Source organism: Gossypium hirsutum, chromosome D10 (assembly GCF_007990345.1).
Source record: "Gossypium hirsutum isolate 1008001.06 chromosome D10, Gossypium_hirsutum_v2.1, whole genome shotgun sequence".
Classification (NCBI taxonomy): domain Eukaryota; kingdom Viridiplantae; phylum Streptophyta; class Magnoliopsida; order Malvales; family Malvaceae; genus Gossypium; species Gossypium hirsutum.
In genome coordinates this window covers 53,533,876-53,605,964 of record NC_053446.1, presented here as the reverse complement: position 1 = coordinate 53,605,964, position 72,089 = coordinate 53,533,876, and the positions used below count along the sequence as shown (strand labels likewise).

The 72,089-nt window shown below is 33.6% G+C and overlaps 2 protein-coding genes, 1 long non-coding RNA gene and 1 other non-coding gene across 4 annotated transcripts; 2 read left to right on the top strand and 2 right to left on the bottom strand.

Annotated features, from left to right (window-relative positions):
* Positions 1-21,138: 21,138 nt before the first annotated feature.
* On the top strand, positions 21,139-24,553 carry LOC107916214 (alkaline/neutral invertase C, mitochondrial). The gene is made up of 6 exons (XM_016845371.2): positions 21,139-22,197; positions 22,582-22,747; positions 22,910-23,121; positions 23,206-23,699; positions 23,786-23,834; positions 23,951-24,553. The coding sequence occupies exons 1-6, from the start codon at positions 21,400-21,402 to the stop codon at positions 24,263-24,265; spliced, it is 2,034 nt and encodes a 677-aa protein (XP_016700860.1). The 5' UTR covers positions 21,139-21,399; the 3' UTR covers positions 24,266-24,553.
* A 4,538-nt stretch (positions 24,554-29,091) lies between these two features.
* LOC121222814 (small nucleolar RNA R71) lies at positions 29,092-29,198 on the top strand. Its single transcript, XR_005920185.1, has one exon. It is a non-coding gene; the product is annotated as a small nucleolar RNA R71 (small nucleolar RNA).
* A 16,727-nt stretch (positions 29,199-45,925) lies between these two features.
* On the bottom strand, positions 45,926-47,861 carry LOC121222459 (uncharacterized). The gene is made up of 2 exons (XM_041103275.1): positions 46,721-47,861; positions 45,926-46,319 (listed from the first exon to the last, which is right to left on the bottom strand). The coding sequence occupies exon 1, from the start codon at positions 47,859-47,861 to the stop codon at positions 47,010-47,012; it is 852 nt and encodes a 283-aa protein (XP_040959209.1). The 3' UTR covers positions 45,926-46,319; positions 46,721-47,009.
* Positions 47,862-52,561: 4,700 nt separating this feature from the next.
* LOC107916215 (uncharacterized) lies at positions 52,562-53,519 on the bottom strand. Its single transcript, XR_001689423.2, has 2 exons — positions 53,290-53,519; positions 52,562-52,955 (listed from the first exon to the last, which is right to left on the bottom strand). It is a non-coding gene; the product is annotated as an uncharacterized lncRNA (long non-coding RNA).
* Positions 53,520-72,089: the final 18,570 nt, after the last annotated feature.

The following is a 72,089-nucleotide window of genomic DNA, read 5'->3' as shown; positions in this document are numbered from 1 at the left end:
AATAATAACAGTAGATTAAAGTGAAGCGAAAATAAAAACTGTAAATATAAACCTTTTGGACAGATTTCTATTCTCTCAATATTGGATTCTCAGTGTGTAAAAATTACATGGTTAATGCGGTCTTTTATAGCCGATTTACATGCTGTTTGTGTCTGTTTTTGCTTTTGCTCTCTGTTTCTTTCTCTACTTTCATAGTCTTTTTTTCTTTCTCTTGTCTTGCAGGTGGTGGAGTCAACGGGCAGAAACCATTGCCATTTCGGTGCAACCTCGGTGAAGGAGTCGTCATCGGGAGTCGTGCACACCGAGGGCACACATGGAGGAGGCCTCGGTGCAAGAGAGGTGTTAGGGCTAGCGTTTTTTGATTTTACTGAAAATTGAGTTTAGGGTGTGGGCCACTAGGTTTTTTTTATTTTTGGGCTTGTAATTTATTTTTTAGACTGTTTAATTATTTTGGAAATTGGGTTGCTTTTGGTTTGGTTCCGAGCAAAAATGGCCTATAACAGCTGCCCCTCTTTGCTCATTGTCGTGTAACGGGAATGAAGCAAAGACCAATAAAGGCTAATTTTGCCCGGTCTCACCGAATCTTAACTTATTGGTGCCTTTCTTCTTCAGGTAGCCTTCTTGTAGTCCACTGGGTCTTGTTACTTCGATCCACTCCATTGCACTTCAGAGAAATACAGTTTGTAGCTTCAATCCACTCTGCTGCAACTTTAAGGGAACGAGATTCGTGGTTTTAGTCTGCTCTACTACAACGTCAGGGAGATAAGACTTGTTATGGTAGATTTAATCCGACCTACTGTAACTTTAGAGGTATAGGATTCATCGTTTTAATCTACTCCACTGCAACTTCAGGGAGATAGGATTAATAGCTTCAATCTGCTCCGCTGTAACTTCAATGAGATAATATTGGTTGCGATCTGCTCTACTGCAACTTCAGAGAGATAAGATCTGTGTTTTTAATTTGCTCCACTGTAACTTCAGTGAGATAGGATTGGTTTCTTCTGTCTGCTCCACTGCAACTTTAGGGAGATAAGACTGGATGCGATCTGCTCTACTGCAATTTCAGAGAGATGAGATCTATGTTTTTAATCCGCTTCACTGTAACTTCAGGGAGATAAGATTTATAGTTTCACTGATCTATTCTCTGGGGAAGCATGACCCGTGAACTCTTGTTTATGCCTAAATGATTAGGATGCCATGATCAAAATGAATCAAATGCTCCTAATTAGATGCACATGAATGATGTTTGCTTGAATGTAGAATGTCATAAGAATGACCCCTCTTTAATGCTAGGGTTCTCATTACTCGTCATTCATCAAGGTTTTAATCACTGATGCCTTCTTGCTCAGCTAGCATCTTCAACAGAATAAAAAAACCAATGAAATAGTCGCAACTTTGACTGTTCTTTCTCAAATGCTTCCAACCCCTAGGTTTGGTTAGTTCTAAACAATAGTCCTGATTCAGGTCCTTGTACTATTTAGAAGCTTTCAGAGTAATATGAAGAACTCCTTTAATGAAAGTATTATTAGTCCATTAATCATTATTTCAGTGAAAAATGCTTGAAAAAGATTATCACAATGGACAAGATGAAATTTTGTCGAGAACAAAGCTTGGAATGAATAAATTAATCAAGATAGTAAATTTTGCTAGAATACAAAATGAGAGTAATTTAATCAAGATGGTGTATTTCGCCAAAATACAAAAGGGGAAATATGTGCTCCAGATATCATAGTATGAGCTTCTCTACTCAAACTTCTTGAGGATCCTTTTGAATTTGATATGTGTTTAGAAGTCCTAGAAGACATTATTGATGCCCCAAGATGTAGCGTCTCACCTTCTTGCTAATTCAGAGAGAACAAAGCTACCGCATGCCCTACCTTTGTTCAAAATTTGAACTGCCCATTCCTGGGTTTTCAATTCAAAACCCCTTTGGTCTCAAGGTGCCCTTTGCGGGTTTTCACATTGGCCTCTCATCCCTTTTTTTTAGGTGAAGTACTTCTTGACTGGATCTGAATTCACAGGATTAGGCACGTTCCTTCCATCCATCTCAGTCAAAATCAGCGCTCCTCTAGAAAAGGCTTTTTTTACCACATAAGGTCCTTCCCAATTTGGTGTCCACTTTCCTTTAAAGTTTTTTTGTATGGGGAGGATTTTCTTCAGTACTAAGTCTCCTTCGTGAAATTCCTTAGGATGAACCTTTTTTTTGTAAGCTCGCATCATTCTCCTTTAGTACATTTGACCATGACATATAGCTCGTAGCCTCTTTTCTTCAATCAAATTCAGTTGATCATATCGGGATTGAATCCATTCTACTTCATCTAGTTTCAGTTCTGATAAAACTCTGAGGGAAGGAATCTCTACTTCAATAGGCAAAACTGCCTCCATTCCATACACCAATGAGAAAGGTGTTGCCCCGGTTGAGGTTCTGATAAATGTTCGATAGGTAAAAAGGGCAAATGGTAACTTCTCGTGCCAATCCTTATAAGTCTCAGTCATTTTTCCTACGATCTTCTTGATGTTTTTATTGGCCGCTTCTACCGCGCCATTCATTTTTGGGTGATATGACGATGATTTATGGTTTTTGATCTTGAATTGATTACAGACCTCTGCTATTGTACTGTTGTTCAAGGTCAATGCATTATCGGAGACAATCTTTTCTGGCATCCTGGCATCTCGTACCGACATATGATCTCCTTTTTTAGGAATCTGCTGACTGCTGACTTTGTAACATTGGCATAAGAAGTGACCTCTACCTACTTAGTAAAGTAGTCAATAACTACGACTATGAATCGATGCCCATTTGAAGCTTTTGGCGAGATCGGCCCAATGACATCCATGCCCCACATAGAGAAAGACCATGGAGAAGTCATGACATGGAGAGGTGAAGGGGGTACGTGAATCTTGTCTCCATAAATTTTGCACTTATGGTATTTCTTGGCATATTTGATACAACCTCCTTCCATGGTGGACCAATAATATCCAAATCTCATGATTTCTTTGGCCATTGTAAAACCATTAGCATGCGTTCCACAAACTCCCTCATGGACCTCCTCCAAGATTTGTCTGGCCTCTACAACGTCTACGCATCTTAACAACACCTGATATTTTCCTCTTCGATATAATATCTCTCCGTCTAGGACATAATCATTGGCCAGCCTTCTCAATTTCTTCTTTTCATTCTCAGTCGCCTGGCCGGGATATTTGCAATTCCTTACATATCGCAGTATGTCGGAATACCAAGGGTGATCATCCTTTTCTTCTTTATCGTCAATGTTGTAACAATAGGCTAGACCCTCATAAATACTGATTTGGATAGGCTTCACATCCTCTTGTTTATTTAACTTGATCATAGAGTCTAATGTAGCTAATGCATCGGCCATCTGATTTTCATCCTGTGGGAGATAACATAAGTTAATGTTATCAAACTCCTCAATTAATTCCAGGACCAGCTTTCGATAATTAATCAACTTGGAGTCTCTTGTCTCCCATTCACCTTTGAACTGATAAATTACCAATGCAGAATCCTCATATACTTCTAACACTTTGATTTTGCTTTCAATAGCTACACGAATTCCCATGATGCATGCTTCATACTCCGCCATGTTATTTGTGCAATCAAAATCTAATTTTCTAGTGAATGGGTAATGATCACCATCGAGAGATACTAAGAATGCCCCAATCTCATTGCCCACAACATTCGAGGCTCCGTCAAAATTCAGCTTCTAAGGACCATCTTCTTAAAAGTCTTTTTCTGCGGTTGCAGCATACATCAAATCCTCATTCGGGAAATAGAAGTTTAGTGGCTCATAATCTATTGCACTCCCTTTTACTACTTTCTGGTTCACATAGACTATATCAAATTCAGACAATAGAATTTACCATCGGGTCATTCTTCTATTCAGAGCAGTCGACTCCATCATGTATTTCAGAGGGTCCAATTTAAAGATTAACCAGGTTGTATGGTACAAGATGTATTGTTTCAATGTCCGAGTTGTCCAGATCAGGGTGCAACACAACTTTTCAATTGGCGAATATCTTGTCTCGCATTCAGTGAACTTCTTACTAAGATAGTAGATCGCTCTTTCTTTTTGTCCTGACTCATCATGTTGGCCAAGCACGCATCCCATATAAGTTTCAATACTACCAAATACAGTATCAGTGGCTTGTCTGGGCAATGTGGCATTAGTACTGGAGCATTGGACAAGTAATGTTTGACTTTCCCAAAAGTTTTTTGACACTCTTTATCCCATACACTTGGGTTGTGTTTCTTAAGGAGACGAAATATGGGATCACAATTCTTAGTTTATTGTGAAATGAACCGAGCAATGTAGTTTAGTCTCCCTAGAAAACCTCGAACTTCTTTTTGAGTACGCGGCAGGGATAGTTCTTGTATAGCCTTTACATTGTCTGGATCGATCTCAATTCCTCTCTCACTTAAAACGAATCCCAGTAATTTTCCTGATCTGGCCCCGAAGGTGCATTTCGCTAGATTTAGTTTTAGCTGGAATTTCCTTAACCTTATGAACAATTTTCTAAGGACTTGCACATGTTCCCCTTCTGTTCTAGACTTTGCAATCATGTCATCGACATAGGCTTCTATCTCTTTATGCATCATGTCAAAAATAAGGTTACCATGGCTCTCTGATACGTTGCTCCCACATTTTTTAGTCCAAACGGCATCACTTTAAAGCAGAATGTCCTCCACATCATTATAAAGGTAGTCTTATCCATGTCTTCAGGATACATCCTAATTTGGTTGTACCCGGAGAAACCATTCATGAAGGAGAATAGTGAGTAACCGGCCGTATTGTCCACTAAGGTATCAATATGGGGCAACGAGAAATTATCCTTGGGACTGGCTTTGTTCAAATCTCTGTAGTTTACACACATTTACACTTTCCCATCTTTCTTAGGAACAAGGACTATGTTGGCTACCCATTCTGAATACTTGACCACCTGTAAGAAACCAGCATCAAACTGCTTCTTAGGAACAAGACGTCAGGTCTCATCCTTAGGAACAAGACGTCAGGTCTCATTCTTAGGAACAAGACGTCAGGTCTCATCCTTCGGAGTTTTTGTTGAACTGGTTTACATTCTCTTTTTATGGGGAGTCGGTGTACCACTATATCAGTGTTTAACCCGGGCATGTCTTGATAGGACCATGTAAAGACATCCTTGAATTCTTGGAGCAACTCAATGAGATCTCGCTTCGTCTCTGCATCAATGCAAGCTCTAATTTTTACTTCTTTTCCCTCCCCTAAGCTTACCACTTCTATCGACTCTTTATAAGGTAAGATCTATTTTTCTTCGTGTTCTACCATTCTTAATAAATCAGGAGATAAGTTACAGCCTCGATCATCTTTAAAATCCCGAGAATCCTCTATACCCATATCTTGCTCAAAAGGGGACTCTAAGTTAGTAGCAGTGTCACTCATATCATTAATATCTAGGGACCTGTTATTGAGGTGAAAAGAGATTCAAAGAAAAAGAATCTAAGAATAATTATCTGCACAGTATGTTTATGAATAGAATGGAAAGAATAAAAGAATATTTGCTCAAAATGAGACTAAATGATATATTTCATTGAAATAAGATTTTAGACATATGTCTTTTACAAAAGATTCTTGTTGCTCCCAGGCATAGAGCAACAAGTGTGTTCTGAATATTACTCTGAATCAACTTTAAAAGTTACAGGGATCTCCTCCGTAGTTCAATTATTTAGAACGCTTCCAGGCTCATAAGGGCGAATGCCTGATGAATTCCCTTCTTCCAGCTCTTCCTCATATATTGCATTGATGCTCAGATTCCCTAATATTTCTTCTGCAATTCCCTTTCTCGACATCATCCGCTCAGAGTGAATAGTTCCCCCTGATACGAAAGTTTTGGATATGTGAGGGATTATCATGGGCTCTCATTTAATCTCTTCTCCATCTAAACGCGCTTTTCTCCTTTCTCGCTTCTTCTCCAACTCTTTCCTCTTTTGCTTTGCATCTAGCTTATATCCTAAGCCAAAGCAGTCTCGTTTGTCCATTAATCTGGGTACCTCCACCCTCCCTTGGAGGTATTTTCCCAATCCTTTTCCAGCCATCATTTGTCGGTTCATCCTTGTTGTTTTGGATATTTTGGGTGTGGGGATCTTATTCCCGTCAACAATGAAGGTTGCGTTTACAAATTCTAAAGATTAGAATGAATATTCAATTGTTTCTTCTTCTGTCCCTATATACGGTGCGTCACTAGTTACAGCCACAATGATGTCCTCCTCTGTATTGATCGTCACCAGCCAACCCTCTGTTACCAACTTCAACTTTTGGTACAGCAATGAAGGTATTACTTCTGCTGAATGAATCTAATGCCTTCCTAACAAACAATTGTAAGAAGGCTTGATGTCCATTACCAGGAAATCTACCTCGTACGTGCTTGGGCCGATTAAGAGGGGTATTTCAATCCTTCCCATTACTCTTCTTTCAGTATCATCGAACGCCCTCACTATGTTCTAGCACGTTTTCATATGCGAGTTGTCCATGGGCAACCTATTCAGGGTGGATAAGGGTAAGACATTTAGGGCTGATCCATTATCAATTAATACCCCTGGCAACGTATACCCATTACAGCGGGTTGTAATGTGCAAAGCTTTGGTCGATCCCATGCCTCCCGGTGGTATTTCATCATCATTAAAGAAAATGAAGTTATCAGCGCTTATATTACCAACCAGACGGTCTAACTTGTTCATAGACATGTCATTAGCGACGTAAGTTTCATTTAATACTTTCATTAACGCGCTGCGATGTGCCTCCGAGCTTAAGAGTAACACTAGTACCGAGATACGAGCTGGCTGCTTATGTAACTACTCGAAACACTATATTCGCTGTGTTTTAAGAATTTTAGAAACTCCCTAGCTTTATTCTCTGTTACTGGCTCATTGACAGGTGATTCAAGTCGGATCGTCTTTTCCTTCTTCTGCTCGACCACCAAGGCTTTTCCTTTTACAAGCTCTATTTTAGAAATTGCTGGATCGTAACGCTTTCCTCTACGTTACAGTCATAATTCCAAGGAACCCTTTTGTTATCCTTATAGGAAAAGGGTACAGGTTTTTTGGATTATGACTTTTGGTGGTATTTGTATCCCTACTTCATTGCTCATTGGCCGTGAAATAATCACCACTGAGTGATTGACCTTCTGGAACCTTTCTGCAGGTCCTTCCTTTAAGGCGCAGACCTCTCTTTCTTCAAATCCCTTGATCTCTTCATAAAACTCTATCTCCTTATTATCCATCAAATTTTGTACCATGGTCTTAAGTTCTACACATTCCTGGATGTTATGACCCTCCTTGGCATGAAACTCACAGTATGTTTCTACCTCTTTAGGCCTTTCGTCTAAATCTTGTATGATTAGACCCCTACATACTATTTGTTCCCAAACACATTTCATTGGGGTTCTTACCTCCATTACGTCTGCCTTAATTCTCTTACTTCCACCCTCGATGATCGTATTTGCCCCTTTATTTGCATGATTGGGCATTTCCTGCTACGTTTGGTCCTAATGGGTCATCAACCTTTACAATACCCATTTTGATGAGTCTTTCGACCACCTTCTTGAACGCTTTACAATTCTCACTCAAATTCCCTGTTATCCCTGCATGATATTCGTATTGAGCGTTTGCGTCATACCACTTAAGGAACGGGGGTTGCATGGGTTTCAGATAACAATGGGCTACCACATGTGCATCAAATAGATTTTGATACAACTCTCTATAAGTTATCGGGATAGGTGTAAACTGGGTTCTTTCTGACCTCGAATTGGACTCCTACCTCGGAGGACCTTGATGACTGGTAGCTTTGAATATCCCTTGTGGTATGGACTTACATTATTTATCTCGCATTCTTTCTTCCTCGAGGCCAGCCTTTTAAAGTTTTCCCCCGTATCTATTTTACCACTTCTTACCTCATTTTCAATCATTTCAGCAGTCATTACTATATCTGAGAAGCCCTTAGTGACGCTTCCCAACATATGAGTGATGAATGGGGCCTTTAAAGTATTGATGAAAAGTATTGTGGTTTCTTTTTCCAAAAGAGGCAGCTGGACTTAAGTTGCCACTTCTCTCCATCTCTGGGCATACTACCTAAAGCTTTCATTTTGTTTCTTCTCCATGTTTTGTAGCGTGATCCTATCGAGCGTCATGTCCACTACGTGGCTATATTATCTCATGAAAGCATGTGCCAAATCTTTCTATGAGCTAATTTAGGCACGACTCAGCTGATTATACCATTTGGCCGCAGCTCCGATCAAACTGTTCTGGAAATACTGAATTAACAATTGATCATTGTGATATATCCCGTCATCCTCCAATAGAACATGGTGATATGGGCTTCAGGACAGCTAGTCCCATTATACCTTTCGAATTCTAGCATTTTAAACTTAGGCGGGAAAACTAAGTCAGGGACCAAACTCAAGTCTTTGGCATCAATCTTGCAATGGTAATCAGCATTTTCCATTGCTTTGAACTTTTCCTCTAACCACCTACACCTATCTTCAAGTTTCTTCGGCAAATCCACCATTGCCTTCTCTACTTCCGCTACATCATCCAGATCAGGGACAACAGGGTTGGTTGAATTATCTCCCGGGTTGAAACCCAAGCCGGTCTGAAAGTTCATCGGTGCCGAGGCGCCGACTTGGTATTGAGGTCTAATGTGAACAGGCACTCCTTGTGGACACATATTCGGTTGTGCCTGAGTGTTCGTTGGGGTGAAACCTGGAGGATAAACAGGGTCCTCATGATCAACTCCAGGCTTGATTATAAGGTTCTTTCCTCTATCATTCCCTCCAGCCAATAATTGTGCCAGTTGGCCCATCATAGTTCTTTGGGAATCCAGCACGTCCTGTTGGATTTTATCCAATTGTTCTTGCATCTTATTTTGCATTTCTTTTTGCATTTGTTCCAACCTTTCTAACCTTTGATCCATTGCTTTTGTTTTTTTTCTTGTGCCGTAAGGATGTTCCAGGATAACTGTCATAATTTTATTCAATTAGGATCTTTTAATGGTCGTTAATGCATATGATGTGATGCAGTGCATGAAATGAATGTAAAAAGGCGTCAATTCTAATTCAATTTGAAAACTTTATTAGAAAATAAACTTCTTTACATAAAATGGATTACAGATAAGGCTTAGCCTTAATGCTTAGTACTCTAATCTTCCTAAGTAATGAGGCCAACTCTTGTCCCCGATTTGATTCCAACTTATATTTCACGTTCAGCGTATCGGCTTGCACTGCCCAAGTCTGCAGGTGATCAGCTACCTCTCAAATCTGAACCACGGCTTCTCCCATAATATGATATCTATTTCTAACTTGGTTCTGCAAGTGGTGCAACTGTTCGATCTGACGGCCTTCATTAGTTTCCAGGTACTCGATCTGGATCTCACAATTTTGGAGTGTCGTTTCTAACTATTCTATCCTTTCTTTCATTTCTTCGATCTTGCTCAAACTTGCTTTCAATTCCATCACAGAATTTCAATTTCGATGTCGATGGAGAGATCCTTCTAACTCGGTCACTCTATTCTCTAGTTTGTCTTTTTTCCTTCTGGTTCTCTGACAAACTCTTCTTTAGAACCTCATTTCGTGTCTGGGACCTCTTGGAACTTCCTTTCCCAACTATCGACCTTATCCTTTTCTTCTTGAATCTCTTTACGCCACTGCTCCGAAGTTTTTCCCAACCCGGCAGTTCTCATTGATAAGCACAGCTTCTTATAATCTGTTTTCAAGCTATCCAGATCCTCCTCGACTTTAGTTTTCCCTTTTCTTAAAATTTCTGCCTCGAGTTTCTGGACATTCGCATCTAATCTCAAGTTCATCTTTTCTTCTTCCATTTGCTCTATCTTCTTTTCAAATTCTGCATTTCTCCTTTCAAAATCTTGTTTTATGATTTCTAGTTCGGAAGGGATGACTCGCAAATGTTCCTCTATCGACTGACTGTTTTCGTGACTCAGCTCGGGGATATTGTCATTGATTCTTCTAACCCACCATTCATTATACTTAGGAGTTGTCATTAGGCTCACGGCTAATTTCTTCATTCGACGAGTCTAGTTCCATACATTGGATAATTCTTGAATTTTCTTTTTATAACAATCACCTTTGTATGAGAATTCACACTCGACTAGTCCATAAGTTGCGGCTATAAACTGTCTTCACCTATACTACCTAAGCATTAGCAATAGGGCATAATCAATAGCACCCCAAATTCCCAATAAGTGAACCTAGTCAAAGTTGCCGCATCGATACAAGATCTCATCTAGAAGAAACCACGGGGCTTTCCATTTGACGTCCTCTTAACACAGATTCTACAGAATTGCCAACCACTTCTCCTCTGAGATGGCATCCCTCATCGGTGTAACTATTATCTCCTTTAGTGGTGAATAATTTTTAGAGAAGACCTGATACAAAACCTTATCAATCTTTCAGAAGTGACTGTGGAACCATGCGAGTAAAAGCTGCGCACATCCGATGAATCTACCTTCACCAGCTCTCCGGCAGACATTTAGCGACCTGAATGTTTTTGCCAAAATCGCTGGGATTGGTGTAACCCTCTTATCAAGTCGGTCGAACAAGTCGGTAACGGCCTCATCAATATGTCCTAAAGCCTTGGGGAATATAACTAAGTCGTATATGCTCAAAGCAAAGACGTTTACCCTCTTCTTCGTATCTGGGTGTGCTAGAATTATATCTTTCAAACTTTTCCAAGGAATACACTTGCTATCCTTCTTCTGTTGGATTCGAGCTGTAACCCACTGCTCGCTCATCCCGGTTATGTTCATGAGCCTCTTTTTTAGGAAGGTCGATACATTTACAGCTCTCGAGTAGACTTTATCGACTTGAATTTTTGAACATCAAAGTAAAGCCATGTATTCTTCTACCGTAGGCACCAAGTCAACTTTTTCGAACGTGAAACAACTGTAGGCTGGGTTCCAAAACTGTACGAGAGCTCGAAACAGACGCTTGTCTACCTTCATATCTAGTAGATACGGTAAATCCCCGTAATTAGAATAGAATAACAGTCTGACCCCCTCGTTCCACTGATCCCAGATTTCCTTCAGCTTTTGCAAATTGTTCTGAGTTACACTAATACAGGTGAAGTCCCACAATTCTGATATATATCCCTTAGCAAAACTATCACATTTCTCATGCTGTGTCATTTCTGACCACGCTCGGACGGCCGCATTGTCTTCCACCCTATCAAGAAACCCATTTTCCATGACAAGCTTTCTATATAGCAACCGAATATGAACTAAGCCTTTTATCATGAAGTACCATGTAGATGAAATGTCATGCATTCAAAGTAAAACACAGAAAGTCAGTATCGGGTATAAACATGCAATCCAAGACAATCCAGAAATAATAAAACAAATATTCGGGTATCTAACAAGATTAAAGTGTAGTTCTACCTAGGGTGAGTTCCTAAGGTTCACTACATGCGACTTGGATTCTAGGGCAAAGGTACCCGAACCGGCAGATTCCTCGATCCTCACCCATTATAGGCTCATATGGACCGAGTTCAGTTCAGGGGAATACATTTTCCTATGGCCTTGCGGAGATGAAAATCTCACGAAGAAATAGGTACGGGTGTATCCCGGAAGCGATTCACTATCCCATGCGGAGGTGAAAACCTCACGAAGGCGTAGTTTCTCACTTCCACTTAAAAGGGTGTGACCAACGGTCATGCAATTTAATGTGCAGAAAGATATAAATCACAATGATGAAGATCGTAATAAAGACGAATGAAAATTCAATGAAAATATCGTATATTTAAAATAAGTTTTCGATTTTCGACAAAAAGAAAAAAGTAATCAACTCGTGGCCTGACTCTCGTGTCATCCTAAGTGGAGTCGCCAAGCTGTTGACACCATTTTTTTGATAAAACAGGGTCGACTTGGATTTAGAAAATGAAAACGAACATGGGAGTCACCACCAATCCTTTTTTGATGAGGTGTGATCAGGTCACCTCGAAAAGTGTTTGTTTTTAATAAATGATTTAATTTTTATTAAAACAATGATTTTGGTCCACAAAATTCAGAAAAAACGGGTTCGAGAGTCGATTACGTACGAGGAAGGATTAGTACCCTCGTAACGCCCAAAATTGGTACCTAGTTGATTAATTAATGTCTTAGTGTCGAAGATTGAAAACTTTAAAGAGATTTAAAATACGATCCTTTATTTAAATGTTGAAAAATTTCAAGAAAATGGCATATTTCATGTTAATCGAGAAGGAGAATTGCATCCAGTAAGTTAGGACACAATGTCTTGAATTCTCGACTCGTGGATGAATGCCAAAATTTACTTATTTAAAAGGTATTTAGCCATCTCAGATTAAAAGAGGGGGTCATGCCCAGTAAGTTAGGACACAATCTTTTCTTAATTCCCGAGATCGTTTAAAACTTGAGAAAAAAATGATAATGCCCAGTAAGTTATGACACAATATTTTCTTAATTCCCGAGACCGTTTAAAACTTGAGAACAAAAAGGATCATGCCCAGTAAGTTAGGACACGATCTCCTCTTAATTCCCGAGATCATTTAAAACTTGAGTTTGAAAGGATTCGTGCATTTAGATTTATTGTGAAAATCGAAACCCAGTAAGTTAGGGTACGACCTTCTTGAATCTAAACACGAGATTTTTCTTATTCAAAAATCGTAATTTATGCATTGAAATAAATTAATCTAATACGAAATAGTAGAAATGAATCACGGTATCAATATGTATAACAAAATAAAAATGAACATGATGATGTACACATAAATAATACGAGCAATAACAATAAAATGAATGGATAAAAAGGACAAATTAATAACATGCATAATAACAAATATGTGAATAAATTAGATTGAAATATTCTTTTAAAAATAATAATGAAGACGTGAATAAATAATAAAAATGATCATGAACAAAATTATAAAAATATAAAAGTATATATATGTACGTGAAAATTATAAAATATAAAAAAAACAACAAAGATATACGTAAATGTATATATATGTATATATGTATATAAATTGTAAGATATATAAACGATGTATGTGTATATAAATTATAAATAAAAACACATGTAAAAAAGGTACATTTCAAAATATAAAGAATATATAAATAGGTGTGTATATATATATATTTATGAAAAAAGAAGATGTGTATGTAGATATATATAGTTGCGTATACAAATTATAAAACATATAAAAATATATAAGTATGTATATATGCATATATATAAATAAGTTATACAAATATGTACGTGTAAGTGTATATATATATGTTATAAAAGGCATGTATAATGTATACACAAATTATAAAATATAAAAAGTATAAGAGTATGTGTGTATAAATCAAAGATATGCATATATATATAATTAAATTTAAAATTGAAAGGGTATATATGAACAGCTAAACATAATAATATTAAAAATAACAATAGGAAAAATAATGACGGCATTATTAAAATTAGTTAATTAAATAGCAAAACTATAAAAGATTAATTTGAACTGGAGACAGAACTTTGGGACGAATCTGCAAAATAAAAGGGATCTTTCTGAACACACGTGCAGTATAAAGGGGCCAAAATGGAAATTCTCTCTACCCTAAAACGACATTGTTCAAGAAGGGACCGAATTGAGAACACAAAGAAAAAATGGATGAAATTGCAAAAATAAAGAATATTCAATTGAAAACGCAAAGAAAGGCGGAAGGACTAGGGTAGCAATTATACCCTAGCCACAAAACACACGGATCCTCCTAGCAAATGGGTCGGGTTCGGGCCGGCCTCGCCAAAACGACGTCGTTTTGATACATTTATAAAAGACTAAAAAAACCTAAAACTCATTATTAACAGCTACCAGGAAAAAAAAGAGAGCATTTCTCTGCTCTATGGCCATCTGAGGTTTGGCATAGGGCTCTGGCCACCGGTCCACCAAATCGGCCACCGGCGATGACACCGTCGTATGCGGTGGCCGGAAAAGGTTAAAATTTTTGGTATGATTGCTTTAAATCCCTTAAACCCAAATCTACCCCCAAAATCTCCAAAATATTGACAAGAATGACCCGAATCTCAAGAAACCTTTCGGTTTTCGGCTACCTATCATCGGAGGTGGCTCCCTCGGCCATCCTCGACAGTGAAGACTCGAATATAGGTCCATCTTTATTCCTCTTTCTTTGTTTGTTTTATTTCCGTATGCAGGTAAAAAATAATAATAACAGTAGATTAAAGTGAAGCAAAAATAAAAACTGTAAATATAAACCTTTTGTACTGATTTCTATTCTTTCAATATTGGATTCTCAGTGTGTAAAAATTACATGGTTAATGCGGTCTTTTATAGCCAATTTACATCATGTTTGTGCCTCTTTTTGCTTTTGCTCACTGTTTCTTTCTCTGCTTTCATAGTCTTTTTTTCTTCTCTTGTCTTGTAGGTGGTGGAGTCAACGGTAGAAACCATTGCCATTTCGGTGCAACCTCGGTGAAGGAGTCGTCATCGGGCGTTGTGCACGCCGAGGGTGCACATGGAGGAAGCTACGGCGCGAGAGGTGTTAGGGCTAGGGTTTTTTGATTTTACTGAAAATTGAGTTTAGGTTGTAGGCCACTTCGGCCACTAGGTTTTTTTATTTTTGGGCTTGTAATTTTTTTTGGACTGTTTAATTATTTTAGAAATTGGGTTGTTTTTGGTTTGGGCCTGGGCAAAAATGGCCTATAACATTGAGTTGATGATTTTTTATGTCTTTCTTTTTATTTTAATTTTTGGTGTATAGTGATGATAGTTATAATATGAATATGCATATGTGGTAATTGAGAGGAAGATTTTGGCCATGGTTGTTTGTATTGGGGAAAAAGATAGAGCGGATAAGAAGATGGAAGAGAGGGACTGGAAGAGAGAACGTGAGAAAGAAATGAATTAAAAAATAACATTTATTAATAAATTTAAATTTAAATTTAATAAATATATTTTTAAGTAAAAAATAATTTAAGTAATTTTTTAATGCAAATATAAAGGTCACTATGTAACATTCTCTAATTGGTTGATTTTTGTTAATGTCAAATAACTTTTTGGACTAAAAACCATAACAAAAAAATACTTTAGGTATTAAATTGAGACAAAAAAAAGTTTAAGTACCAAAATAGAAAATATTTATATTTTAGGGGCCAAATCGTGAATTAATCCAAATATTTTAAAATTTTAACAAAAATAAAAAATATATAAACAATGAAGGCTAAACTATTTTATTTTCTTTTTTCTTTTTTAATATTTGCTGGCATTCATTACATAACATAGTGGGGAAAACAGGCATTTTACCCAAAAAAATCTTTTTTTAAAAAAATTATCGAAATGGGCCCATTATTTAATTATTTACCGGAATGGTTCATTTTTCAGCAAATCTCGTCCACGTCAGCGCGATGTCAGGGGAAGCGCCAGGAAATCGCTACCACGTCAGCAACTCGCGCTGACGTGGTAGCAATTTCCTGAGCCACGTAGCGCGTTCCGGGGGACGCGATTTTGCCGTTTTTCCCACGTTAGGTTTTTTTGGCTTTTAGGGCTTAGGGTATAGGATTTTTAGGTCTTGGAAGAAATAATTTTGAGTTGACATTTCTGATCAAATAGTATAAAATCGCTTCTAGCAGGATGCTATTTGAGAAGAATTTGTGAAATCGCGCCTTTGTGGACGCGCTTTTGCTACAGTAGGTCATGGAAGAAATAATTTTTTTGACTTTTCTAAGCAAATAGTATAAAATCGCTTCTAGTAGGATGCTATTTGAGAAGAATTTGTAAAATCGCGCCCTTGTGGACGCGCTTTTGCTACAGTCCGTCATGGAAGAAATAAATTTTTTTGACGTTTCTGAGCAAATAGTATAAAATCGCTTCTAGCAGGATGCAATTTGAGAAGAATTTCTGAAAATTGTGACCTCGTGGATGCGCTTTTGCTACAGTAGCATGTTTGGGCTGATGCTATAAATTAGGCAGAAAATGTTCTCAGAATACATAAGTCACAGCAGAAACAATTTAGAGAGGCTAAGAAGGTTAGAGTTTCAAATATGAGTGAACGTATTAGTGCTGTTATTTACTATAATGGTGAGGTTGCCACACCGAGAATGGTGCTATTTTTTTGTCGGAGAATATGGTGCGACTGGTTTTTAACCAGAACATAGATTTGACAGAACTTCGTAAAAGAATTAGGCGTAAAATTTTCGGAACGACGTCAATGAAAGTTCTGTCTATCACGTATCAATTTTGTTCTTCTGTTGACCTGGTGACATATGACTCGTTCGACATAAAAGGTGCTCATAGCTTGGAGGCAATGGTGCAGACTCATCTTGCTAGTGGAGCACCTTATATTGAGTTATATGTATAATTTACATCGCAAACTGATATACTTACGACCGGTGTTCGAGATGTATACACGACCCCTGGCCGACACTCGATTAGCTGGTTACAAAATACGGAACAGCCCATGTTCGGTAGCGGTGTCGAATGCACATCCCCCGCAAAACACTCTGTCGGTGGATGGGACATGTACGTCGTTTGATGCTGAAAATACGTATTGAGGAACGGCATCAAGTTCTAGTGGGTGGCAATCTACATCCAATTGGGGACGTTATCAAATGGAGCTGAAATGGAGCTGGCCTATACATCGGCGGTCCACTTGGCATAACAGGAAATGGAGCTGAACCGGGCATTTGGCTCCAACTTGCCATAGGACTCAGAAAATGATACATATAAGGGTTAGGATACATATAAGGGCTAGGAAACGCACCTGGCATCATCTGAAAAGGTGGTTGCATGGGTATTATCGGTTGAACTACTGTGTCGGGTGACTGTGTCGGTGCTCTCGTTGGGCTTGGTGATTGCATGGCCGCCAATGATGAGCCGGGTGATTGTCTGGGTCTCGTTGATGGGCTGCCTTCGTCGTCTTGTCGTCTTGGATTTAGAGGCCTGCGTCTTTCCCTTTCGACACGTATTTGCCGCTGCCTCTCCTCTGGCGTCAGTAAATTCAGCTTGCCATGTATCCTAAACCATGGCATGTATTCTGGAACGTACGCTAACTCCGGAACGATGATTGGTTCCCGAGTAGGTATATATTCATATTGATCTTCCCACATTTCCATGTATTCGAACCAGTATCTCGTCCAATCCGTATTCAATTACCGAAGGTCAACTTTGTGTTGATCGTCAAACACCTCAGGATCCACTAGAATCGGTTGTCTACATCCAAACTGTCGTAGCACTCTGTCTGTCTGGTGAGGCTCCACGGTTGCGTAGTTGATCAACACGACTTCCACGTGCCAAGTTTGGGGATTTTGTAAGAACTCTTCCGGGATTACTGCCCGAATTGCCGAATCCTCGTATGGTGTCCATTGAAACTATATGAACATGATAGAAATATTAGTTATATACATAATACTAAATACTAAATACTAAATATCAATCGACTAGCGAATGTATGGAAATATCTATTTTATTTAAAACTTACTTGTGCTTCCGACCGTTGGTCCAATAGAAGCCGTATATCTTCAAGAGAGGACGGTAATCGAGCATGACTTGCCGGATGGTTCCACCTAATTAAATAAATTTTTAGCATACTTTTATTTTTAAAAATCTACATAATAATTGTAAAATCTAATATAAAATTTACTTCGTTATAAGTGGGAATGTATATGGGTGGTCCACTCGAGGACGTAGAAATGGAAAGCGAAACCGTGCCCACGACTTCAGTAGTGACAGGCAACCTCCGATTTTTGCTCTCCTCGGTCGCGTCGCCCCGCACATCTCCCGATATAACGTTGCCAATACGGCAGACCCCCAACTCAATTCATCGGTTGCTCTAAAATCAACGAGTTTTAGTAGCCATCTTAGATGTACGCGACTCCGTGACGTGTCGGGCATCTGATAACCTCCAATTAATTGAAGAATGTATGCCCGAGCATATCGGATTCTTTCAATTTCGGTTGAATCTTCATCCGGATCAAGGAATGTGTCACGTAGCTAGCCCATCTCGATCTTACCTCCCTCTATTTTCTCCAGAATAGCGCCTAAAAGCTCGTAGCACACTGCCCCCCAATCGCTAGATTGGGCAGACCCGATGACTGGGCTCTCGTCCACCGGTAATCCCAATTGCAGACTGACATCTTCTAGAGTGATAGTGCACTCTCCACATGGAAGATGGAATGTGTGCATCTCGAGTCTCCACCTCTCGATCAACACACTGATTAGTTTCAAGTCCACCTTGCATCCCTGGCCTACCGTCGCCACGTCCCAAAAACTTGCTTCCCGCAGGTAGTTCTCTACCAACGGTGATGGAGGAGCATGCATATTCTAGATATTGCATTCCAATACTCGATCTACAGACTTTTATAACAAATAAAAAAATTAATAATTATCTAAAAGTGCATAAATAAAAAATTCTTAAATAATATTTAAAAATTAAATTTAATACTTGCCATTTTCATTTGTTCCACCGATATGTGATCCTTATCAAGACGAGTCAATTCTCCAGCATTGCTGAAATCGTACAAATTTTTACGGTTTAAAAAAATTTTTAAAAAAATTTTTAAAATTATTTAAAAAAAGGGAGTTAAGAGGAACTTAAGAGAATTTTTTAAGGAAATAGAGAGGAAATTTGAGAGAGGATTAGTTTGTGAAAAAAAAAGGTGGGGGTATTTATAGTTTTTTTTACCATTGGAACACTGTTCACGCGCGGGTCAAGTCGCGGCCACGTCAGCAACTCGCGCTGACGTGAATGTGATTTCCTGGCGCGTCTCCTGACATCGCGCTGACGTGGACGCGATTTTTCGAAAAATGGACCATTCCGATAAATAATTAAATAATAGGCCCATTTCGATAATTTAAAAAAAAAGAGCTTTTTTGGTAAAATGCCCGTGGAAAACCACTCAGCATAGGAGCAGTTGGGTTCCATCAAGTCATAAACAATCCTCATAATTAAACACACAACCCAAAATAAGAAAATGAATTAGTAAAAGAAAATAAATTAAACACATCCCTACTCTGTAGAGAGCCTTTTCCCTTAACCAAAACCAACTGATGAAAGCAAGAAACTAAAACGTCTCCTGCAACCATAAACCCATCAAGAATTTGCCTAAAAAACAATGTAAAACCACAGGAAACCCCTCATTGAGAAACTTTTAGAGTGAAAGATATGATATTCTCCAAAACTCAAGGGCATAATCGTTAGAACCTTCATAGACGCTTCATCAATCTAATATTAAAGTTAAAATTGATAGAATTTATAAATATTAGAAGGTTAAATTTATTATTAAATAATAATAAAAACCCCATTAATGTTACAAAAATGATTTTATATAATTCAATGGCGAAAATAAAATTCAACTACCACGTGTTAAATCAGGTACAAAGACACATACGTAATTTTGTAGCTTCTAAGGAACCTTTTTTGTACACGAATTTATCCACTTGTTGGGGGCTTGTGGGGACCACAAACATTGCACTTTCTTCATTTCTTCCTTCAAAATACTAGAAGAAGATGGGAACCACCGCCGACCAACCTCATCCATTCGTAGTTGCAAATTGTGTTATGACTCTTTTACCCTTTAACAAAAATGGAATTTGCCCAATATTTTTGTGCTTGTCCTGTTCTTTTTTCTTTTCCAGTTTGATATTCGGACAAATCAAATAGTTTAAAATTTTTACATGTTAAACAAAATACCTTTTTTTGAAAATATCAAAATCACTAGCCAATGTAAAGGTTCTTTTTTTTAATCTTTATTCAATAACTTATTTTTTTTATGTAGGTTTAGGGTTAATTCTACCCCACCACACAAACTCAACAATATTGATTGTTATGTTTTTAATTATTTTTATTTTTATATTTATGCATGTAAATATATTTTAATTATATTCATATTATTAATTAAATTTAATAATTATATTTTAATTTTGAATGTAATTATTAAAAAAATTAAATGATTAAGATAAAAGAAAAATTAAAAGTTTGTACCCAATACAAGCTAGTCGAAGGCGCATTTAAAATTTTTTAAAAGTAATCAAAATTGAATTATAATTTTTTTTATACGTCAAATTATTATTTATTAATTTATAAATTAATCATTTTGAAAGGACTAAAATGATTTTTCTATTTTTTGAAGACCAAAGTGTAGATTTACCGTATATTAAATTATAAATTTATTATTTATGGTGGAATAAAAGGTTAAATTTCTATTTTTAGGGCTAAAACCCCTACTTGCCCCATTGAGTTTGCCCTTAAAGTTAGTACAAATTAACCTTGGTTGAAACACATTGAAACAATCAAAACATACCAAAATTCTAATTAGAATGGAATTTAGATTACTTGGAATCGATTTAGGACCATAATGGTAAATATTGCCCGATATTAACTACCATGGCAAGACATCCTTAAATTATGACTTAAATTTTAAAATTTTCTACAATCAAGTTCTTCTTTTAGTTTGGTTGACAACATATAAATTGTTTAAAAAATAGATAATATCATTAAATTTTAAAAGACTTGTTTTTTTTGACATTTAAGCTAATGAAAAGAATAGAGTGACCTCAAAGGTGTACATATATTTATACAGTAGTAGTTACGGAAGAATCAAATTGAGGAAAGATAATATCTCATAATAATATCTTATTAGGAATTAAATTGTTAAAAAATAACATATCCTAACAACTAACGAGGAAATTAATAAAATGATTTAATTGATACTATAAAATTTCAATTAAAATATTTAAAAAATTCAATAAATTCCACCATACAATATGAATAGAATATGCAATTCTTGTAGAAGAAATATGATTTTTTTCAACACGTTGATCATTTACAGAAATTGTTGTACGAAAGATTCCTCTTCTCCACTACGGTCATCCTCAGACAGATAAGTCTCAAAATTTCTACATATTTTTCACGTAAAAGAAATTTCAAACAATGATGATGATGTGTTTTAAAAAATAATAAATAATTAAAAACAAATCTAATCCTTTCAAGGGCTTTATGGTAAATTCGCACCACCAAAACCTGAAGTCTTTCACGTGCAGGGACACAAACAGTAATTACACCCACCTACCTTTTCCCCCCTTTTCCTTTTGCCTATAAATACCAAGCAATGCCTCTGGTTTCAAAATCTCCAAAACTTTGAATCTTTAAGACAAATCTCTCTCTCAATTCTATAATCAAACGTTCAATTGTAAGTATTCGCATCTAGATTTAATTTCCATTTTTAGCTTTCTTTTCTTTGAAGTTTATTATTAAATTATATTCCCAATTTTTTCTTTTATTTCTCTGTTTATTTTTTAAGATTAACAGAGGTTTTGTATATACATCTTGCCATAGAGTACAGAAATTTGATTCTTGAATTTAGTGAAAAGGGGAAAAAGGATTAGTTATGAAGTCTAGCACTTGTATTGGAATATCCAGCATGAAACCTTGTTGTAGATTCCTAATAAGTTATAGAAGCTCTTCTTTTTTTGGGTTTTCTCCCCCCAAAATGAGCCGTTCCGGTATCCGTAATTTGTCGAAATCTCTTTCTAAGGCGGTTGATCGCCGTAGGGTGCACTCATGTAAGCATAGTAAGTCGCAGGTCGTAGGTTATAAGTGTCTTGCTGATCCGAATCGGAGGGCTTTTAGTGTATCCGATTCAAGCTGGGGTCAGTCTAGGGTAGTTAGTGATAGTTTCCGTGTTGATAAAGGTAGATCAAGGGAAGTTTTAGTAATTCCCAGAGTAGCGTCGGATTTTAGGAATCACTCAACATCCGTTGAACATCATGTTAATGAGAAGAATTTCGAGAGGATTTACATTCAAGGTGGGTTGAATGTGAAGCCTTTGGTGATTGAGAGGATTGAGACGGGTGATGGATTAGTTAAAGAGGATAACACTGGAATAAATGCTAGTGAGTCAGATGTAAATACAAATGATGTAGAGGGTTCGAATTTGACCGAACCTAGGATTGAGAGAGAGGTGTCTGAGATTGAGAAAGAGGCATGGAACATACTACGTGGTGCTGTGGTGAACTATTGCGGAAATCCAGTGGGGACCGTAGCCGCTAATGATCCAGCTGACAAGCAGCCGTTGAACTATGATCAGATATTTATCCGTGACTTTGTACCTTCAGCACTTGCCTTTCTGCTAAATGGGGAGGCAGAGATTGTGAAGAATTTTCTTCTTCACACATTGCAGTTACAGGTACTTATGATCTTTATACCTAAACATTGCTTTTACATTTTAATTGGAAAATTAGTGTGCTTTTTTATCAGTGGAAGTCTTTGATAGTACAACTGATTTCAGAATTTGTAGAAACTAAAAAGATGTATTATCAATAATATGCTACATTTAGTCCTTAGAAGAACATGAATTATTATTTGGATGTCGCGGTGATGCCGTAGAACATAAATTTACATTTTTTGCATTTCTTAGAGCAACAGGGGATCTTGTCTTCAGATAACATCGAAGGAGCCTCATGACTTTAACTGGTCTATTAGCTTCTGGTTATTAGGGTGATATATTGTTGGACTCCCGTGTATTTTCTAGGCATTGGTTGTTTGTTGATGATGTTTCTGGTGGTTTCAGAGTTGGGAGAAGACTGTGGACTGCTATAGCCCTGGGCAAGGATTGATGCCAGCAAGTTTCAAAGTTCGAACAGTCCCTCGTGATGGAAGCCCTGAAGCATTTGAAGAGGTTTTGGATCCTGATTTTGGTGAATCAGCCATTGGTCGTGTTGCCCCTGTTGATTCTGGTAGGACAGTGACTTTTAGTCAACGAAGCATTTCTTGATGATTACTTCTTTAATTTCGAATACCGTCAACATATTTTATTGCCGGTGTTAGTTATCTGACTATCATATTATTGTCACTGTTGAGATGGTATTAATTCTCTGATTTTGGTGTTAAAATCACAGGGTTGTGGTGGATTATCTTGTTGAGAGCATATGGGAAGATCACTGGTGACTACTCATTACAAGATAGGGTGGATGTACAAACAGGCATAAGACTGATCCTAAATCTGTGTTTAACTGACGGGTTCGACATGTTTCCTTCACTGTTGGTCACTGATGGCTCCTGTATGATTGATAGACGAATGGGTATTCATGGCCACCCTCTCGAAATACAAGTAAGCTGAATAACTTTTTGTTACATATATATTAAACATTTCACTCATATATTTGTTTAAACCCTAAGAATCCTGATCTTGCAGGCCTTATTCTATTCTGCTCTGCGTTGCTCTCGGGAGATGCTCACCGTGAATGATGCAACAAAGAATTTGGTAGCCGCCATAAACAACCGGCTCAGTGCACTCTCATTTCATATCAGAGAGTATTACTGGGTTGATATAAAGAAAATCAATGAGATATATCGTTACAACACAGAGGAATATTCAACAGATGCCATCAACAAGTTCAATATCTATCCTGATCAGATTCCTTCATGGCTAGTAGATTGGATTCCTGATGAAGGTGGCTACTTTATTGGCAATTTACAGCCTGCTCACATGGATTTTAGGTTTTTCACACTTGGAAATCTTTGGGCCATTGTTTCTTCTTTGGGAACCCCAAAACAGAACAAGGATGTTCTGGATTTGATCGAGGCAAAATGGGATGATCTTGTGGCTAACATGCCTCTTAAGATTATTTACCCCGCTCTGGAGTCTGACGAATGGCGGATCATCACTGGAAGTGACCCAAAGAATACGTGAGGCTCTTTTCGTTACTTATCCATAAACATAGCAAATTGGTGAATACAATAATCCAGATATTGACTTGCGTCTTTGTTTGCAGCCCATGGTCGTATCACAATGGTGGATCGTGGCCAACACTATTGTGGCAGGTAAAAATCATAGTTGATTGAATTACGTGTCTTCCGAAATCTTTTGTAATGCCTGTGACTGTGACATATCCGTATACCTTAGTCGCGTAATAATGAATTGCTTTTCACTATTTCAGTTCACATTGGCCTGTATAAAAATGGGGAAGCCAGAATTGGCACAAAAAGCAGTTGCTTTGGTAGAGGAAAGGCTAGCAGTGGATCAGTGGCCTGAATACTATGACACAAGAAGTGGAAGGTTCATAGGCAAACAATCCCGGCTCTACCAGACATGGACAGTTGCCAGTTTCCTTACCTCAAAGATGCTATTGCAGAATCCGGAGAAGGCATCCCTTTTATTCTGGGAGGAGGACTACGAGCTTCTGGAGACGTGTGTTTGTGGGCTTAGCAAAAATGGTCGAAGGAAGTGTTCACGCCTTGGTCCTAGATCGTAATGACGGTTCATTAATTACTTTGGGTGGGTAGGATGGGATGGGAAATAATAATAAGTTCGGATGGAAGGGTAGTCAAGTGCTGGATGAGACATGGAGGTGACTGACTAATAATTTTAAGTACCAACAACCATCATTCATGTAATGTACTTGTTTGTTGCATCATTCATCGACTCGATGGCTCAATTTTGGGGGAGCCATCAGGTCCTAAGCCTGAATAATTGAACATATGATTCCATTATTTCTTCAGATAACATAAATTGAATCAATGAATTGGTCGTGTTTTAAAAATCTTGTTGGTCAGTAATTATATATAAAAACAATTTTATTTCATAAATAAATTTGATTTAAGGTTTTTGATCTCAAGAATATCATACATTCACAGCTTTTTTTATTTACGGTATTTATAAAAAAATAATGAGAATATCATACAACGGTCTTTCAATTAAAATATTTTTTAATTAGTTAACACCATCTTTACAGGAAATAATGTATAAGATGATTTTTTTTTTCAATTTTTTCCAATGACTATAAGGAAAATTAAAATAAACTTTACATGTGGTAAGACTATAAGCAAATATTGCACTGAGAGTTGATCCGGAAATATTGGATTTCTTAAAACTATCACCCAACCCCACTATAGTTTTGGAATTTTTAGTTGATTTTAGCACAAATGGAAGATTGGGTAGCCAAACCTTCTAATTCTAATTTTAGTGTTTGGTGAATGGAGGTTTGCAAGAACTTGTTGAGCTAAAACCTTCAAAACAAAAAATGTAGGAATAGACAATTTTTTTCACAGTTGATTGGGAACGAGATATGTGGAATGACATATCTGACCATACTTGCTCAAAAATTACTCCTTTTGCCACATGCTCTCAAACCTAATAGGGGTGCCAAGATATTAGTAGCCTTCATTCTTCCATTTTCACTTTCACCTCCGAAGTCTAAAGTATATCTAAAAACAAAAAAGCTTCACCGTGAAAAATTTATATTAATTAAAATATGATACTTGAAAATTTTATTAAAAGTGTGACATAATTATCACTAATTTACATATTAAGAACATGACATAATTATCATTAAGAATGTAATTTACAATTATATTGATACACTATTAATATTTATCAAACCCCACAAGGTTAATATTTACAAATAAGGAACTTAAAAAATTTATTTATTTAAAATTTTAAAAATATTCATTAATTAATTTTCATAATAAATGTTTTAATTTTTTGGTAATAGTGTTTTATTTAAATAATTTCACCCAATAAAGACTAAAGTATTATAAACAAATAAATACTTAACAATAAAATGTGTCGTGCCCTTATCTGCCATTTTACACTTACTAGTTATCAGCTAAGTTTTACCAAACACTTTTAAATAAGTAGTTAATAGAATCAGTTGATTAAACCAACCACTATAATTAACAATCAATTATCAATTATTAGTCAATTGTCAAACAAAACCATAGTTTATATATATTAGATTACTTGGTACCTATTCAAGTTCAAAGTTCAACTCATAATTATGAGGTATGTTTATGGAGTATTTAGAGTTTATTAGCTATGGACCAAATAATTATCTTGTTAGGATTTGGTCAAAGATTAAGTTAATTGTACAAATTCCTTATCGATTATTGCATTAAAATGTTAGACCTAAAAATTTAATATTTTAAACTCTAACATTTCAAGCTTGAGTTTGACTTAACCTATTTTTAATATTTTTATTTATTACATAATTTATATTACATAAAATTTAATCTCTAATAACTTTTTTCGTTAAGCAAAAATGGAGTAAATATATTGCATCCTTCTTCAAACAGAGTAACTTTTTTAAAGGATGAAAGAAGAATTCCAAGTTAAAAACTAATATTGTCATTTAATACAAGGAAGGGTTTTTCTTAGAACGCATTCCTTTTAAGTAGGCGGATTTTAAGCCTTAGAAACACTTTAAACATTAAAATTTGATTAAGTTGCCTATATTTAAGATTTTTGGTGAAAAAACCAACCTATAAAATTATTAAATATTATATTAAAAAATTATAATTTGATTTAAAAAAAAGATATAAATTGACTTAAAACAGGATTGTGTTAATCTTTTACAAATATGAATGGATTTGGGTAAATTTTGAGGTTCATATTTTAGATCAAGTTGGGCTCGAGTAAGCATAGATTTTGTTAGTGTCACGGGTCACGGATCAAAGCCCGCGACGAGTGCACACAGAGTATCCCATGGAGGTCAATTGATTAAATGTGGTTCATTTGACCCATTTGAACTAACTTGATTTGTGGAACCCATGAAAAAACTCATCTACTTGAAGTTTTGGTGGCCCAATGAAACACTCCAATAAAATTAGAGTTATCATGGTTAATGTAAATCCTAAGGGACAAGATTGTATAGAGATTAAATCCCTTAAGGCTTTTATTTTGTAGATAGACACTAATCTTAGTCGTTGATGTAATTCAATCTGTACTGTTGGATTTGGGGGAGTTCAACTATAAATAGAGACCTTCCCCCTCATTAAAAGTTAAAGAATACATTTGAGACCATTTGCTCAAACACTTGTGCTATTATTTTCTTGTGGCTTTACTGTTTGATTCAAGTCCCTTTGTCTTTCCAAGTTGCTTCCACTTTATTTCGGCACCTTACAGAATTTCCTTTGTGAATTCTCATTTTCGAGAGTAAGGTTGACTTAGGCGGATTTGAAGCTAATAAATCGCCTAAAGCTATATGGTTTAGCAGACTAAAGTTTTAACCCTATGATAATTAGTATTAGAGCTAATGTTTGAAGGCATTGGTTAAGATGACGGAAGGATGCGACAAAAAGAATGTTCTAATGGAGACCCGTGGGAGGACTAAGAAAAATAGTACATCGAGAGATATTATGTTGGCTTTGGAGGGTCAAGTTGTAAAAACTCGTTTTCAGTAAAATCAGAACAGTAGTTTCGAGACCACAAATCTAATGTATAAATATTTATTTCATTATAATTCTAATGTCTACTGCATGTTAGTATTACCATATGAAAATTTCATTAAGAAATTTTACCGTTTACATGCTTAATTTGATAAAAAAGATTAAATCGCAGAAAGTGCAAAAGTTGAGTTCTAGTAGCTAAATGTATTAAATGGCTATAGAACCTTAAAGTATGAGTCCTTATGTGGTAATTAGACCATTAATGAAGATAGTGGATGTACATGGCTTGGTATTAATGAAATTATGAATATTTTTTAAGGATAAAATGATAATTTGGTAAATAATGATAAATAAAATAAAACAAAATCAAGTTATCATCTTTTTACTCTTTCTTCAACTAAAAATTCAAAGAAAAAGAAGCCATGGAAGCTTGCTAGGTTCGGCCATGGAGTTTTTGTGTGCATGGTATGTATTTTAGTTTCATTTTTAATGCTTTCTATGTTTTTGGATAGTTGTAGCTTAATCTAGCTAGCCCGGAGACAAATTTGTAAAACTGTTAAAAGGTTAGGGTTTGACATTACCAGTTTAGATATCGGTCCAACTACCTCCTCGATCGGCTTATGGAGCTCGGCTTGTGCCTTTTCCTTGGATTGGTTGACCTCTTCAGGAACCTCATCATCTTCATGGATTGGCGTGATTGGCGGCCTTAGTGACCTGCCTGATCGCAATGTGATTGCCTTTGCGTGCTCCTTTGCATCTCTTCGAGGGTTGTTCTCTATATTACAAAGGAGATTTTGACCACTTTGTTTTTGAAACATTGTCATTAGCTGACTCATTTGGTCACAGAGATTGCCCATTCGGGATTCAAATCATCCACATGTAGGTTGGACTTGTTGAATGTCCATTTTTATTGTTTGCATCTCCCTTTCTAGTTGATCGAATTTTTGACCTCACGTAGCATGACCATTACATCAGTATGTTGTTGTAGTGGTGGAGGTTGATAAAGAGAATTTAATTGCATTTGGGTTTGGTTTGTGCCTTCTTGGTTACCTTTTCACTTGAGGTTTGAATGATCTCTCCATTGGGATTATAAGTGTTTGAATAAGGGTCTCGACTAGAGGTGCTCATGGGTCGGGCCGGGCCAGGCCCAGAAAAAAATTTCGTCCCGCGTCCTAGGCCCGGGCCCGACCCGACCCAAAATATGGGCTTAAAATTTTGTCTAGGCCCGGCCCGAGAAAAAATTTCTAAGCCTGAGCCCGGCCCGGTCCATTTTTTAATAAACACCAAAAATTTATTTTAAAAATAAAAAAAATAAAAAAAGTATTTTAAAAATATTTTAAAATTAAAAAAATAAAAATATTTATTTATTATATATTCGGGCCGTGCCGGGCCAGGGCCAAAAAAGTGGTGCTCGAGGCCCGACCCGTTTTCTAAACGGGCCTCGTTTTTTTGCCCAAACCCATATTTTGAGCCTATATTTTTACCCAAACCCTCCTATATTTCAGGCGGGCCGTTGGGCCGGGCCGGGCCGGGCCGGACTGGGCCGCCCGACCCATGAGCACCTCTAGTCTCGACCCCTATTATTCATGTGGCTTGCCTTCTCCAGCTGGCTTTCGTAGTGTGGCTCCACTCTTGTCGGCTTGATAGGTGTCTCCAAATGATTAACATTTTCTATATTTGTTGGAATGAAGCATCATTGTTTTCCTCATTTACCTCTTTTTCTATTAGAGGCTTGGGTTTGTTCATGAATCTCTCGTTAGGCCACATATACGAATTCATGATCATGTCTTATAAAATTTTGTAGGCTTGTTTGTATGTGTGAAACATGAGAGATCTATCGGATGCTCCATCTATCCAAGATCTAATGTGTCCGTCGACACCGTTATAAAATATTTATATCTAGAGCCGTGCTTGTAGTCCATGGTGTGAGCACTTTCTTAGCATTGTCTTAAAACACTCTCATGCCTCGTACAGAGATTCACCTTCAAGTTGTTTAAAGTTTATGATCTCGTGCCGGAGCTTAATGGTTCGACTAATTGAGTAAATTTTCTTAAGTTTTTCTGTGAGATCATTCTATGTGGTAATAGAACTTGGTTCTAACGAGTCTAACCAATTGACCGCGTTATCACATAATGAAAATAGGAATAACCGAAGACATATAGCATCGTCGGATAGTCCATTATATTTGAAGGTGTCGCATAGTTGAAGAAATCGCTTCAAGTGTTAGTTCGGATCTTCAACCATGTTTCACTTAAACTGCAATGTGTTTTGAATCATCTGAATCATGACCGTCTTTATCTCAAATTATTGGCGTTAATCGCCGGTTGCTCGATGCTTTCTCACACCGTGTTTAAGGTAGGTAAGGCATACTCATGCAACGTCTATTAAGCCATTGGGACTTCTTCCCGATTATTTTCTTGTGTTCTCGTGGCTATTTGAATTATGAATTTTCTCGGGGTAAGTTTATAATCATAGGTGGATCGTAGCCCATTCATTAATAGTTATGCCTGAGTAGTTACTCTAGATCTAGGCAATGTTCAATCGGAGTGCTGGAGCTTTGGGTCACAAATGACCTGAAAAAAAATGAAAATAAAAATAAACGAAAAAATTATGTTCATTAACGTTCCTACTTATCTTATTAATTGCAAAAAATTATTTTCAAAATTTATTGCTGAAACCTCCCCGACAACGTCGCCAACAACTTGACCGCCTATAAATGACTTATCATTTATAGAATAAATAAAACACCCAAAAAATATAATAATTGAGAATGATAGTGTCCACAAGTGCACGAGTCAAATTGTAATATAGTTGTACAACAAAATACTGAAAGTATTCCGAGGATCATAAAAATAAGACTAAGTAGTAATAGTTAATTCCTATATTAAGTCTAAGTAGTAATAGTTAATTCCCATATTACGATAGATCATAAAGACTAGGGGGACTAAAAATAAATAACTAACAAAAATAAATAAAGAAAGAATGTAACACCCCTAACCCCAAACCGTCACCGAAACAGGGTTACGAGGCATTACCGGACTTGTCAGACAACTTACGAATAATTCACAATTAAATAAATTTCATAGTATAATTTAATAACAAAATCCATATAATGGACTCTCGAAGCCCAAAACATATAAAAAAACGGAACTTGTTCAAGTATTCTAATTTTTTTTTTAATTTTGAAAAATTTCGACAGTATTTCTGCTTATTTTTACATAAAATCCCCTATAAATTTAAAACCAAAAACAACCAATACCAATGTTTCAATTAAAGATTTTATTCCTTAGAACACTACTAAATCATGCTAAATAAATTGATTTACTACTTTAATTATAAAGGTTTAAGTAAAAAAAAACAACTATTTCATATCTTTCATTCCATTTCAAGATTTAATACTAAGTTTACTAATTTATAACTTTAAACTATATTTATCATCAAAAGATCATAACCATTTACTTACAACCAAGATCATTTAAACATATATATATATACGACTCGTGTACAATCACCTAGTACATGCCATTTAAACAAAATGAAGAAATACATCACCAAAATTTTCTTGTTGGAATCAAGATCTTTTTGGATGCTAAACTGGACTTTGAACTCTAATGACCTGCGCACGAAAACAACCGTACGCTGAATATTTCACACTCAGTGGTATTACTATAAATTAAACTATTTAAGAATAATAAAATTTCAAACATCGACCATAATCTTTATAAATCACTTAAAGTAAATATACATATTTATATATCACTTCATAAATCTTAAATTCATATATATATATTTTACATACTAATTCAATTCATAATTTAACTCATGCATTCTTTCTTGTAATTTTCAATAGTGCCAAATCAATCAATCTCATTTTCAAATTTTCATTTCAATTATTTACCCTATTAACAAGGCTCAGACTCTGACAGATACGCGGATTCCACCCAAACACACCAGAATATCCAACCTAAATACACCCGGAATAATATAAATCCTCCATAACACACCAGTATATCATATCCTCCCAAACACACCAATAAGGCATTAGATGCCTCTTCGGATAAACCGAAACATATAATAACATAATCATTTTCTCGGCCGAACTACAAATCTCCTCATCACATCACAAATCCTATGGCATGCCATTTGTATCCAATCTAGTCTGATAAGTTAGTAGGGTATTATTTTACTTTTCCAAATTCGAATTCATTTCCATAACAATTTCAAATATTCAATCAATTCAAAACATCTATTATTTCAATTCACATATAATTCAATATTCACACATATTCTTACTTAATTTCAAATGTTATTACTTACTTTACCTTAAATGTCCCATGAATACAATTTCAATATAGCATTTATTAAATAGATTAAGTTATAGTAATACAAACCTGGAATACGCGTTTACTCCTCAACGATCTTTTATTTTTCTTTTGATGCCGATGTCTCGTTTTCCTTGTTAGCTACGAAAATAATAATTATTTTCACTATTAATTACAGCATTAAATTATAATAAAAATAAAAATAATTAAATTTTATTCAATTCTTACTTATTTCCAATTTAATTCTAACTAAGCTCACTTACTTTTCTAGCTTATTTCATACTTCTTTTCTACTTAATTTCTTACCATATTTAACTCAACTATTCAATATTCATAATTAAACCCTAATTTAAGGCCTCTTATAACTTAACCCCAACTATGTAAAACTTATAACTTAATTTACAATTTAATCTCTTTACCTATTCTAACTAGAAATTCTATCAACTAAACCCCTAATTTAACAACTTGTTCAACATGAATCATGTTCAAAAACCTATGAACTTCCATAACCTCCACTTAATTTCAATAAAACTTTGTTTTAAAGCTTCTAAAACGTCAAAATTAAGAGAAAAGGGGTAAATTTAGCTTACCAATTAAACATGAAGCTTTAAAATCCCAATTTTCCCCTTTTTTTTCTTTCCCTTTTTCTTCCCCTATTTTCGTCTCTTTCTCTGTTTCTTCTCTGTTCTTCTTTTGTTTCTTTTTATTTTGTTTTACTTACTTTACTTTATTTCTTTTATTTTAACTAATAATATTAATAATATATTAAAAAAATCTTTTACTTATTATTTAAGAATATATTTATTTTTATTACAAGTGTACCTATATAATTAGTACTATTACACTTGCCTTTAATCTTTACCATACATTTGTCATCTATTTAGTTTATTTAATATATAATAATATAATATAATATATATAAAACATAAAAATCTAAGATTTTGATCACTTATGCCGCCTCATTTCTTGTTAATGGCTTAATTGCCATTTTAATCCTTTTTATTTTCTATTAATCTATAATTCAACTTTTACCCCTAATTCAATTTAGTCCTTTTTCCTAATTTCTCTTAATTAAACTAAATTCACCCAATTAATACCTAATTAAGCACTCAACTAAAGTCACAATTACTTCAAATAATTTTTTAATGACTCAGTTTACTAAGACAGAGGCCCGATAATGTACTTTTTCGATGCTTGTGAATTTTGGGTCATTACAAAGAAAGATAAATAATTAAATTAAATCAATAAACCAATCAAGAAGATTAACTCGCTTTAGGGTTTGCAAAAAACTTTAGATTAGGGGTCTAGAGTGGATTAGTCATTGATTAAACAATTATTACCTCCCGAATCTAAATTAACTTAATCGATTGGTTGATACTCGCTTATCTTCCGACCTTACTTTCTCAACCAGGATAAATTACGATTTACTCGATTTGACTTATCTTTCAATTTAGTCTAGCCTATGATCACTTGCTTATTAGGGTTGTCACGCCTAACAATTTAAAAACTCATAATTTATACCAACTAATCCAACCCTAGAAATCCCAAATCTTTTGTTAGTCACATTCTCATCCACTCGTTAGTCTTCCCTAACGGATTTAGCCACTCCTGTTATTCATAATCTTAACATCGATTGATTAAACCATGTGAGAAATATAATTCATTCGGAGAAGAAAAGATATGTGAATAATTGTGGATTGAGTACCAAATGGGAAGCGGAGTAGTAAATCTCTCGATTGGAATAACAAAATAAAAAAATGAAAAGAACAATATAAAATGAATATTTTAATTAAATAAACAAGTCTTTGAATCAAAACTAATTAAAGAAGAAAAACAAGAAAGTATCTAAAAGTCGAAAAAACATAAACTCAAACAAATTCTAAACTATGAGGGTTTTTGAAGGCGTCTAGGACGACTTAATTACATTCAACCCATAATGTCTTATTTATAGAAGTGTTGGCAGCCCAAATTAGGTCTTCGGCACATCCTAGGCCTTTATATAAGTTTGATTATGCGGATAAAAATAACTTCGAATTACTTGGGAAGGATGTCGATGTGTGTCGTGCCACATCAAGGCTATAACACAACACGACACCCAATTCCAGCCTTAGTCGATTGTTTGGTGCTTTGACATCTTAGGAAGCTTGTGCATCACTCGACATTTGCTTCCACATTAATTAGGCCTTTATATATTCATCTTACACACTCAATTAAACCAATTAGCACAGCCTAAGGCCCGTGTCGACCTATTGGGTCACAACACCTGCAAAATGTGTTAAAACACTTATTTTTATTAACTTTCTATCCTAAGGCGTAAATACTGATAATGAAATATAAAATACTAAATTGCTTAGAAAACAAGCTCCTTAAGTGTGGAATTGACCCGAGTTAACTACTGCATTTGATGACAGGTTAGGCTTGAATCCCTAAGCAAAGCAAAATGGATGTCCCCAAGTCGAAAAAGTATAAAAGGACGAGGTCTACAAGGGATATGGAAAATTTTCTTTGGGGATGGAATTATATTTTTGGGCAATGGACATCGAGGATAAGGTCGCTAAGGTAAATATTTTTTCCAATAATTTTACTGATGTCAGTCTCATATGATGGCGTCAGAGGTCCACAAATGAAAAATGATGTGGTACTACAATTGGAACTTGGGAGGAGTTCAAAAAGTAGTTTTACCCACAGTATATCGAGGAGAATGTTCGGGCTAGATTGCATTAACATACGCCATAGGGATTTTTTGTGAGCATGTTAAAGACTTTAGTGAATTTATGTTTCAAATCTTTGACTTGAGTGAGAAAGAGATATTCAACTGGTTTAGGGATAGGATATTCAACTGGTTTAGGGATAGGTGGAAGTCATGGGCAAAACAAGAGTTGCACCAACAGGGCATCACCGAGCTTACTGTAGCCATGTTCAAGGTGGAGTCCTTTGTTAAACTTGGTCCAAGAAAACACAAATTCAAGTCTTCCAAGCCCAAATAGACGTGCAATGATGAGAGAGACTGTGGGGAAGAGGGACAAGTTAAAAATGAAAATGGTGGCAATTGTAAGAATGATAATAATTGGAAACTACATAAAAGGAAGTGCAAGCTCTAGAAAAAAATCAAAGGGGTCAATAAAATGCTTATTTTGTGATGGTCCGCATATAGTGAAGTATTGTCCAAAGAAATTTGCACTTTTGCCATCGAAGGGGATGATAAACTAGAAAATGCATCGATGAAGCTTGGTTCGATCTTGAGTTCTGTTGAAGCCAAAAGGGTCAGAAAGAATGAAAATAAGCCAGTGAAGTGCTTCTTATGTTGTGGTTTGCATTGGATACGAGATTATCGAGAGTGATCTAAGTTGTCCATAATAAATAAAGAAAAGGAAGTGAAACTAGAGAGTGAGGTTTTAAAGCTTGGATCAATGATACTCAATTTTGCAAAAGCGAAGAGGGATCATAAGCAGAAAGGGTTGGTGTATGTGGACATTAACATCATAAGTCAAAGAAAGAGTGATCTTGTCAATACGAGGGCATTTGATTTGCTCATATTGAAGAAAGTCATAGGTAAAATTGGTCTCAATTAGCAAATCAACTAAATGATCAAGATAGAAAACTCCAAAAAGCTCCCAACTATGGGAGTGACATAAGGAGTTGAACTGCAAATTTATCAGTGGAAAGGCAAGGAAGACTTCGAGGTACCACTTGAATGATTATGACTTATCTTGGCTTGAATTTTATTGACAAGACTAATGCTCTGTTACTTCTTTTTGCTAATTGTATATGTATCTTGGATACTTGAAAACAAAATTGCATTGTGCCAGTAAGTAGAGACATGAGGGGTGGAACAAACGTATTGTCAGCAATCCAGCTAGCCGAGAATGTTCCTTATGGAAAGAACATTGACTTGGTAGATCAGAGTGCTACGAAGACCTCATTGGAAATGCTAGAGGTACAAAAAATCAATATGAAGCCTGTTGAGTTATCAATAGTGTAACGACTCAAAATCTGTGGGAACCGAAAAAGTGTGTTATCGGGCCTCCGTCTTAGTAAACTGAGTCATAAATAATTATTAGAAGTAATTATGAGTTTAGTTGAGTACTTAATTAGGTATTAATTAGGTGAATTTAGTCTAAGTAAGAATAATTAGGAAAAATGATTAAATATAGTAAAGGGTAAAAGTTGAATTATAGATTAAAAGAAAAAGTAAAAAGGACCAAATTGGCAATTATGCTAATTGGATAAATGAGGCGGCAATTGATGATAAAAATTTAAGATTTTTATTATTTTATTATATTAAATTATAATGTATACCACTATTTTATGGTTTCATGTTAGATATTTATTATTAATGGATATTATATTAAATAAACTAAATAGATTAAAAATGTATGGTAAAGATTAAAGACAAGTGTAATAGTAATAATTATATAGGTACATTTGTAATAAAAATAAACATATGCTTAAATAATAAGTAAAAGATTTTTTATATAATATATTGTTATTATTAGTTAAAATAAAAGAAATAAAGTAAAGTAAGTAAAAACAAAAACAAAAGAAGAACAGAAAAGAAGCAGAAAACGAAACGAAAACAGGGGAAGAAAAGGAAAGAAAGAAGAAAGGGAAAATTAGGGTTTTAAAGCTTGAAATTTAATTGGTAAGTTTAATCAAATCCTTTTTTTTATAAATTTGATGTTTTTGGAATCCTAGAGTGAAATACTCTTGGATTTAAGTTGAAATTTTGAAAGTTAATAGATTTTTTAGTAGGGTTTATGTTGAAAAAAATGATGGAATTGAGGGTTTATTTGATAGAAATTTTGATTGGAATTGAATAAAGGATTGAATTGTAAACTACGCTATAAGTTTTGAGTTTTAGGAATTAAATTGAAATAAATTCAAAATTATGAAAATATGATAAAAATTAGATAGTTAAATGTGAGTTTGGCAAGAAATTGAGTAGCAAAAGGGTATGAATTGAGAAAGAAAAATATATAGGTTTAGTTAGGATTCAAATTGGAATTAAAATAAAAGTTAGATAAAATTTTCAGCAATTAAATTGTGTTGTGCTGATGATTGTGAAATTATTTTAATTGTTCGTAGCTAATATCGAGCCTGAAGCATCGGCCCAAAAAGGAAAAGAAAAAATCGTTGAGGATTAAATCCGAAGAGAATTCTGGTTCGTATCACTACAATTCAAATTTTATCATTATTATGTGTTTAATTTACTAATTATGTGTGGTAAGTATTTTAAGGTAAGTGTTTAGTAAAATGAAAATTTATGATTGGGTATTGAAATTGAGACTGACACTAAACTGAATTATGGAATATTGAATATTGTTTTTGATGTACTGAATTGAATTGTGAAGTTACTGAATATTGTTATGTGTACTGCATTGAACTATGAAATTACTGAAGTAATGAATTACTGCAATACTATGAAACTGATTGAAATAAGGAATTATAATTGATACTGAACTAAGATGAAATTGTACTGAAAAGTGAATTAAATACCCTATTAACTAGTTGGGCTAGTTGGATATAGTTGGCATGCCATAGGATATGGAAGAGTACGAGTTTTTGTCGACTTACTGATCAGGCATTTATATGCCGACTACTGTTACTATTACCGATTCGACACTTTGTGTGTTGAATAATGTTACCGTTACTGTTACAGATTCAACACTTTATGTGTTGAATACTGTTACTGTTATTGCTACCGTTACTGATTACTGTTTAGGTGTTGTGTACCGTTAAGGTACAATGTGTAGTACTGGTGTGTTGGTTGGAATCTGTGTATCCGCCGAGTTCGAGTCAAGTTAATAGGGGCAAATGAAATAAATTTACTGATAAAACTAAATTTGAATGATATGACATATGTGAAAGGTGAGAATTGAAATAAAGAAATAATAATGGTATATATATATAATCAAATGATAATATAAAAGATTGAATTGTTCATTAAGTGATGATAATTGTAATGTAAAAGTATGTGTATGTGATTTAATGTATTTAAATATAAAGTGAATTATAGTGATACCACTGAGTATATGCATACTCAGCGTACGGTTATTTCCGTGCGCAGGTTGTAGAAATCAAGTACTGAGCCAGCATCCAAAGCCAGACCCGACTTCAGCAAACTTTTGGTGATGTATATTTTCTTTTGGTAATGTGGCATGTACATAGGAGGTATATAAAGGTTATTATGTTTTGAATATAAATGGTTAAAAATGTTAGTAGTACAAGTCTAAGAATTATAATGAAAGAAGTTTATTCGTTTCAAATTAATTAGTACACTGATAAATTTAAAATAATATTATATTGAATTGGTTGAATTTGTTGTGTTTCGAAATGGATATGATTTTGTTTGTAGGGGGTTTATGTAAAAATAAGTAGAAATACTGTCGAAATTTAAAAAATATATATTTACGAAAAATTTTCGGAATACTCGAACAAGTTCCGTTCTACTTTTAATACATGTTTTAGGCTTTAAGAGTCCATTATAGGAATTTAATGATTAAGTTATACTATAAATGTTATTTTAATTATGAATTATTCGTAAGTTGTCTGATAGGTCCGATAATGCCTCATAACCCTGTTCCGACGACGGTTTGGGGTTAGGGGGTGTTACAATTGTTATACATTATAATTTAATATAATAAAACAATAAAAATCTTAAATTTTTATCATCAATTGCCGCCTCATTTATCCAATTAGCATAATTTCCAATTTGGTCATTTTTACTTTTTCTTTTAATCTATATTTCAACTTTTACCCTTTACTATATTTAATCTTTTTTCCTAATTATTCTTACTTAGAATAAATTCACCTAATTAATACCTAATTAAGTACTCAACTAAACTCATAATTACTTCTAATAATTATTTATGACTCAGTTTACTAAGACGGAGGCCTGATAACACACTTTTCTGGTGCCCACGAATTTTGGGTCGTTACAGATAGGGCTTCCACCTATGAGAGAGATGGGTTATGCATCGAACTCTAAGGGAAAATGGTGATGCAAACTGAGCAGTTGGATAGAGTAAATTCTATGAGCAAGTTACATCTCAAACACTTTCCTAGTGTTTTACATTATTACTTACTATTGGCTTGGAAAAGACATAGGGATCCTTTCAAAGTTCTGAAGTGGGTAACTCGAAGGGTACAAATCGGAGTTGGCGGCTATACTCAAGCATAACCTAGTGTTCAATATGGGCGTACCTAAGCCTATATGTGTGGATTAAGGGGATCTTGATCAAGGCAAGTCAAGATCGGGGCAAGCAAGAGTGGTAGGCATTTGCGAACGAGATATACAAGAGAGGCGAACTACCCAACAGAGAGATTAGTTGGGAATCAGTTGAGGTGTTGAGGCAATTCTAAGACGAGTCAAACTGGTGTCATTCCGAGGACATGACGAGGGCATCACGAGAATGAGTAGGGGAGAATGTCACATTTCGCGGATCAAAGCTCGTGATAAATGCATACATAGCTTCCCATAGAGGTTAATTGATTAAATGAGCTTCATTTGACCCACTTGAATTGGCCTGATTTGTGGAATCCATGGAGAAACTCATCTACTTGAAGCCTTGGTGGCCCAGTGAAATACTCTAGTAAAACTAGAGTTACCATGGTTAATTAAATCTTAAGAGATAATATTGTATAGAGTTTAATCCCTTACAACTCCCATCTTGTAGATAGACACTAATCTCAATCGTTGATGTAATTCAATTTGTACTGTTGGATTTGGAAGAGTTCAACTATAAATAGAGGTCATTCCCCTTAATTGTAATCACCTCATTAAAAGTTAAAGAATATATTTGAGAGCATTTTCTCGAACACTTAGTGTGCTATCATTTTATTGTGGCTTTTCTGTTCGATTTAAGCCCTTTGTCTTTTCTAGTTGCTTTTGCTTTAATTCAGTGTCTTAGAGAATTTCCTTTGTGAATTCTCATTTTCGAGAGCAAGACTAACTTTTCCTTTGTGAATTCTCATTTTTGAGAGCAAGACTAACTTAGGCGGATTTGAAGCTAAGAAATCGCTAAGTTTTTTCACTTGGCCCATAAATACATTTATTATTAGCCATATTGATGGTGAAGTTTTTAAATACACATGTACAAACATGTTGACAAAATGACAGGTTCTTAAGTTATATTTAAAAAATAAAATAAATGGTAATTGTAATATATTTTGGGTTAGTATTTGGTACACTAGTAGTGTATTTTTTTATTCTACAAGTAGTCTCAAAAAATTGCCATGTGTTTTTTTTAATGTATATTTTAATATTTTATTATATTTGTATAGAACACTTGTCAACCCCTTAACCCGTGGAGTCTAAAAACTCCACTAGCAGTATAACAAATATTTTCCCATATATTTTTAGCTTGCTTGTGAAATAAAAATGAAAGGTATATAACAAATTTAGCTCCTAACTTCATCTCTTTTGTCACTATAGTCGTAGTTCTTCGTTTTGTATTACTTTGACCATCAACCTTTAAATTTGAATCAAATTGTTTTTTTATGGAGAAATAGACTAAATTATTAAATTTAACTACAACGAAGTGTTTGCCCATGTGGCAGTTCACATATACTTTATAAATTTTCAAAATAATTAATAAAATTTTTCAATATTTTCAATAAAATTTACAAAAATAATTATGCATGTCCACAATCAAGTACACATAGATTGCCACACAAACTAGTTAAAATTTTAATAATTGAATTAACTTGTTAACTTAAAGAAAAACAATTTGGGCCAAAGTATTCCAAAAATAGTAGGATCAAAGAAATGAAAAAGGATTGTTATCCCATACATCGTTTAATAGAATAGAAAAACACCACAAGCCGACGTAAAAGGATATCATTTGCATTTAGGATAGTGGGTGCAGCCCAGATCCAGACATTCTTGACCCATCAAAGTAAATCTATTTAAGCTTTTTTCTTTCCGGTTACTATTACCTGCACAAGAGTCAGGCCCAATATCATTATTTGATGAAGGAATAAAAATATTGGATCGAGGTCCCATTGTTGCTTCAATCCTTTCTTTCAATTGGATTGATTTTTAAAAATAATAATACGCATAATGTTAAATTTAATTTTTAATATTTACACTTTCTTTTTATCAATTTATCATTTGTCTTTTTTCAGTTGGATTTGATAATTAACCTTTTAAGAAGAGTTAATTTACCATTTTTTAACGGAATTGTTGACTAGAACATTAATTTTTTAATGATGTTGGCATGAAAACCCTCGTGACAGTTCACATATATTTCATGCTGACATAATACAATTGGTCTCATCAATAAAATTTTTTAAAATTATAAAAATATTCAAAAAAAAAGTATGAAGTACATATGGATTGTCATGTTTAAAAGTTTAACATTTTAGCCAATATTTTTGTTAAAACAACAACAATTTAATTTTTTAAAAGGTTAATGATCAAATTCAACTATTTTTATAAGATTAAGGGTCTAATTTTGCTAAAAAATAATAATAGGGGCAAACTAAAAAAATGTAAAATTTAAAGGCTAAATTTATCATTATGCCAAAAATTTAAGTATTAGATATTTGATTTTCATTTAAAATTATTTATTAAGATTTTTTAAAAGGTTAAGGGTCCAATTTAGCTAAAAAATAATAATAGGGGCAAATTGAAAAAAATATGTAAATTTTAAAGGCTAAATTTATCATTATGCCAAAAATTTATATATCTGATTTTGATTTTGATATAAAATTATTTATTAAGATTTGTCCAGTGGTTAAAATTTTCTTCTAGCATTTAAATAATACGGGCTTAAACTTTGTCATCCATTTCTCACTCTCTCAATATTATAATGATAAAATTTTTATATAAATTTATATAGAGATATAATTATTTTTTTGGGTGGGATAATATTATGTAAAATTCAAGTAATTTTATAAGCTTCCATAACCTTTTGTATTATGAATATATTTAACTTTGTGATTGCCATATTGTATGTTCTATTAATAGGAGATAAGTGTGATTCAACATGCTCGAACCTATATCCTCTTGCATTGGCAACAATATTGATGTCAACTGAATTAAGATTCAGCTGTAAAAAAAATTCAGTCATTAAATATTATTAACAAAAATAAAATATTGAATCGATATGATAGAAGATATTAGGTTGATTTAAAATTGTTTGTGTATGACAAATACAATTATATTGAGAATTTTAACGAATAACTTTTAATAAATGAAAATTTACATAAATAATTGTAGTTGTTTACTTGAAAGTTAGATTTTTCAAATGGTAGTTGCTATTATTATTATTATTATTATTATTATTATTATTAAAGGTGGATGTCCATATTTTAATCCGATAAAACTCCCTCATTTATTATAAAAGTAAATATGTAAGTTGCTTAATGTATGTGTTAACGAAGCACTTAAGCTTCATTTACATGTGTTGCATTAAATGACAATGAATTATAAATAGAGCCCTTGTATGAGTGAAATGATATACGAGAAAATTCTCTGTTGATTTAATCTATTATTTACTTTAAATATTTTTTTATTTGATTATTTTATAACATTATTATTATGATTAAGTTTTAAAAATAAATAATTTTTTTAAAAAATAAACTAACTATTTAACTTTATTTTTAAAAAAAATTGTAAATTAGGATTAGTTTTATTATATTTTCAATTGAATTGATTTATTCTGACACCAAACTCAATTACATTGAATTTTTTCTAGTTTCTTGTCAAGAATCAACTTCCTATGTGATATTGTAGTCAACATCGAAAAAGAAGCTTATGATCTTAATTTGGAAAATTAAGTACTGAATTTACTATAAGATTATTTGATATATTAATAAAAATTAAGTATTGTATAGTTATTTTTTATAATAATAAATTTTGATTTTTGAAAATTCATTATTTCATAAATTTAGATAGATCTATTCGAGGGTTGAGTTTCTCATCAAGGCCTAGAGGTCTGCTCGAAATTTGGGAGAGTTTGGTCAAAAAAATTAGACCTGTTTGAAAGGTCTAATCTCGACCTGATCCGACCATTTTTTACTTTGTAATATTGTATATATTTTAATTTTATATACTATGTAATTTATAACACATAAAAAATTAAATCTATAGTAATATATAATACTACTATAATGGAACCATTAAAAAAATTAAGATGTTTATATATAAAATTATAATAAATAAAAATATATAAAATTATTAAATATTAAACTAAAATAAATATAAATATATTTTTTAAAAAATATGGGTAGGCTTAAAATGGGCTTAGATTAGCAAATACATCTAACATTTACCTATACCAGGAACCTATGTACATGCCATACTAAACGAAATACATGTTAAGCAAGTTTATTGCTACTGCTATGATCTGTTATAAGCATGATAATTGCTACTGTATATACTTGTTATAAACATGTTAATACTACCATACTAATCTGTTATAGTATGTCATGTTGCATTGCATGGGGTGAGACAGTAAGAACGGAGAAAGTATTAGCAGCTTGTCTGCATCGATTTGTGGTTTATTCACACCGTACTAGTAGCTTTAAACTACAAATATGTCACAACATATTAGCAGCTTGTCTGCGAAAACTTTTTATTGAAAACTTCGATGGTAGATCCACCTTTTTATTTCAAGTGGTTCATCCACAGTGAAATAAAATAAAAAGATTTCTGGGAAAATTTACTCTTATTTTTCAGTACAACTCTTCTACAATATATATGCGTACATAATTCAAAAAATAGAAGAAGATAACAACTACTTACAGCTGGAAAAAAGTATTCTACAGCTAAATAAATTTAAAACAGTTCAAAGATATTCTAAATCTACAATTCTGTTGTAAACAGGAATTCTGTTATGAACAGAATTCTTATCTCAGTCTAACACTCCCCCTCAAGTGGAATTGCGGGATCACACACTTTCAACTTGTTCAATACATGTTCAAATGCTTTTCCAGTAACTGCTTTTGTAAGAATATCAGCATGTTGATCTTCAGACTTGACAAAAGGAAATACTACTGCACCAGTATCCAATTTTTCCTTGATAAAATGTCGATCTATTTCCACATGTTTTGTTCGATCATGCTGCACCGGATTCTCTGAAATACTTATTGCAGCATTGTTATCACAGTTTATTCTGCATGTTCCCTTTACTGGAAAACCTATTTCTGCTAACAGCTTTCGAAGCCACGAACTTCAGTCAGCCCTCTTGCGATCCCTCGGAACTCTGCTTCTGCACTTGAAAGAGCCACTACTTTCTGTTTCTTACTCTTCCATGTTACCAAATTACCTCCAACAAAAGTAAAATAACCAGACGTGGATCTCCTATCAACTGGATTTCCTGCCCAGTCAGCATCAGTATATGCTTCTATGTCCAAATGACCATTCTTCTGAAATAGAACTCCTCTCCCTAGTGTTCCTTTCAGATATCAAACCACTCTCAATGCAGCCTCCATATGATCATTCTGAGGCTTGTGCATAAATTGACTTAGTACCCCCCACAGCATATGCTATATCAGGCCTTGTGTGTGACAGATATATCAACTTCCCGATGAGATGCTGATATCGGTTTTGATCCACCGATTCTGCACCCTCAACTATATGTAGTCGATGATTCACTGCTATTGGAGTATCCACAGGTCGACAGTCCAACATTCCAGTCTCTGCCAGTAAATCCAATATATACTTCCGCAGTGAAATAAAGATCCCACGCTGTGATCTGAGAACTTCAATCCCAAGAAAATATTTCAAGTTTCCAAAATCCTTCATCTCAAACTCCTGGAAGAGATTTCTTCTAAGTTGAACTATTTCATCAGTATCATCACCAGTGATTATCATATCATCAACATAGATAATCAAGCATGTAACTAGGCCTTGTCTCCTTTTAACAAATAATGTATAATCGGAGTTACTTTGATAGTATCCATAATTTTTCATTGCCACTGTAAATCTCCCAAACCATGCTCGTGGTGACTGCTTCAATCCATATAAAGCCTTTTTAATCGACACACATCTTGAGAATGAAAACCCTTTGAAAAACCAGGTGGTGGTTCCATGTATACTTCTTCCACTAGATCTCCATGAAGAAACGCATTCTTCACATCAAATTGATGAAGTGCCCAATCTCGATTAGCAGCGACTGAGAATAATACTCTCAATGTATCAATCTTAGCCACCGGTGAGAAAGTCTCAGAATAGTCCACGCCATACGTCTGAGTATATCCTTTAGCTACTAATCTCGCTTTGTACCACTCAACAGACCCATCAGCTTTGTGTTTCACTGTGAAAACCCATCTACATCCCACTGGTTTCTTCCCTGATGGAAGCACACACTTATCCCATGTTCCATTTTTCATTAATGCATCCATCTCCACTACCATAGCATTCCTCCACTCATCCTTCTTCAATGCTTCCTCCACAGTTCTTGGTAGAACTTCAGAATAGACTGCTGTAGCATATGCATTAGCTACTGAGGACAATCTCCCCCTGACTACATTTGCCACTGGATACATTGACTTTCTGGGCTTATACTCTGGTTCATATCGTTTTGGGGGAATACCTCGAGTACTCCTGGGAGGCAACACATATCTATTCTCTTCCAAATTAGACTCAGGCGCATTATCCTGAGATTCTACATGAATAACTTCACCAGTGGGAGTATCAACAGAGTCGGGGGTACTTACCTCTTGGATATCCAGTGGGGTCACCTCAGCAGGCTCTAGAGATGGGTTCTGTCCTTTGTGAACTTGGGGCTCAATAGTGCTTGACCAAACTGGATTTGGTAGCGAAATACAACTCAGCAGTTCTGTCTGATTCTCCCCCTGACTGCTGGTGTGGTTGGTATAGAAGAACTCTGTTTCAAGAAAATCACAATCCATCGTTGTATAGAGACGACGAGTGGATGGATGATAACACCTATACCCCTTTTTTGAACCCCATACCCAACAAATACACATTTTAATGAACATGGATTAAACTTATTTCGATCAGTTTTGGGAATATGAACAAATGCAGAACAACCAAAAATACGAGGTGGAAGGACAAGAGTGGAGGGAATACTCACATGTTTTGCTAACTCTTGGAGGGGTGTTTGGAGACTTAAGATTTTTTTAAGAAGTCTGTTGATAAGGTAAACAGACGTTGCAACTGCCTCTGGCCAAAAAAATTTAGGAACATGTGATTCAAGCATAAGTGCTTGCGTCATTTCTAGAATAAAATGGTTTTTTCGCTCAGCTACCCCATTTTGTTGTGGAGTATGTGCACATGAAGTTTGATGGATGATTCCCTTCTTAGAAAAAAAAAATTTAGCGTAGAATTAACATATTCACCCCCTTTATCAGATCGAAGAATTTGTACTGAGGTTTTATATTGAGTAAGTACCATGTTATAAAATTCAATAAACTTAGAAGCTACTTCAGATTTGTGTCTTAAAAAATATACCCAAGTGACACGAGAACAGTCATCGATAAACAAAACAAAATACTGAAAACCAGAGTTTGACATAGAAGACCCAGAATATGATGCTGGACCCCATACATCAGAATGAACAAGAGAGAAAACTGACTCTACTCTAGTATTAGATGGACTATATGACTGTTTATGACTCTTTGAAAATTTACAAGTTTCACAAGACAAAGAACTACCACTAGAAAATAACTGAGGAAAAAGATTTTGAAGATAGCCTATTGACGGATGACCTAGACGTCGATGCCATAACCACCGTTGTCTTTCAACACTTCCTTGAGCTAGTACTGCAGCCCCATGTTGAGCCACATCATCCACATAGTATAACCCATCTCTTTCAGTGCCACGCCCAATCACCTTCCCCGACTGAATATCCTGTAAAAGGTAAAAACCAGAAAACATTAGCACCATACAATTCAATTCTTTCGTAACATGACTTATGGAGAGTAGTTTGCAAGATAAATTTGGGACATGGAGACAATTCTTCAACTTCAAAGACGGTGATAATTCTATTGTTCCCGCTCCATGTACTGGAGACACTCCACCATTAGCACTCAGTATTGATACTTTCGTAGGAACAGTACTACTTATCAAATCACTTTGGTCATAGGTCATTGTATCAGTTGCACCGCAATTAAACAACCATTGGGAATTTTTTTGTGATCTGGATACACATATATTTGCAGCACCAACATGGGATTTAAAACATGGAGAGGGTAACAAACTTTTGGAATCAATAAGTGGGGGGTTGGAAAAATAATTTCCAGCCCCTTTACCTATGTTAGAGAACATATTTCTGCCTTCTTCAATCCCGGCTGCCTGATTTGCACCTCCTATGTTTTCTCCCATTTGTTCTCCTGTCCCAACGTTGTTGTCTTGGCTAGTTGCTGCAGCTGCTGACCCTGTTGGCTGTCGTTCCTTCTGACGTGCTTTCTAACCATCGGGGAACCCGATTATATGGTAGCATTCTTCCTTCGAGTGTCGATGTTTTCCACAGTGAGAGCACCATAATTTAGAGCGATCTACACCTCCACTACATCGTGAGAAAGCTTTACCAACATCCTATCATGGCTTGGTGGAATAGCTTTGTCCAGTGGATACCTTCTCTGTCACTGATTTTCCTCCTTCCGAAGCGGCCACCAATGATGAAAGTAGGCCAGCTCCAACTCCTGAGGTGACTGCCGATGATAGATTTCCAGTCATAGCTTTTCGACGATCTCGTTCCCTTCGAATTGTTGCATAGGCTGCCTCTGAGGTAGGTAAAGGTTCTGTTTTCAGCAAATCTCTTTTATCTGAATCAAATTCTTCTCCAATTCCAGCGAGAAATTGATACAATTTCTGGTTCGATCTGAGTTTATTAAACATTGTGATGTCATCTGCACAAATCATAGGATTAGGTTGTCTGACTTCTATCTCCCGCCATAGTCTCTGCAATTTACTGTAATAAACCTCCAATGTATCTGTGCCTTGTTTCATTGTGTTTGCTCGAACCGTAAGATCAAACAATTGAACTCCTTCCCGTCCCTGACTGTAGGTTGTAGCCAGACCATCCCATAAATCCTTGGCTGTTGGATACTCTGCATAGTCTGTAATTAACTCAGCTTCCATATTATCTAGCATCCAAGAACATACTAACAGGTCTGTTTGCTCCCATTTAGTATAGTCCAAGGTGCTTTTCTCTGGTGGTGCTGGAACTCCAGTGATGTGCCTTAACTGTCCTCTACTTCCGATTGCCATTCTCATCAAGCGTGCCCAAAGAGAGTAATTATATTGATTTAATTTTGTGCTTAGCGTAACTGTATGATGACTTTGTAATGATTGTTGTGGCTGCAGATTTTGCAAGACTCTTGTCAATTGATCTGCCAAACTCGTTTCGGTCTGGTCTGTTTGACCGCCAATCACTGCTACTCCTTTCATCTTCCATCACTAAGATATAATATATGATGGTTGCCGATAATTCAAATCCTAGGAAATCGAACCTGGCTCTGACACCATGAAATAAAATAAAAAGATTTCTGGGAAAATTTACTCTTATTTTTCTGTACAACTCTTCTACAATATATATGCGTACATAATTCAAAAAATAGAAGAAGATAACAACTACTTACAGCTGGAAAAAAATATTCTACAGCTAAATAAATTTAAAACAGTTCAAAGATATTCTAAATCTACAATTCTGTTGTAAACAGGAATTCTGTTATGAACAGAATTCTTATCTCAGTCTAACACACAGCGCATTAGTAACTTTTATCTGCATCGAATAGGGGTTTATCTACACCGAACTAGCAGTTCATCTGCACGTTTAGTGGTTTATCCACACTATGGTGTAAAGGTAGAGGAGTTCTGGGGAAATCTTACTGTGGAATGTAGCGGAGTTGGGTAGCACTTTTTTTCTTAAACTGAAACCCCATTGCATTCATTAGCATGTACATACAAAATCGAGAATTTCTGAGATCTTGTGCTGAATTGATCCGCAATAATGATACTCTAAATTGTTGTTCAATGACGATTATTTTTACGCCTTATTAATCAATACATTATATCTGTTGTTTGCACTAAATTATCTTGTGATGGAACTCACGCTGAGCGTCATAGCTCATTGCCCTTTTATTTCCATCTCTACATATAACCCACCAGGTTAGGACGCGGACATGACATCTGAAGGGTCTCGACTCGGTTTTGTTTATTAAAATATTTTGGAAATTATTATTTGATATTTTTATTATTAAGGGGTTGTATTGTTTTATTTTTAACTGTGGCATGCATGAGAATTAGAATTTGTTTTCTTTCGGCATGCATGACATTTAATTTGAGTTTAAGACATCGAAATATGAATATTAATTAATTATGCATGAACTTCGATTTTTATTAAAAATACAAAATATGATCACTTTTCTGCTACTAGATTACAAATAAATTTTGAGTAATAAATAAATTAGAAATTAACTAAGTTTTCAAAAGTAGTCATCGTTACCAGTAAAATGTTAAACTTAATCGGTTTTATTAACTCGTGAGTTTTTATGAAAATAGGCTAAGTTTTCTTCTTAAGTAAACAAATATTTTAAAATAACTGTTTATAAACTCCGATAGCTTACTAGGCCATCTCAGTGGCCAATATAATCTCTAGAATTTAATTCTAACATCTAAATCAGATTGAAAAAGTTACACAACTTATAGCAAAATTTAACCGACAAATAAAGATTAAACTCTAAACTTTTATCAATCAACTTAAAACTTACGCAAATTGGACCACTAAACCAATGAGGTGATGGGGAAATAATAATAGGTTAGAAGAACACAAAGATGGTAAAAAGCTTGAAAAAGAAATGGGGGCCAAAGTTTGGAATACCAAACATAGAAGCGTTGAAAATAGGGTAGGAGAGAATGATGATGAGGGAGGGGTGGTGCTCCCTTCAAATATGGATTCAACATTCAAACTTTAGCTTTTAGTATTTTATTATTTTGTCACATTCTTCCTCCTAATTCACTGCCAAAAATAACACTTCCAAGTAAATAAGTGGCTCAGTGTCTTAGCCCTAGCCTGAATCAGAGTTAAAAGCACCCACTTGTGGACACAATCATTTTGTGCTTGAAATTTCACCCTCCCTTTTCGCTGCTCAAAATATTCTAACAATCATAATAATAACAACTATGTACTGCCCCTTTTGACATCTTTCACAACACAATGTTAATTTAATTTATATTTTTTGATTTGAACTTTAATAATTATGGTTACTTTTTTATGATTTAGTAAAAAAAATCTCAATGTTTTTCTTTTCCCCCCTAAATCTAACATGTACGGATTACTAGTGTTGGAAAGAAGTTATTAATCCAGTTGCTTAAAGGGTGGCTTTCAATGTCACCATTATGAAAAGCAAAAGAGGCTGCCATGATAATGTCCCACTATTGAAGTATTGCAATTCCGGGCTAACTCGGATAAGAAATCATTCATCTAATTTAGATTTTGTGTAATTATATAAATATAAATTTGATTTTAATTTTAACTTTTAATATTCACACCATTTTATTTTTATTTATTAATATGAAAATAATCGGTTTTTATTTATACTATGTTTTGTAGAAGTATTTTTTTATACATGTTTTAGTATATGGATTAGTAATAAACTAATTTAATTGATAATATTTAGTCACTCTTATGACTTATTTTAGCAAAAAGAGGGGAAAAAATTCGCTTACTTTGTGGAGATTTTATATTTTACAAGAGATTTTACTCATATTTCAAAATTGAAATTGAAATTTGTATTAACTATTCCTTATTTTATGTCTACCTATTATAGCAATATGTAATAAATAAGCTTTTTCCTCATGTTATTATATTAATCACCAAACAAGATATAAGTATGTAAAACTGAATCAAACTCAAATTTTCTTATATGCAGTTACTTAAGATCAAAGTTCACACATCGTATTGTATATTAGATTAAAATAAAAATAAATGTGTAGTTTTTGGAGCTTGAAAATAGTAGCAGCAGCACAAACTTTCTTTGAGGATGTGGGTGGGGAGTTCAAAATAAAAGAATATATATAAGTATTTTGTACAATATCTTTGTAACTAGAGTATTACAAAAAGATAGTTATTTGATATAAAAACTTTATAAACGAGTTATTACATTTATTTAGATATTTAAAATTTTGAAAACATTTATTACATTTTAAACATATTTGTCACATCCTAGCATGAGATAATTTTCGTAAATGAATTTGGGTGTGATTTCGAGGAAGGTATACGTGTGTGTTGGTTTGTGAAGTCTACATCTTTGGTAATTGTATATACGCCTTGATGTTTTCATGTCCCTTTCAAAATGGCTGTTAGATTAACATCATAGCTGGGGACATATATATTTATGTTGCATCAATATATTCTCTTTAGGTAGGGCTATGCTATTTTATTTTCTTATATGTTGCAAATTACTTGAGGTGATAGGTTGGGTAAACCAAGTCATTATTTGAGCCTAACTGCCTCTATAAAGTTATTTTATGATGCTGACATTTTTCCCGTGTAGCATTAGGAATCTCGGGAGTTAATCATATGAAGTTGAGTTGTAAAAATCAGAGTAGTAACGCTAGGTATAATTCAATAATATATTTTCTTGTAAGTACCCTAATCCTTGCTCGAATTGCCTTCTTACCATCTAGGTTTTGTGTTGATTTTTGAGTTCCTTAAATTATAATTTAAGTATAATTCAATAATATATCCGCATGAATTAGGGATTCATTGACGCTTTTGACATCGTTTAAAGAAACCCGAAATGCAACAATTTTAATGTATACATGGCAAGAAATACAATATCTTTTAAATAAGATTTTAAGTTTTGAATTTAGAAAACAATATTCAAAGAGCTTTATACTCTATTTAAGAGATTGTTTCGACTTCAAATTTAATCAAGGTGTAACGTGACTATCAAATTATTTTAAATCTAAAAAAAAAAGTTTTTTTATAAGAGTTAAAAGACTCATCATCCAAACATATATATTTACATATTTGTGTGGTTTAGAATTAGATGGATGAGCGTACAGTTGAAATCACTTTGGATTCCTTTGAATTTTGGGTTTATTAAGATTTATATATTACATTTAGTTATGATTTTTCAAAATTACCATTTTACAAAATATGTATTATAATAGAAATAAACATTCCCAAGAGTTCACCTTTTCTTTTTCCTTTGGTCAGGACAAGAGTTATTAATCAAACAGCCTGTCTTAAATCAACAAGTTGATGATTAAAGTGGTAGCAATTTCATCCCTACAAAAGTAAGCATTTTTGAGAAGTTTCTTGTAAGGAGGGTTAAATGCTTCCGGTCCCATCCCATAAGGATTACTCTGGACTCTGGAGTCCAACATATGAAGAAATGGCATGAAGAAGAGCTATGGGTGAAGGGATAAAATTGGATCTTTTTATGTTTGATTTTCTGAAATTATATGTATAAGCTTATTGTACTGAATTAGTGATGAGTAATGTTACCAACTGAAGTTTTAAAGTGTATTTGGGGTTATATTGCCAAATTTAGTACGTTAATCCCACTTGTCTTGCATTAAAGAAGAAACTGAATTAAAAAGATAGTCATCAAATTAAGGAAATCAACTCTGTTTTCTCTTTCCCAAAAAGTCATCGAATTAAGGAAATTAACTCTGTTTTCTCTTTCCCTTTTTGGCTTCCTTTTGTCACTGAAAGTGAAAAAAAAATCCCTCCAATCCCTACAGTAGGGTAACAGCTTTTATTAAATAACTCGGGGGTTTTTTTTTTAAAAAAAAAAGAAGAAGTTTTATCGTTGAAAAATATGGAAAAAGAAAACGCCAATAATACAGTGGATATATGTTAAGGATGTTATGGTAGAAAAAAGAAAAAGGCATTAGAGAAAGTCACGAGGAGAAGCTCTTACAGAACCAGCCACAGATCTGAAGAGAATATTTAGTTTTTGTTCTCGCGCAGCTTAGACCAACGACAAATAAAACAACGAAACTGGTGCCTGCAAAAGCATATTTTCTGCCACACACACACCCACATAATAACAATTGATATTGATGGCTTTATATCCTGTCCAAAATATAAAAACATACCCCTAAACATAATATTATGCTTATACAAAACGAAGACATTAAAAGATTTTCACCATTTCATTCCCAAAGATATGCAAAAAGAATATTCAGAAAAACCTAGAAAAGGAATTGGCATATGATTTGACCATTTCAAAGTTACAAACAGCTCAGGAGGGATAGACAAGGAAGGAGAAGAAGAGTTGGAAATACTGGACTGGGTCTTACAAGGTCAAGAAAAGGTCTTACAAGGTCAAGAAGATGAATATTTTATATTTAAAAAAAGAAAAAAAATACTAAGAAATTAAAATACAAAAAGAAGCTCAGGTAGGATAGCACCAAATTAAGATGAACAAGTGGCAATGGAGGTGGCAGCTGCACCGAATTGGAATTCATTCTTCAGCAGTACTTGCTTGACCTTCATCATCATAATCCCATCCATCAGTGCTGGTTGATCTGCATGTATATATGCATATAAAAAAACAGAATATGAATTCTGCATATTTAACTTCGTCTTGTAGCAACAATATAAGATGAAAGAGCTCTGAGAGTGGTTTCATTTAAAATGGAAAAAAAAGTTTTTTTTTTAATTTTTAATTTTTATTTATTTCAATCATGAGGTGTTTGAATTGAAGCAGCTGAAAGTGCAAAAGAATATGTTACACAGGCCTTTATGAACATGAGAAGAAATGATGATACCCCAGAGAAAAGAAAAAGAAGGAAAAAGATGAGAGCTTTGACATTCTTTACATATAAAAACAAAGCTTCTTTTTTGTTTGAAATTTCATACCGTGTGGAAGGTTGTGTATTGCTTTTTTCTCTGAAAGCTTTTTTTTTTCCTCCATATTCTTTTGAGGAAATTATTAGGAGAGGGAAAGTTGAAATCTCTTTGTAAGAGAAAACTGAAAAAAGTGAGAGATGGGGTTTGGCTTATAAAGCCGTAACTCTGAGATTGAGAGAAAAAGGAAGAGATTTCATGGGTAGCCCATGGATCTCAATGTAACAAATCCAGACAAATACAAAAACTGAAATATTTTAACTTAATTTAAATATTTTAATTACTATTTCTATTAACTTTCCAATACTCATTATTTAAATTTATTTTATTTGTGATGAGGGGAAGTTGATTTCTTTTTTTTAAAGAAATCGAGTTGATGGACCTTTTAATACATTTGTATTGTCTTTGAGTTGAGTTAAAATTTTATCTCTAGACTCCATCGAGAGCTTGAGTTTGAGGTGAGATTGATGGAGCGGAAGTGTCTCGTTAGATCAAGCTATGCATCACACACAAGCTACCTATCGAGTTGACATGTATATCTCGTGCTCGATAGAAAACGGTGAACCTCACCTTTGACTCCGACTCTCAACGGAGTTAAGAGTCAAATCCTCTCCTACTTACCTGAGAATAATAATAACTTTTTAAAGCATCTCAAACAACTCAATCGGAGGAATCTATCTTCCCCCAACATACATAGGTACAGAAAATTATATATACAGAAATTGCAAACATATTGCAAGAGCCAGCCCTATTCAATTCAATACACGTAACTGAGACCCGTCTTACATACAACATAATGACTTTTCTTAAAAAAAAAACAAAAAACGAAGGTACATGTAATTCAATTGGCATGGAGGATTAAGAACACAAAGGTCAATTGATAAGCCAAATTACCTAAAACCCAATATGTGGGTCATGACCATGTGGCAGCTACAGGTCCGTCGGTCAATTACAGAATTTTAATGTGAAATTTTATCAATTTATTTTACGTACCACTTTAAATGGAAATATTACATACAAATAATTCAAGTAAACGCATACATGATTGTTGGGAGGGCGGTATCCAACTTTGAAAAAAGATAATTTTTATTAATAATAAAACTCACATGGAATATATTTTAAATTTAATTATTATAAAAAAAACATGCTTAATTATCTCTCTTTCTTTCTTTCTTTTTTTACTTTAGGAGAAATTATTTTATTATTTTACTTTTCAAAATATATTATCAGAAATTATTTATGCATATAGTTCTTATGTCTACACAAAATGGTCCTATCCCTCTATTCTAGGTTAATTACTTAATTTTATGTATAAGCAAATTTCTATATATATGCAAGTTGATTTAGGAATTGCTGAAACAAAATTATACTTTTGTGTTGAGAATTCCAATTAAACAGTGATCGAGGACTGTTTCGTTGTAAATAAAAATAAAATTAATTTAATTTAATTTTTTTATCTAGACATCTTTTTCATCAATTGTACACAATTTTAATTGGTATGGTAATACAATTAACTCTCAAAATTTAGACATTCTTTCTTTATGTTTTCGATTTAATAAATTAACCTGCAACATTGGTGTAAATGTTGAGGCTAAATTTGTTGAACTTTTTAGAATCAAGACCAAATTAAGAAAAGATGTAAACATTAAGGGCTAAATTTAATGTTATACCAATTAAAATTATGTACAATTGATGAAAGACATTAACATTGTGATTAATTGTACTTAGGTTGCCCACTTTTAAAATTAATAGAGACTAAATTGTTTCGATTTTTTAAGATGGACCAATTTGTTTAATTTCATAATTTTGAAGGTAATAAGAATATTTTTATAAAATAATAAAGGACACAAGGCATTTTTCATAATAAAGCACTCCATTGAATAAGAAGTTATTTTATTGATCATTTTTACCACATCATCCATGGTTCTATCTAATTAAAAGAGGACACATCATCTTTCTTTTCCACATCATATGTACATTTGGACTAAACTTCCAAATCAAATATGATGTGTCCTCTTTTAATTGGATAGAACCATGGATGATGTGATGAAAATGGTCCATAAAATAATTTTTTCATAAACAAGTTGTAGATAGTTACGAAAAAAAGTATTTATCACATAATAGTACATCTATAAAAGTTATTTTTATATAATAATTTAGATATACTATTTTATTACAAAAGTAATAAAAACAAATATTACATGAAAAATATAATTATTATTTAAAATAAATAAAATTTTAATTATTTATTAATTTCATAAATATCAACTAAACTAAAATTTCATTATATAAACACATTTTCTTTTATTTCTCAAAGTATTTACCGAAGCGAGTCAAGTAACTAATCATCCGCCTTTTATAGGCTCATTAAGGGGGTAAATATTGATCACGAGTTTTATCATATCACCTAACTCTTGTAGTTAGAAAAAAAAAACCAAATATTAATTTAATGTGTTTAATAAATTGGCATATTTTTATTATGCGGATATGGAGAAGCTATATATATAGAAGGTGGGGGTCACAGTCTCCTAAGATGAAAATGGTCAAAATAATGGGAAATTAATCACCTTCCCCGATTCCTTGGCCTGCGTTCTTCATTTAATTAATCCATTTTCATTTCCTCACTAAATCACACGCAAACTTGCAATTAAATTTTCTCATTCTTCACCAAATTTAAGACTTACAAACCCTCGAAGTTTCCATCACATTATTAATTATATTCATACTTCTTCCTTTTCCTTTTGGGTTTTTCTTTTTCCTTTTAATTTACCACCGCCAAGAATCTTGCACATCAACTTATGCATTGACTTCATTTATGCATTCTTGAAACCAAATTAGTTTTGTTGGACATCGGATACTCCTTTTTTTGATTTCATATTAGCATTAATGGTTCATCTCCTTTTTAGATACAAATTATGGACTTTGCTACATCATAATTATCATACATGTTAGATTCATGGATAAATCATATTGCATTATTAAAGCAGGTATATTGAGAGGAACAATTATAAATTATAAATATAGATATGTTATAAATTTTTTTATTTTTTGAAGAGTAGATGGACTGAGTTCCAAAAAATAAAAGTACAGAAATTAAAATTCAATTTTACGGAAAATACAAGAGATTGATGTTTTATATTAATCTAAAGAGAAAAGGAAAGCAAAGCTGATCTCACCCCTATATTAGATGTTAAAATGTTTAGTGAAATGGTTAAAAAGTTTAATTTTCTTCTTCTGTATATTAAGAGTTGTATTTGATATGCTTTTTAATAGTGTATAAACCTATACGTTGACAATTAGATTTGTTAATAATTAGACTATTTGGTCAAGTTTAAAAATCTATTTAAATTTTAAAATAATTTATATAAAAATATCAAGCTCAAAAAATAAGATTAAAAAATTTAAGTCAATTTTAAAAACAAGGTGAGCTTTGATTCCAACATTTAAGGATTAACTTGACTAAGTTCATTTTCTACTCATGTAATAAATTAGTTTATTTTTTTATAGATATTAATTTATTTATTTTGGGTAATTACAAAAGGGAAAATTCCTAAAAAACAATTAGTAAAAGATAAAAACATATTAAATTTAAAACAATATAAAACTTTATAAAAAATATGAACAATCTAAAATAAGCTTATATTAATCATCTACAAATGTAAATAATTTTTAATAATAATTTAAGTTACATATTTCAAATCAATTCGAAAATAGATAAATATAAAATATATTAATGACACACATAAATTTGACCTAAACTTAATTCAACTCGACCCATTATTGATAGTGAGCTGTACACTCACACCTTGTTATAAGTCCCTTAAAAACAAATACTGAAGAATAAATATTAACAAGTAACATCACATAATTCATTATTAAATAGAAACTTATATACGGTTGTTTTCTTGATTAATGGAAGGCCATTCAATTCCATTGCATGCGGTCCCTTTTGGCCCTTCAATTGCAATTCCCCATGTCATGCCAATGCCCTTTTATTATTTACACTCTAGAGTCTAGAGTATATTCTAGCCATAATATATATATACATGTAACAATTCGTTTTTTAGTGGTGTAAAAAATAATAGCTTCGAGATTAAAAATTTGACAAGTGAGTCTGTAAATATTATTATTTAATACTTTCGAGTCGAATATAGTATTATATTGACTTTTGATATAATAATTTTTGCTAATTAAATGAAACGTTTAAGTATAAGTGGTTTCAGAAAATGAAGTACCGGGACCTCGTTTTTGTAAATCGAGCTCGCTCATAAATATTTATATTAAATATTTACGGAGTGAATATATAGGTGTATTGAAGTTTGGTCCAAAAATTTTAACTTTTAGATAGTTAATCAAAGGAAAATGACTAAATTATAAAAGTTATAAAAGTTAATCGCAATTAATTTATAGGCATTAAATGGTTATAAAAACATGAATTGAGGGTTTTATAATGCCATTAGACCTTGAATGATATTAATGGCCGGTTAGTAGATGGAATTATATTTTTATGTATTAAAATATGTTTAATTTATAATAATTATAAGTTAAGTAATTAAAAGAAGGAAAAAGAACATGGTTATCTTCCTCAATTTTCTTCCAAAGTCGTTTCCCCCATTAACAAAGAACCAATCTTCGTTTATGGTTGAATTTGATGCATGTAAGTCATTTTCTCACCCGTTTTTCATGATTTTTATGTTTTTGATATTGTTATAATTTAATCTGGCTAACCCAGGAATTAATTCGTAAAAATTTTAAATGTTTTGAATTATGTCATTGTTGAGTTTGAGTTGTTTTTGAAGTTTGATGGTATATTTATACGTTTGATAGCTAAATATGACTATTTTGTAAAGTTATTTTTAATGATTTTAATGTTTAAGGACTAAATTATTAAAATAATAAATTTAAATGAAATTTTTGTAAAATTGTGATAAATATGGGCTGTATAGGTCTATGGAAAATTTTTCTAGCATGGTTTGAGCTTAATTATGTTTAAATTTAAAAATTTTGGGGTTAAGAACTAAATTAAATAAAAGGTAAAAGTTTAGGTAAAAGTGTAAAATGATCATAAAAGGGCTTATATGCATAAGTTGAATTGTTTAAATTGTTTTAAATGATTAATTGAATTAAAATTATTATATAGATTAAGAAACGAATCAATCAATAGACAAACGCGAACAAGGCAAAATTGTTGATTAGACTTTGGAGTCATTTTTGCCGCAGAATCGATTTTGGTAAGTTCGTATAATAAATGAATTAAGTTAATTGTTTTTTTAATTATTAAATATCTAAGCATGTTGTATTTAGATTTTCTTGCATAGTAAATATTAAGTTGTGGAAATAGATCAAATTGAAATGAAATTATAATTGAGGGGTCATGATTGAAAATGGAGAAAGTATATTGTTGAATTCATGTGACAAAGAAATGCTTAAATAATTATATGACATGTTAATTATTATTTATGTTATGAATGAATTAAATTGATTGATATATGACAATTAGTAAATTAAACTAAATTGCATTATTAGCTAAATTGATGTTATGTTTGATCTAGATGGATGTGTGCTCGTAATGGTATAATGTGAAGAAAGTTAAATGAAATGGATATGAAATGCGACCCGTATGAACCTTGTGAATGCTTAGGATACAAATTACATGCCATTAGGGTAATTACCATTTTGGGTGCTGATCTTGGATGTCCTATCGATGGCTAAAGTCCTGCACTTGTTGCGGATTCTCCACAGCTCGTGTGAGCGTTTACCGTCACAGCTTGTGTGAGCATTGTTCGTGCGTATCCAACGCTATTTCATTATGGTTCATCGGGTGAAAAATGAGTAAACAGAAATGGTAATATGAAATGGTTTTATGAAGTGTTTATACAATATATTTATATGAATATAAATATGTGAAAAGGGACATTTAAAATGATTGCTTGCATTAACCTTGTAGACTTGTGATGTGTATAGGTAATTAATGAACTCATGACCAAGATATTGAATTATCTTGTAAAATGTTTAAATTGCATCCTTTATGGTAAGTTAAAATTTAAGTTTATTACAAACTTATTAAGCTTTATGTAAGCGAACTTATTAAGCTTTATGTAAGTTTACTCTATTTGGTTTTTCTTCTTTGTAGATCGTCGGATACGAGCTGTTAATTAGATTGCTTTTGGAGATCCAACTATTCATGAAGTCTTTCGGTAACTATTTGTTTATTTTGACCGGTTATAAGTGGCATGTAGATAGGAAATTTTGGTACATGTGAGTTTATTATCATCGATTATGTTTTGTGCCATTTGATATGTCAATCAATGTATAAGTTTGTTAGTTAAATGGCTGTTTTTAATGCCTATGAATTTATGAACTTATTTATATTGAACATGTACTTGGTTGCTTTAGAAGGTACCTTATGATGTGGTTGGTTGAAGAATTTGGAGTGATGATTTGGTCATGTTCAGATAAAGTTTAAGTGATGGTTGATTGAGTATGAAATGCTAAGTAGTTGTATTTGGACGGTATATGTTTAAACGTTTGAATCATGGTGCCAATGAGGGCATATTAGTTAGGAACTTAGGTTGAATGTTTTTGGTATGTTTAAATGTGTTTTGAGTAGGTAAAAATGGTTGGAAATGGTATGGCTTAGGACTTAATATTTTATAGGTGAAATGGCTTGGTTTGATGACTCTTTTAGGTGCACTCGACCCGTGACATGGTCTCCCACACGACTATGTGGCCTATTTGATTTTTGATACAGGATTACCCACATGGCCTCAAGGAGTTGCAAGGTCGTGTGACCCCTGTTTACAGTATTTTCCACATTTTTTTGTTTTGTTTTAGATTGGTTTTTACTTGTTTCTAAATTGATTTTTTGGTTCCAGAGGCTCGATTTAAGTTCCATTTTTGCATATATGCTATGAATAATATTTGGCTATTGATTTATGATGATTAAATTGAACACTGAATTGTTTTGATTTATTATTGGACTTGTTAATCGTTGAAGCATCCTATATCTTAATTCGGTGAAGGAGATGGGTTAGTGGTGTTACAATACATGTGGCATTGATTTGATATTTATTGAAATCACTTCTTGAAACAACCCGATTTTTAGAGGTATCAAAAAAAGTGGTCTCAGGGCCACAATTTCGATGAGTAAGTAAATAAATATTATTTATTTAATATGTACCAGGTTATTTGAGTGTCATATTAAATTTTGGTCCAGTAATTTTAATGCTTGGTTAGTAATTAAGAAAAAAAGATTAAATCGTAAAAGACGTAAAACCTACTTTCTATTGAACTTTATTGTTTAAATGAATTAACTAACATAAATGGAAGGATTTATGAGGCAATAAAACCATTATTATTATGAATAGGCGATTAAGGTTGTAATTAGTTAAATTTGATGTTATACTAAAAGGGTAAAATTGTAAATATGTAAATAAGAAATAAACAAAAAAAATGCGTGTGATCTTCCTTTGTTTTGTTCTACCGAAAATTTGAAAGGAAAAATAAACCTTGGTTAAGGTCAACATTTGGCCATGCTTGAATTGATGCATATAAGTGATTTTCTTAATTGTTTCTTGTAAATCTTATGTTTTTGAAATAGTTGTAGCTTAATTTAGTATCATAAAACCGTACGATTCTTCCGATCTAAATCAAGCAGGTTTTACATGAAGAAGGTTTGCCTCAGCATGTTCTATTCGATACGAGTAGGAGAATCGATATTCTTAAAAAATAGAGAAAACAGAACCAAGTCAAGATGATACGGATCGACCCCTTCTTCTTGCGCCAAAGATCTTACCATTTCCGAAGGAACTGGAGTTACATCTCTTTTTCAGTTCCATTCAAGAGTTCTTATGTGTTTCCACGACCCTTTAAGACCCCAAAATTTTGAAAAATTTCTTTTTTTTTTCTTAGGAACACATACAAGATTTGTCACTACAAACAGGATAATGGTAACCCCACGATTAATTACTTCATTTATGAATTTCACAGTAATAGAAATACATGTCCTACCGAAACAAAATTTGTAACTTTCTATCCTCTTGCTTAGCGGGCAAGGATTTACCTCCGTTGAAAAGATGATTCATTCGGATCTGCATGAAAGCCCAACTCCATTGCATTGCCGAAATCCATGTTGTATATTTGAAAGAGGTTGACCTCCTTGCTTCTCTCATGGTACAATCCTCTTTCCGTTGAGCCCCTTTTCTCCTCGGTCCACAGAGACGAAATGGAATGTAGGACTAGGACTGGCGCCAACAGTTAATCACGGAAGAAATGACTCACTGAGCCGGGATCACTAACTAATACTAATCTAATCTAACTAATACTAATCTAATACTAATAGAATAGAAAATACTAATATAATAGAAAGAAAAGAACTTTCTTTTCTGTATACTTTCCCCGGTTCCGTTGCTATCGTGGGCTTTACGCAATCGATCGAATCATATAGATATCCCTTCAACACAACATAGGTCGTCGAAAGGATCTCGGAGACTCACCAAAGCACGACAGCCAGGATCTTTCAGAAAATGGATTCCTATTTGAAGAGTGCATAACCGTATGGATAAGCTCACATTAACCCATCAATTTGAGATCCAATTCGGGATTTCTTTGGGGGTATCAATAAGGAATTGGAATGTAATAATATTGATTCATATAGGAGGAAAAGGTTCTCTATTGATTCAAATGTTGTACCTATGGGATAGGGATAGAGAAAGAGGAAAAACCGAGGATTTCACATAGTGCTTTTGATCGAAAAATCAATTTGATTTATTTCGTACCCCTCGCTCAATGAGAAAATGGGTCAGATTCTATAGGATCAAACCTATGAGACTTAGGGAATGATGGAAGGGAATAAAATAAAAGAAGAAATAAAAAATAAGGGAAAAATAATCAAAATAATAAATAAGTAAATAAAAATGAAGTAGAAGAACCCAGATTCCAAATAAACAAATTCAAACTTGAAAAGGATCTTTCTGATTCTCGAAGAATGAGGGGCAAAGGGATTGATCGAGAAAGATCTCTTGTTCTTATTATAAGATCGTGTGATTGGATCCGCAGATGTTTGGTAAAAAAAATCTTCTCTTTGAGAATAATAAAAAATGGAAAGTGTTCAATTGGAACATGAAAACGTGACTGAATTTGTCCTAGTTACTCTTCGGGACAGAGTGGAAGAAGGGAGGAGATTCTCAAACGAGGAAAAGGACCCAATGACTTCGAAATAATTGAACGAGGAGTCGTATGAGGTGGAAATCTCATGTACGGTTTTGTAGAGTGGCAGTAAGGGTGAGTTATCTGTCAACTTTTCCATTATCACCCCCAAAAAATCGAACTCTGCCTTACGTAAAATTGCTAGAGTACGATTAACCTCTGGGTTTGAAATCACTGCTTATATACCTGGTATTGGCCATAATTCAAAAGAACATTCTGTAGTCTTAGTAAGAGGGGGAAGGGTTAAGGATTTACCCAGTGTGAGATATCATATTATTCGAGGAACCCTAGATGCTGTCGGAGTAAAAGATCGTCAACAAGGGCGTTCTAGTGTGTTGTAGATTCTTATCCAAGACTTTATCATTTGATGATGCCATGTGAATCGCTAGAAACATGTGAAGTGTATGGCTAACTCAATAACGAAAGTTTCGTAAGGGGACTGGAGCAGGCTACCATGAGACAAAGATCTTCTTTCTAAAGAGATTCGATTCGGAACTATTATATGTCCAAGGTCCAATATTGAAATAATTTCAGAGGTTTTCCCTGACTTTGTCCGTGTCAACAAACAATTCGAAATGCCTCGACTTTTTTAGAACAGGTTCGGGTTAAATAGTAATGATTTGAAGCACTTCTTTTTACACTATTTCGGAAACCCAAGGACTCAATCGTATGGATATGTAAAATACAGGAGGAAATAGAGGTAAACAGATACTCAATTTAAAATGAGTAAGCAGAATTCCATACTTAATCTCATAGATACATATGGAATTCTATGGAAAACCGTATTCGATGAAAGTCGTATGTACAGCTTGGAGGGAGATCTTTCATATCTTTCGAGATCTATCCTACAATATGGGGTCAAAAAGCCAAAATAAATTATTTTAGCCCTTATAAAAAGAAAATGGATTCTTGAACTAGGCTATTTTGTGAAGCTGTTAAAATTTTAAAAACTTACCATGATTGTTCTTGAAGCTTTCTTGATGTTTATGCTTGAGTCTAAAGCTTGATGTTAAGATAGGATTATTTTGTAACGTAATTTTGTAATATTTTTAAGTTTAGGGATTTAATTGAAAATAAAATAAATATAACATGTGTTCTTATGGAATTTTATCATGTGAGGATTAATTTAGGGTAGTTATAAATTTGGTTTAATGGGTATAAAGTTTAATTGTGAAAATAATCTTGTTTTGGTCATAGGGACAAAATTGATTAAGGTGTAAAAGTTTGGGACAATTTTGAAAAATTGTAAATAGGAAGACATATGCACTAAATTGTATATTACATGAAGTTGAAGCTAAATTGAAATAAAATACTTTATAGATCAAGAACCAGTAGATAATCATAGAAAAGGGAAAGTTGTTGATTAGCCCCTGAATTTTTACTATCTCTACAGTTTAGCCCTAGTAAGTTCATATGGTTTAATTTAGTATAATTTTTAATATTATCTTGAATTGTGAATTATGGATTGTTGAGAATGTGTATATATAATTAAGTTGTTATAATTTGAAACGAGGTGAGAAAGTGATTGAATTTTTAAGTGTTATACAATCTTGTATATCAAGCATGGATAAAACAAAGGATAGGATATAATTGGCATGCTAATAGGTTAATTTGTGTGTTGTTCGGGATTGAATTGTGATGAGATGATGATTCTTGACATGTTATTATACATTGAATAAACCGAAGTCCAGCATTTATTACGGATTACTGAGGTATATTACAGTTCTTCTAGCATGTTTTTGGGGGCAGATGTAAAGCCTACGGGTTTGGAACTTGGTGCCCAGACGTGTTTATGGAGGGATGTTAGCCTACGGGCTAGGCACTTGGTGCCTAGACATGTTCTTGGTTGGATTGGCTCGATTGAGCATAGAGTGTCTTAGGTGGATAACCGCATGTTTATATTGTTCATCTGACAAATTTAAAATGGTTAAATATCTTGTTAATGAATTATATGAATGTGTACATGACTTCCGACATTAGATTGTGACTTGGTAATTGAATGATTTTGTATAGTTGAATAGATTATGTAACTTGTGTATAATGCTTACCTGTTGAATGATTATGGTTGACAGGATTAATGTTTATTAACAATGTTGTAAAATGATATGATATGTTTATACGGTAAGTTTTATCGTTTCGACTTGTGAACTTACTAAGCTCTATTGAAGCGTACTTGTGTCATTTTCCTATTTCATTGTAGAAATTGTTTTTATGGAATCAAGCGATCGAATCAACTCGAAGATCACACTATTCAGGTATCTTTCAGTAGATTTTAAAAATATTTTCTTTTGGGATATTTGGCATGTAATAAGAGAATCTTGTATATGTTTTAAGTACTTACTACAAAATGGCATGTTCTATACTCGTGTAATAAATGTATTCTTCTAGTTGATAATATACTTTTTTATAGTTTGGTATGAAAATTCAATTGTGGTGTGGAACTTGTCATGTAGTAGGAGTTATATGTTTATAAAGGTGTTTCCGAGATTTCATGGTTATATAGACTTGTTAATATAATGTTGTGGTTGGAATTGTCTTTATAAGATATTAGCTTGAAGGATGTAATGATATGTTTGATATGAATGTAAGTAGAAACTTGTGATTTTGAATGTGAACTTAGTTTAAAATTTGATTTGTGGTGCCAATGAAGACATATTGGTTAGGCACATAGGTTGACTGATTTTGGTATGTTTTAAGTTTGTTTGAATGTGTTTTGAAGGTATAAAAATGATTAATATTGGTTCGGATTAGCACCTAAGAATTGAGTAATGGTTTGGCTTGTTTTAGAAATCATTTTAGGTGCACACGACCTGAGACACGGGCTGACACACGGTCGTGTGCCACACACAGTCAGTCCACACGACCATGTGGCCTATTTAATTTTGGTGCAGGTATGTCCCACACGATCTCAAGTTGTTACACGGCCTAGAGACACAACTGTGTGACCTTATTTCAAATCACACACGGTTTGGCACACAGCATGTGACATTGCTGTGTGACATTATTTTGAATCACACATGGGTTGGCACACTATCTACGACACGACCGTGTGACCCTATTTTTGAACTGTACATGGTTCAGCCACACGCCATGTCCCTATGCCACACAACCTGGCCACACGGTCTTGTGACCCCTATTTGTACATTTTATTCAAAATTTTGTAAAAATTTCAATTTGATCCAGAATTGATCTCAGTTTGTTTTAAATGTTCTGTAAGCTCAAATTAGGTCTAGAATTGTTTGAAAAACATGAAAATGATTAATTATAATTTGTTTAGTTGAATTTGATTGAAATTTATGATAAATGTTCATACATTATTATCGTAATACCTTATAGCTCGAGTCAGGCGACTAAATCAGGTATAGGGTGTTACATTTCTTATTCTATATTAGTTTCAGCAATGTTGGCTCGAAATGAAGCAAAAAGCAATTCGGACAATTTTTAAAATTTTCTCTATATCATTTGTTTCCCCCAGCTAAATGATACTCTGATTTATCTTATCCCTAAATCCAGGAAAGCTACATCTATTTTACAGTTTCGACCAATAAGTCTGTGCAACACGGTTTATAATATCGTCACCAAAGTTTTAGTTATGAAGCTAAGACCTATCTTACGCAAGATTATCTCTCTGTTTCAGGGTAGCTTTGTTCTTGGGAGGCATTCCTCGGATAATGCTATTAATGTCCAAGAAATCATGCATTCTCTTAAGAAATTGAATTGAAAGAAGAAGAGAGTATGATAAACTAGAATAAAGTTTTATTACAAAAGTCCTTCATTTCTTTGTGTTTTCGCTTTCCTGGATTAGTCTTATCATGAGCTGTGTTTCCTCTACTTCCTCCATAGTTGTATTGAATGGCTCAAAGTTGAAACCCTTTTGCCCATCTTGTGGAATAGGACGGGGAGACCCTCTATATCTTTATTTATTTATTTTGTGTATGAAAATCTTAAATCTCCAGATCCTCCATATAGTTGATCATAATGAATGGATATCGACTTAGGCTTCAAGTAGTGGCTCGAGTTTCTCTCATTTATGTTGTTGATGATGTCATTCTCTTTGGAAAAAAACATATTCTGCAACAATGGAAACCATTGGACGCACCCTTAGTCTTTTTATGAGGGAATTTGGCTAATGTATCAATTTTTAGAAGTCTAGGATCATATTCTCTCCTAATTTCCTACCTAGTTTTAAAGCTCGAATTGTTTATTTCTTAGGGATTCAGGAAACCTAGGACATTGGGAGATATTTGGGGCTCCCAATCCTATCGGGGCATTCTTTTCGAAAGGATTTTGAATTTATTGTGGACAAGATTTGTAGTAAACATAAAGCTTAGAAAGCCAATCTTCTATATCATGCCTGTAGACTGGTCCTCCTAGAATCTACTATGGCTTTCATACCTACTATTTTATGCAGCACATATTGCTCCTTGTTAGTATTTTGAATCTCCTTGAGATATACTTAATTGAGATTTTTTGTATGAAAGTAAGGAAGGCTCTAAGAAACTCCATCTAGTAAGTTAGGATGAGAGTTCTCGTCTAAAAGCTCTTGGTGGACTGAGCATACCCATTGCAAAACATAAAAACCAAGCTCTCATTATGAAGCTGGGTGGAAATTTATTCAAGAGAAAGACAGTTTTTGGGCTAAGCTTCTTATTGCTAAATATGTTCAAGATCCTAGAAATCCTCTGTCGGTTGCTAATGTTACCCTGACTTGGAAATCCCTTTGTAGTATCAGTCCTCTTCTAGCTTCTAGTTTTAGATGGGTGATTAAATATGGAAATTTTGTTAATTTCTAGATGGATGATTGGTTTGGATTAGGTGCCTTGAGAGAAATTGTTTAGAGATCGTTGTTAAGGCAAGAAGGGATTATGACATTTAAACAAGTGCGAGATAGGTGGGAAGGTCAAGGGCCATTATGTTTTTCTTTAAGGTTATCTCAAGATTTGATTGACATGTTTTTGAGCACTCTCATCCCCAATATTCCCAATATCTCAGACACTTTATGTTGGGGGTGTACTAGCGATAGTAGGTTTACTCTGGCCAACATTTATACTATTGCAGCTAGTTTAGATGCTAAAATTCCTGAACCTAATGCTAACCTTTGGAATCTCATTTGGAAATCCAAACTTACTCTCAAGATCAAATGTTAGGGAAATGCGGTCATTACACTATTCCTATGAGGACTTTCTAAAAAATAGGCACCTTGTTTTGGATGATCATTGTTCATGGTGTACCACAACTCCAGAAGTGATCTATCATCTCTTTAGATATTTTTCTATCTCTCATGATATCTAGAACTCTTTGTATATCAAGGTTCATTATAGATCGCATCCTCAGTCACTTGGATAGACTAGATTATTACTAACTTATCTTCTAATAAGTGACATCGTACCTTAGCCTTCCTTGGTATGCAGTGTTTGCCTTTGTTCTTTGGGAAATTTGGTTGCATAGAAATGTTGTTATCTTTGGAAGTCATTGTCCTTATGAATCATTTGTAAGTAGAGTTGTAATACGTCGTACCCGACATTATGATAGGATCCGAGTTTGATGTGTCACTACTCAAAATCGAACTAACTTATCGCAAAACAATTTGTCGGAAGCTTTATAAAATTATTACAAAGTTATACATATAAACATATTATAATTGTGGTTTTACTAAAGTTTGAATGAAATCATTAACAATTTAAAATAACGTTCAAGCCATTTGGCGTATAAGTTCAAATATAATAACTTTATTAAACATAATGCAATAATTCAAATCCAGACATTGATACTTAATAGAAATATTTTAAAAATAGATTTTTGTCAAAATAAAAATTCTTTATACAGTTCATTTCCAAAATACATTTATACGCCACCCCAAGAGTCATGCATGATATATAACAAAATAGTCGACTCACAATAGTAGCAACACTCTAGCGTAGTCCTTCTAGCCAAGTCTTCCTTCAGTCAGTAAGCCTGAGAAGGAAAAGCTAAGTGGAGTAAGTTCATATGAAATTAGTGAGTTCCAAAGAGACATTATATATATCTTTACTTACAATACAATTGAATCTTTCAAAGGGACTTACACATGATTCTAGCACAATCTATAAAGCAAGTCTTTTGCCTTTATCACTTGGACCCTCGTTAGTTTCTTGAGTTAAAATAAAGATATTTATACATATCAGATAATTAATCTATCAAATCTAAACATGTATGTAAGAATCAACAACACTTAATCTAGAATCAGGAAGTTTCCTTCCTCACACACCATTCTAACATCTATGCATGCAGTAAAAAAAACGTAAATGAATTCAATGATAACTTAAGGGTTCATCAGTAATTACCAGCGAGCTGGTACTAACATATATGTTAGCTAGATACTATGGACCTTCACTTCGAAAAAGTTCTCTAAACTTAAGTTTTTAAAAGGCTTTTAGAGGAAATAAAAAAAATAGAAGAAGACGATGTAAAAGGTGTTCAGAAAGACCACTTCTATCCTTATATACTTAAGCACAGAGACAAGGATTAGTGGAAAAATCAAATAATTCCACTAACTCTCTTGATTCACGTGATTAAGTGCACTTAACAAAATTTAAGTATTATCATCTACAGTAGTCTAGTTCTGTTTTAACTAGACCTTAACTTGCCTAACTAAACCAACATACAAAAGTAATAAATAAATCTAAACAACTTTGAACTTAACTAGTTCGCTCAAAGCATCAGGGTTGGGCGGATACTTAACAAAAGAGTCCGTCAAACCTTAGAGCTTGCCAAACTAGGATTTCTTCAAATGGCCTATTACACAGAATTCTATACTTAGTTAGAAGAAATACTTTACTTACTCAAATCTATCTTTAATTTACTATCTATACGCCAAATAGTAACCAAATATGGAGACTTCGCCGGGCGGGCTATTACAAGAGTCTTATCTGCAACGGGTGAATTTGTTACCTCTTCATCGTTGGTACGACGAATTTCTTCTCCCTTCCTTCACTCGAGTTTCTTGGAAACCTCTTGGTAGTGACTTGTTTAAGCTTAATATTGGCAGATTGTCTCTTGGTAACCTGGGATAGGTGGGAGTCGATGCTCTCATTCAGGACCACCTAGGGAATTGAGTGGTTGACTCCTATAGACATATCCCTTACGTTAGTAGCGTCTAAGCTGAACTGTGGGTATTGATGGGCTCCAACTAACAAGATCACTTAATATCAATGACCTAGAGATTGAAGTTGATGTCACCGCCGTTAGTTTTCTAATGGCTAATAATACTACTACTAATTTGATTCTCTCCCCTTTAGTTGATGAGTGCAGGATGCTCCGATGATCTTTAACCAATAGACCTCTGTTGCATGTTTTTTTAGAAGGAAACTAATACGCCAATGTTGTTGCTCATTTAAGGAATAACTTGCAAAGTAACTCTCCATTGGACGGTGTTTTGTCTTCTGCTTTCTGTACTGTTTGTAATATTCCCCATAGTTACTTGAAGACTTTTCACTTGCTAATAAGCATGGTTGTTTTATGTATGGAGCTTGACTCTCTTAATAATTTATGAATATAATTCCCTTTTCGACAAAAAAAAAATTGTAGTATGTGCATGAAATCAAAAGTTTGAAAAATTTGTAGGGTTAATGATAAAGAAATTAATATATTTTTTAAGCTTAATTGAGAGATTTGAGAAATGGCTAGCAAGAATCAAACCCCATTTTCACCATATCAGGAACCAGGAATGTAGAAGATAGTGGCTAAATGTGTGTGAGATTTGAAATCAATTCGTACATGTCTCAATGAACAAGAAAAAAAAAAGAACATGCGAGTCCAAAAATAGAGCAGTGGTGTTGTGGTATTACGGCGAGGCCCATTTCGGAGAAGAAAGGGAACAAAAACCCTGCAAAGATTCTTGCAGACAAAATAGTGATTATGTTTTTGAAAATTTTTGGTGGACCACCTGCAGTTTTCCAGGTAAATGGTGATACCTTTCTTTTAATATCTCAAAAACTTATATATAAATTTTGATTTAATTTATAATTTAATATATAAATTTTGATTCAGTGTAATTGTGTGATTTTAATTCAATTATATAAATAAAACTTTAATTTTAATTTATTTATTTTCATGTTAGATAATTATAATTATTTGTGTGTGCATTAAGTAAACATAAAATAATGTCACATTAAAAACGAATTAATAATTTATAAAAATTAAATCAAAATTATATATTTATACAAAATAAAAAGTCATATATAATATTACATATTTAAACAAAATTAATGAATAATTTTGATATTTACTTGTGTTATTGTAATCCACTCTCTTCCTACAGTCTCCTTCATTGTTACTAATCATGAAAAATATTTGCAAATTGCAATTGGGTGCCTGTAATCTCTAAGGCAATAAAGAACACAAAATGATGAAACCTGAAAAATATACATTCCTCTAACCCACCTCCCTAACTCAATTTCCCTGTAAGAAAATCATGTGCATATTTAATATTGGAAGTGAAAACCATGGATAAAAAAAATCTACCAAAATTAAAAAAAAAAATCTATTTGCACTTCTTTTCAAATTTGATGTTTGAAACAAATAACTTTCATTTTAATTTCTATTAGAATAAAGGTTGGAACAAAATCGAAAAGAAAAGTAAATCAATGAGTAAAGTAAGGAAAAATAACATATAATATTTATTAACGCAGTTACGTTTCACCAATCTTAATCACTCTTCTTAAAATATCTCATTTTCAATCCAAGTCTCTCCAATAAAACTTAACAAGAGAATAACAAAACAATTACTCAATAAAACACTCAAAAAATGTGATACAAGCAACCTATTTATTGGTTGATACAAACTGTCCTTTTGATAGTTTTTTGATAAACTCTAATTTCCCATTCAAAAGTTAAAATTATCCCATTAGTTATCTTAAGTATTTATCAACTTCAAAATTTTCGATAATGATTTTAAACTTTTTCCTTCTCCAAGTTAATCAATTTAAAGACGATGCTCATGCATTAGCATGAAATTACTTCCTCATTAACTACTCAACAAGATTAAAACATAAACTATGTCATTAAAAATTCAAATATAAAATTTTGACTACAATAAAATTGTTATTCTATCTACTATTCCAACATTTCAAAAGGAAAATTTAATGAAAACAAAAGCTTTAAAAATAATTTTAATAAAAAACCCGATGTCTCTCAAATTAAGTTTTATGAAAAAAAAAGTAATATTAAAATTATTTTATCCATTCTATTTTAAATTTAATCATTGATAAATTTAACTATCATATTCAGAAAGGTTAAAAGAAATTATAAAAATGTAATTATGAAACTGGGGAAGAAAGGTCCACAAAAACTCACTCATTACATTTTGCAGGATTGACCATGACTTTTCATTGTAATTAGGGCCACACCCCAAATTTTAATTATACATTTACAAACTGACAAAAACACTCGTTGAAAAATACTTGGCTCTGAAAAAGTCACCTTTTTGGGGTTGACTATAATTAGAGGGAAGAAAAATATGATCTCTGATGATTGATTGTGGATGTGGACCATTCACTAACTTCACTGCCTTCCTACCCCTTTGTTGATTGCTTTGCTTGAAACTTTGAAAGTTGTACAAATCCATT

Coding starts and splice junctions, on each gene's coding strand:
- LOC107916214 (XM_016845371.2), top strand. CDS start 21,400: ATGAAGTCTAGCACTTGTATTGGAATATCCAGCATGAAACCTTGTTGT. Junction 23,700..23,785: donor GGAAGTGACCCAAAGAATAC/GTGAGGCTCTTT, acceptor CTTTGTTTGCAG/CCCATGGTCGTATCACAATG. Junction 23,835..23,950: donor GGCCAACACTATTGTGGCAG/GTAAAAATCATA, acceptor TCACTATTTCAG/TTCACATTGGCCTGTATAAA.
- LOC121222459 (XM_041103275.1), bottom strand. CDS start 47,861: ATGAAAGGAGTAGCAGTGATTGGCGGTCAAACAGACCAGACCGAAACG.